Raw genomic sequence first — 72,089 nt, 5'->3', positions numbered from 1 at the left:
TCAAAGCTCTTCATGGATCCTGCTGAGACTCAACTCCAGCAAAAACATATCCTTGCTCAACTGTTTCCCATTCCCTATCTTTCCTCTCTCACTTTCTTAGGGATTTCTCCAGAAATTCCTTCCTCAATAAAGCATTTTTATAAGATTCTCCAGCTCAGCCTCTGCCTCTAGAGAACTAAATCTAAATTAAGCAGGTGTTTAACTTACCATTTCCAAAATGAAATTCTTGCTTTTCCCCATCCTCTGACTGAAAACTTTCTCTTTTGCCAATTTTTCCGTTCTCAGGAAAAAGGACACTGACATCAACTCAGGTATCCAAGCAAACATAGACTGGAAAGAGAGGAATCAAGGAGGACTCTTCTATTAGAAAGTTCTATTAATATTACCAAAATCCATCCAAATCTTCTCCTAGCCAATATATGCTGAAGTGCAGGACACTGAGAAGTTCTGGGCTTCTTTGAGTGGATTCCTATCACCTATGCTTCACCTCTTGCTCACTATAATCCATTATCCATAGAGCAGCATTATCATTTTCTGATTCATATACCATACTTTCTATACAATCCCAAACTAACAAGTCTGAAGTTATAAATAAAAGTATTTTTAGAATTTAAAAAATTATGAAGTGTCCTAACTTACCGTATATCAACGGATTATGTTTCCCTTACCTCAATCCCAATTATACCAAATACTTCTGATGCATAAATTAAGTTAAATATTTGTCTCTGAATAGCAATAAATATTGTAGAACTTAATTAAAGCAGGGTTTCTATGTAACAAAGATTAAATCTTATTTCCCTAAATCCTAAAGAAAAAGTACCATGGAATATAGTCTATCATATTAAAAGGTAGATTAGTTAATGTGTGCATATATATGTCTCTGGAAATCTAGTTGGTGGAAATCAAACTAAATAAAAACAATATTGCACATTATTGATATTTGTTATCAAGTTCATTATTCTTAGAATTCTATTTCAGTTTATATATATATATAATATGCTAGAGTGAATTAACATTTTCTACAAAAATTATTTTCAATCTTTTTTTCATGTCAATGAGTATCCTTTCCATATCTTATCTCCCTTAGAGAATACAATGCCAAGCAATTTGTCTCCTTTGCAAAAATCTCAATTTATGCATTTTGCCACTACATTTTTTTCATATAAAAATCTTGTATGCCAAGAGAGAGCATATTAAAGTAAAATCATCAAAATACTTGCAATATATTAATGCAGCTTTGGTGTAAATGGATCAGACAACTGAAACATATTTATAAGATAGCCATGCCACATTTAAAGCATAGAAATCTCAACAGATGAAATGTAAGTCAGAGGGCAAGCTCTGTTTTTCTTCCTATTGCTTTGTGTGGGGTCATTTAATCATGGTTTTAATCACTGCAATCAAAAACGTACATGACATACCAAAAAGACTGCATTAATCCTTCTAGACTCAACATCAGATAATGAGCTAAAAAAGCCCTTCCAGCTACATCCCGTGGTGAACATTCGTTGTGCTGTATTTATTAAATAGCTCCTTTAACAAGAGTACACTCTTACTTTTATTAAATCTATTTCAAAGTATCATCTCTGTTTAGACTTCAGCTTTTGTCAGTGGCTGTCTCTAGGTGAAGAGTACAGAAGGATGCACCTCTGACTTAGGGCAGAAACTTTGGTCTAAACAAAGAAGGGCTACATTTATGAAAGTTATTTTCCTTGAGGGAGTAGATGTGTATTTGTTTTATCTCTTAACTAAAGCAGAGAGTTTTCTTTCCTATAACAAACCTCCATCTTAATTAAGCCACAAGCTAGTTCTAGGATAAAACTTCTACTAATTATAATTATTCTAGATACTGTGTATTTCTCTGTGGATCTCAGTTCAAATTTCACATAGTCTCTTTCATATCTTGATTTGCTTACCAATTTTATTTGTCACACCTATAATCATAAAAGATAGATGTTTGGGGGGAGCTTTTGTGAGCCACCTTAGAAAATAAATGTATTTCAACTTATGAGCTATTAGTTTGTTTTTCTGGGAATGGTGCTTTCTTAACATTAGACTTTGGAATATCTTTCTGTTTTATTACAGTAAAATAGAATGTGGCCTAAATATCAACTTCTAAACTAGTCACACCAAAAAGAAGAAAGAGTTCACTTTTAATACTGTTTAACTTTACACTTAACAAGACAAATAAAGTACTTCATTTTTTAACAACTTGATACAGAACAAGTATTTTTCATGTACAGAAAGTATCATGCAGGGAAAAAATTACAATTTGAAATAACAGTGTTGACAGAAATTATCAACATAAAGGCATTCTCTACTGAAGGAGCAACCCTGAGATTTCTAAAATCAGAGATCATTTTTTTCCATTCAAAGTTATTGATATTGAAATGGCTATTTACTCACAACACTTTAGCGTATATTTGTTATAAAATGAGATATGTGTGCATAGCTTACTGAATTATAAGACTAAGGCATTCAAAGACAGCATTAAAATCTAGATATAAGTTCCTTCCTGGTCCTACTATTCTTAATCTTCCCCCAGCCTTGTTCAGATGCTCTCTTTGCTGAGTGTACTCTTCTCTCCGTTAATGTAGTATTCTGTCAAATAGTAGTCCAATTAGTAACTCTAAGAGCATTTTGACGGTGGGGGTGTGGATGAGTATTGAGGTAAGGACATACTTTGCAAAAAGAAATTATTAGAGAATGCTAACTGCAATTAAGAAGCTTCACAAACCCCAATTTGGCAGTCGTGGCATCCAAATAAAATCATTATCTTTAAGGGGAAAAGTAACTTAAAAATTATTTGTGCAAGCAAGAAAAGGAGAATCCCCTGAGGGGGGTTCATATATTACTGTTTATTATATGGGCAGAATTCCATGAACTGCAACTGAACAGGTAGTGTTTGTAGAGAAGAGAAAATAACCAGTAGTCATTAAGCACTTAGAGTTTAGAAATTAAACATTCCACACCACGATGGGAATGGAAACATTGAGTGACATATATTACAAACACCTAACCATTTTCTTTCCTTAGAATATGCTTGCTATCATGTAATATTGAAAAGACAAAAATGGCAACTAGGGAAATGGCATTTTTCAAGGGTATTTTTCATTGGAAAGCACTCCCCGTGACTCCGGTCATTATCAACTTTTAAAAATAAATAATGGCTTGCAGTACTGACTTAACACATAGGATTGACAGAGAAAATGCAGTGTTTTGGATGTCTGGAGCCATGGACAAGAGCAGAGCCCATCTTGTGCATGTTAGAAGCCACCCACCATACCCAATAGGACCCCCTCCTGCCCTGGCAAGCCACTGAAACTTAGCCTTTCCTTCTGCAGACGTGGATCCTAATACTTTAATACAAAGATTTTTCAATTGAGTTTCAGGTCATAACCTATAAATATGCTGACTATCCACTATAAAAATGAAAGTAATTTATTTGCTAATGGAGAATGGTAGGTATTGGAACAAAATTTAGATTAGATTAGAAAAAAATATGGTTCTTTCATTGCATTTTTATAGACACACACACGCACACACACGTCTTGCAAGGAATAGAACTTTTGAATGTGAAAAAAATATTAGAGGCTTATAGGGGGAGTTTAGATTCACTTCAATAAATAAATGTTTTGCCTCCATCTACAAAAAATGTTCTAAAAATTCTGGATGCAGGATGTTAAAATTCAATTTCTATAACTTATGAAATAAATGGTTCATTTATTTATAAATACTTTGTTTAAACAGAAAAACTTAATGACCATATTAATTTTATGGCTGTAGAGGCCTCCTTCTTAATCTAATACTTTATGCATTGTCCAGAAAATTCTAGAACCTCAAAATCCCAGCTTACTTCCCTAAACCTTCACCAGCCAGATTAATTTCTACTTCTTTGGTATTTCTGTCCTGTATTGTGCTAATTTAGTGCTTGCCACAATGTATTATTACTATTAACTGTAAATGTATTAGTTTTCCCATGGATTTGGAACAACTTGACATCAGACTCTGTATCTTATTTAGGTATACAATTAGCAAAGACCTGGCTTATAGGATTTTTCTCAGTAAAATTTATCGGTGAGTGTCCTCTACTTCAGCCTAGCAAAAGTCCATCTAGTTTATTTATACGTTTGTTGTCCTCCAAATACTGTTCTTGAAATAGTTGTGTAGTTTTACTAACAAGTAGTTGGGCAGAAGTGGACTGAGCATAGGACTTAAAAATCAGAATCAGTAGCTACATTTTTCCTATATATGATCTTGAATCTTTATTTAGGTCTCCTTTATTCTCATTTGTGAACTGGATATATGATACTAATTGTACATTTTCCTGTGAGGATTAGTAATATATTGTATATAAAAGCACTTTATTGGCTTCTAAAATGCCTTATATTATATAAAACATTTTTATTTACCTATTTGCCACCTGAGGTAACATATTCAGTTAGATAATTCTAATTGTTACACATTTTTCCAATTATTTAAATAATGTCTTCTTTCCTAAAATGTATACTTTCTGTTGTTTATATGGAGAGGAATAGTACACACTTAGAACATGAGGATTGGAAAGTTCTAATTAAAATGTTCTCATATGTTAATCACATAAAATTTATTTTTTAAATTAATTTTCAAACTAAAATATTTCCCAAATTATGTTCAAGAATGAGTACGTATATTTTTATACATATATGTTGGTATGTGTCTATGTGTATGAAAGAAGTCTTGAGGAATGTTTTCTAGAGGCAAAATTAAGTAAAAAATAGGACTATTACTATGGTCTAAAATGCCAAGGACAGGAAAGTTGTTTCAACCTAGAATCCAAGTTCCCAATTTTGTAGCCCATTCACATACCTACATCTAAAATTGTGCATCTGAAGCACATTCTGCACAGAGGCATACACACATTCTTTTTCCATGTGGACCATCCTATTCTGAAACATACACATTTGGAAATAAATGAAAAATATCTTCAGTTCTTTGAACTGTGGCAGCTATGTCCATTTTGTTCATGTCCTATAAATGAATCCCATTAAATTGCTGAAATGGTATACAGTATTTACATGCATTTAAATTCACTATAAATATTTACAGAACTTCAAGATGAATGCCAGTAATATAAGCTAAATATGTCTGAGCACAATTACTTTTCACGAGTAAACAGGTTTTGCCAAATGGCATTTTTTTTCAAAACTAAGTATTCTGGAATTCTGCTCAGATGACAGCAATATGCAGATAATCACACTCTACAACAGTTCACATAAAGTTGAAGGAAACTATAGATTTTTAAAGAGATTCATTGCTAAGTATTAGGCCTTATGCTTCTTGATAGTATTCTTTAGTATGTATGTTTTTTTTTAATGGAGAGAAAAAGGAATCTTAGGAATTAATAGAACTATAAAATGGGAGGCAGGTGGTAAAATGATGTTAAGGTGTGGATGATTCAGCTAGGAGAATTGGAAGACTGGTGATTTTCAAATGTTATTTTTAGCAGAAACCTCTGGGAAATTAACTGCTTCTAATAGTTTATTAGAAATTACTTTGATTGAAATGAGTTTCTAGCAGTGACATATGTGAATTTTTAAAGCTTGGAATATGATATGGATGTCACCAAATCTCCAATACAGGGCCCATGGTCTCTCCTAGTCAGGTCAGTCCATGCTGGTAACAGCAAATACGTCAAGTTTCTCTCTATCACAAAAGCCATGAGGCTTATCATCATTGCCATGCTTTTAGTAGCATCACTTTTTTAAATGGTCTTTTCACAATGCAATCTGTGACCTACATAGAAAATGTGTTCTTTTGAAGGCCATATTTACATTTTGACGATGAGTCAACTCAACATTCTAAATCAGAAGTAAATAGCAAAATTATATGGCATAGATATTTACCAAATCTGTAAGGAAGAGTGAAGACAAAGTTGTGAGAATAACTAGTTTTCAAAAAGCTTACTGTATGTATAATTTATGACTCTGTGCACATGGAGTTTAGAAGAGGACACACACATAGATTTATCAACAGATTTTATATCCAGTATCCAGTCCCTTAAGGAGATGGGATAGCTTTTCACTAACTTGACCACAGGAGTTCTGTATTCTAGTCCAGCACTAATTAGATATGTGACCTTGGAAAACACACACTGAATTTTCTGGGTTAGAATTTCCTGATCTTAAAATTAGAAATACACCGAGGCTATTCCTAGGGTCCCTTCTGGTGTAATGATAGATATCAATGATTTGAGAACATGAAAAAGACCCAAAAACAAGGAGGAAACTAGAAGCATTTCCTGAGTCAGACTTCCCTGTCACACTAGGAGGTTATTCTATATATGTTAGAAGACAGAAAAACTTACTATTTTGTTCCCAGAACAATACACTGTGCTTTTGCACATAATGAACAGTTAGTACACATTTATTAAGTGAATAAAATATCCATGTCATAACTGACATAATAAAGGAAGCTTCCTGTAACAGACATTTGCTAATTTGAACATTCAATCATAAGCTTAGAGCATATTAAAGAGCCTATATTTTGTTGTTTTTAATTAAAGATCTAAAATGAGCATGTAACTTGGAACAAACTAATTTATACATTGATGACTTTGTACAGAAACAAAGTATTTCCCAAAGAATTTTAAAAATTTAATTCAAAAAAATCTGATCATCCTACCAAAGGTAAACGAATAGTGAATGAAATAAGGTAAGTGGCAAGGAGCCTGCAGAAATATTTGAAGAAATATATAGTTGGCCATCCTTCCTTCCAACAGATAAACATTTGTTTTTCCTCATCAGTGGAAATTATCAGTTTCTAAACAAGTATATGCAACTGAAACAAACATGTGGGTTGTTAAACATCCAGAAATCACATTGTTCACTTATTAAAACAATTGTTTCACTTGGAATTTTTGTTTCATTATCATAGTTATAGTTGCTATAAACTAGATCCAGAAGTTCAGAAATGCATTTAGTACATTTATATTTTACTGATGATCAGAAAATCAAAGACTTTCAGTACTTGAAAGAAACTTTGCCAAATTTTTCCTTTTACTTAAAATAAGGAAACTAGTGCCCTGCAATATTTATTTGTTTTCCCAAGATGGCAGAATTGGTTAATAGCAGAATCAGTACAAAAAAATCATTCTGATTTTGACCTTGTGTGTGCACATGCTTATTTATTCCTCACGTTTGTACTGGGTGCCTACCACGCACCAGGCACTCTCCTAGCCACTTGGGATATATTCATGTGCAAAAAACGTCAAAAGTTTCTGCTATCAGAAAGTGAACAAATAAATTTATAAGTAATAACAAGTGAATTAATTTGGTGTGTTAGAAAGTGAAGGAAAAAAACAGCACGGTCAGGCACTGGGAGGTGAGATGAGGGGAGAGGGAAGGTTTTTTTGTTTTTGTTTTATTTTAATATTTATTTATTTTGGCTGCACCAGGTCTTAGTTGCGGCATGCAGACTCTTAGCTGTGGCATGCATGCAGGACCTAGTTCCCCGACCAGGGATCGAACCCAGGTCCCCTGCATTGGAAGTGCAGAGTCTTACCCACTGGACCACCAGGGAATTCCTGGGGAGAGGGAAGATTTTAAATTGCGTGTCCTGGTTGTCCTCACTTAGGAAATGACATTGGAGCAAACACATGCCAGAAGTGAGGATGTTAGCTATAGAAATCTAGGGGGAAAACATTCCAGGGAGAAGGAACAGCTAAGAAAAACTCCCTATGGCAAGGGCTTGCTTGATGTGATCAAGAAGTTCTGTGTGGTTGGAGTGGAGTGGGGAAGGGGAGGCAAGGAGAAGAGATGAGAGATTTAAGGCAGGACAGCTCATGTAGACCTAAGAGGCCATTGCACGGGCTTTAGCCTTTACTGTGAGGAGCATGGGGAGCTACTGCAGGGCTTTGAGCACCAGAGGAACTTCATCGTGACCTATGGTTTAAGACAGGAATTGAAAAATGTTTTCTGTAAAGGGCCAGATAGTAAATATGCTTTGTGGTCCATGTGGTCTCTGTTGGAACTACTTGGCTCTGCCACTGTCAATGAAAAGAGCTACAGACAACACATAAAGAAATGAGTGTACCTGTGTTCTAATAAACCTTTATTTATAAAAACAGAGGTCAGGCCAGATTTGCCCCATTATTCTGGCTGCAGTGTTGAGAATGGACTCTAGGGAAGCAACAGTAGAAACAAGGAGGACATTTTTGTTTGTTTGTTTTTGGTTTTGTGTTTTTAAGTAATCTATGAGAGAGATGATGATGTGTGTATGTTTCCCTACCTATTATCTAATGCATTTCTGATTAAGTCTCCTTACTTGCAGAGGGGCTTTTAATGGCAGAGGTGAAGGAGAGAAAAAGAGGAGAGGAAAGGAGAGGAGGGGGAGGGGAGGAGAGGGGAAAGCATGCTTTTGCATAATTTCTTTTGGATGGCAAATACATGAAAATAAAACACTGGGGACACCCCCGTAATATTGGTGATTTAATTAAATTAACAAGTTGCTTTACACCATGGTAAGTGGGTGACTTGGATACAGTAACTGTTTAAAAAATACATTTTGTATGAGGAGGAAAGACAAATACACATGAAGAAGAGATCACTTCCAGGCCACAAAGAGTTTAACACTAAAGTCTGCGGATTAGATTCTAAAGTATTGTAGAAGTCAGAAAAGTGGTCGTTTGGCTGTGAGATGTAACATTCTTCCTTCCTTTCTATTTCCAAGAAAGGAAGTTTTCAAAGAGCAAAAGCGTTTTCCTCCAACTACCTAAATTACTTGTGAAATCTAATATGATGCTTCCAATGATACTACAGCAATCAGCAATGCTTTTCAATGAGTGATTTTTAAAAAAATACAAATCACACCAGCAAATATACAGTATTTTTTTTAGGAATGATACTGTAATCATAAAGTAGTTACAACTCTCAGAACAATGAGTATTTAAGAGAGTTTAAAATTAAAATGATGAAAATATTAAATTGTACAAACAACATTTATTATAAATTTTTATTATTTCACAATAAAAATAATTTTACTGATTTTTTTCTGATTGTATAAGTACATGCTTATCTTAAAAAAAACCCCAAAATACAGAAAAGGTATGAAAGGAAATATATTCTCCTTAATCTCCATCCCATATGTTAATCAATATTAATATTGGCCATTTTATGCATATATTTATATATACAAATATATTTACTTCCTTAAGTTGATATATCACATATGAAGATATATCACATTTTTATGTGTCTTCTCTTCCTCTTCCTCTTCCTCCTTTTCTTCTTTTTCTTGTCACTACCATTATCAATTTTTTGCAATAATTTTTCTTATATTTCAATACCATATTTCAATGAGTCATATTTGGCAATTATAGCTGAAGACCAGATTTAATAATGCAAAACAATTGCACAGGAAATGTTGCTATGTTTCTCACTGAGTTAAAAAAGGGATGAGTTGAAAAAGGAGTTGAGACAAGGAAATCTCAATTAATGGGCTGAATAATAAAATAGTTTGCTGTCAATCAGAGATTAAATAATCATTCTTCCAGCTTTTTAAGGCAGGTTCACACATCCCACAAACACCAGGAGCTTGTTCAACTTTTGATTCTCTTATTCTGAGTGTCCACCCCATACTTGTCAGTTTCTTATTAATCCTGACTCATTCTTTCTACTCATGCTGCAAACAAGGAAGTTCTTGGTAATTTGAAATGTGTAGTAAGCTGGATGTGAGCAAGCTTAAAAGTCAGCTTTGACTGACCTATGAAGAGGGCCGGTTAAATATGTCAATAGTAAAAGTTCAAACCAGAAGATGAAAATTTAGACAACTTTAAAAAAATAACAGACTTTCAACAATTAAAAAGTACTTAAGCCATTGCAGTTTCTACGTGATTAATCGCTAATTACAAACTATACTTATTTATACATGTAATAGGGTTAGCTGACTGTGTGGCAATGCTTCATTATTATTTGTGTGCTACTATATGCATTTGGAGGTAACATTCTTGCATTTTTGGTGATTTCTTAGTTTTTAAATGCACTATTAAATATTTATGAATATCTTGGAAATAACCTATCTCTCAGTAGCATGAGAGTAAAGATTATAAAACTAGCCATAGAATTTTTCAGTGTTTCAGCCTATTTGTTATTTATTCATGATATATACCTAATTACTGACAAGGAAAATATGAAGTGACAAATTTTTCAGATGTGATTTTTTGTGTATGTGTCAGTGTGACTTAGGAACTGTCCTCTGTTATATACAGCTTTGTGTAGACTTGAGGCAATTCTATGAATAAGCTTTGAGAAACTGATAAGGAACTCTAAATTCACCCATTGCTGACTCTTTCCACTCAAGCTTTACTACAACACAACCCATCAGGTTGGGTTATAGCCCTGTTAGATTTTTAAATATATGTCTGTCTTCAAACAGCATTACCCTCACTACTACCCTGTGAGGTCAATCAACTAAATGAAAAGGCATGGTGACTTTCACCTGAGCTATAGATTTCCACTGAAGAGAGGAACCCAGCATTTTAGAACCTGGGCTTATTTACAGTAAATCACATGGTTTTTACACATGAGCCCCGGCTAAGCTCTATTGCTACCTGGAGCATTTTTTCTATTCCAGTTCTCATGTCATTTACCATCTTTTTTTTCCTGTTAAGGCAGTGTGTGCACATGAGTGTGTGTTGCTAGTGGAAAATGAAAAGTAGAGTCCAAGGTAATACATAATCCTTATGGCCATGATCAACCCCATTGACCACTGGCTACTGCTATTATTCAGTTTTGCATTCAGCATCCTGAGCCCAAACATGTAACCACATCCCACTCGAGAAGCTTCGCCTGTTACCATAGCTCCTGTAAATGTAAACATATAAATACTGGCTCTGGGTATTTTTCTGAAATTGAAATTAATCTCACTTTATGACTTGGGTATGTAAAGATTCATTTCTGCCATTTAACTACTTTTAAAGCTTTAAATCTCTCACCTGTAAACTAGGAATCATTTTTACAATCTCATGGATATTGTAAAAGGACAGAGGTAGAGTACAAAGGACCCAAGCCAGTGCTTCTCACTATAAGACAATGAATGAAGAATATCTATTTTTGGTGTTATGCTACAGGAGCTATGCAAATTTTTATAACAAAAGGAGAATGTAGTTTTTTGGTCCATTTTTTCAATGTTCTTGAAGTAAGCAAGTGAATTCAGCCTGAGAAATAACTGCCTTGAATGTAGGATGGGTTATTTGCTGCAGATCCCACCTGCTCCCCATTCCTTGACCCTTGAAAACTTGTCCCCATCTTTCACCACATTTTCCCAGTTCCTTGCTCACTCACGGTGGCCAAGCCAGAGACCTTGCCAGCATTAGTTGGGGGCAGTTAGGGAGACGTATCATTTCCGTCTTGATCCAGAAAAATATTATTAGGTAAAAAGATCAGTACTCTTTAGTACTTGACCTTCACCCCAAACCACACAATCTGTGTTTGTTCATGTGTATTGATGTCTTCCTAATGATGAAATGAAACATTAACTTAATATACACTTTTTTTAAAACTAAAATTATGTGTGTTCCACTATTTACCCAATTATGCTATGCATGAAAAAGTGTTTAAAGCAGTAAACATTAAAAGCCCTTACTAAATAATAAAGAATCCTTTGGTAATATGAATTATCAATCTATTTATTTACTCTGTAAATTCTAATTTTATGAATTATTTGAATAATGTAACTGTATGTGTTTCAAAAAGCTTGAGTAATTGAAGTGATCTATAATATCACTTTAGTGTATTCTATTTCTTGCAATTACATGCCTTGAAACCCACATAAATGAGCTTATATCCTTTAAAAACATTTAATTTTTATTTCTGAAAGAGGAAGAACCTGATATATGGTAGTGTGAGAAAGGAAATAATTAAAGCTTACGTCTTCTCAGTATTGGAGGGATTTTCCAGGTAACATTAACACCTTGAGTACCTTTCAAGACCTCTTCCATTATTTCTGTAGCTCATAAAAGAATACATTTTGTGGAGTACATTTCTAATAATGGAATGAACTTCCTGTATTTGCATAGGTCCATCAGTAGCAAAATAAAAACCAATAAAATAAAAATTGGCACTTTTTAAAAGGCTGAACATTGAGTAATTACAAAGAGAGAATAAGAAAGCAAGTGAAGTGAGAAAGATCAAAAGAGAGATGAGTAATTCTTTGCATTTAACTTACTTATTTTGAATTTTTAAAAAATGGTTAATGTGAATGGGTGCAGAATAATTTGGAAGTAGCATTAATCGGAGTGAGAGTGGCATAACAGTGGAGGTCTCTGATCCAAAAAGACACTGTTGGATCGTCCTGGGAATTACGGTCGCTGTGTTACTCCTCTCCATCATCTTCCTCACCCTCCCCTTCTGCCTCCATTCCCCCACATTGTCCCTTCCTTTCTACCATCACCACCACCATTGTCCCACCCGAAAATTAAAAAAAAAAGGAAGAATTTTATACAGAACAAGTTTTTAATAAATTCCCTATGGATCTACAGGTTTTACCAATGCCCAATAAGAAAGAAAATGTTGACAAAAACTCACTCAATTTTAGTCATGTGCATGTGTGTGTTTTATTAACTATCTGGAGTTTCATACATTACATTCCGTTGTGCGTATTCATTTTTCTCAGCTAATTAATTTATGAGCATTTGGATGAACAGAGATTTAGGAAAGTCCTCAAGGACTCCTAAATTGAAGTAATCGAAACACTCGCTCCCATTAGCAATTCACTATGGCGATGTCAAAGTTAGGCAGGAAAATTTCATTCTTAACAGGTACTGTTTCTGCTTGACTAAAATTTTAAAATTATTTATGCCAAAATTTAAATAAACCCAATGGATTCTTAATTAACTAGGGTAACCCTAACATCAATATATTATATATTTTAAAGTAGGCATATGTTAATTATGTTAATGATTTTTGCCTTCCTTATTTTTTAGTAACAGTAATAGTTAAATATGTCTTTAAAAGCCAGGTAACTTAATTAGAAACTGCTTATTTTGAAAATTGCCTTTATTTATAGTCTTGCTTTGTTCCTTAAATAACAAGATTTTGTTCCCTTTTCCCATTTGTGTATTTAAAAACCGCAAGGAAATAATTCTGCAGAGCACAGAACTTCTTTTATGCTTTAAAGGTTTAGATTTTGTTTAGAAAAATCTGAAAAATTTATTTATTTTCTGAGGCAATCTTTTTGATACGTAAAGTCCATGGAAAACCATGTAATTGGTATAAAACTTTTCACTTGGAATTGAATCACTTAATCCTTCTGTACTAGAGTACTTTTGCATCTTGCCTGGAGTAAATTAGTTTCTTTATGTTAAAAAAATTGCTGGAATTATATTTTTCAATTTGAAATTTGCTTAATATCAAAGTGGCTATAATTAATTCTTTTTTTCTGATGATCTGAAAAGCTGTAATGAGAAATTACAAATAACATATCAAAGAAATTTCATAAAGTATACCTGATAAAAACACTTCAAGTGTGAGGTACTTTCTTTTTTCACACTGAATTTGATGTTATAATACATGAAAGGCATACAATTAGTGCCATCTAGCACATTAACCCATCATGCTTGCAATCTTATCAATTCATCACATGCCTTGCTTTTCAGAAGGTATTTTGTAGTCAATTTCTCAAGATCATTTAATTCAAGTTAATATTAAACAGTTGATTTAATTTTAGTTAAACACTAATCTATTTACATGTTACAGTTCTTAAAGAAAGTTCAAATATCAGATAGATCATTATTTTCTTATCATTAGTTTAATTGATTAGAATTTTCATTGAGCATTATGTGACCTACACATTTACCCTGTGCATAAAACAGAAGAAATCACTGCTTTAAAAATATAATTTGCTACAGCTGGTAAGTTCAGCAATTGCCTGTGCTAAGTTGGCAATTATATCTGGACAGCAATTCTCTTATATAGACATTTCCCCTTAGGTTTCAAAAAATATGAGTATTTCTGAGGTCAATGTAGGAGATTTCCTTCATCATGCTCTAGCATTATTAGTTTGAGAAAATACAAGAATGACAAAATTCCATATACTGTACTTAAATTAGCAATGGGCACACCCATGCCTCTTGCCTATTTAGTTCATTAAGAAACTCTTTTGTTAGCTTGAAAAAGCTTTGAGTCAGAAAATACGATGACTTGAAAAAAAAATCAAGTTGATTAATAATAGTAACTAAATGCAGAGACTTCTCCTCCTGAAGGTTAGTCACAGAGAAAATTCAGTTTCAGCTGTATTTCATCTGATAAGCAACCTAACCTCCGGGCAAATGGTAAACTCTGCAAACAGGTGGGCACAACCCATACACCTTATTTCCTTTCCCACCACTTTTTTGCTCCTGGCCGTTCCATGTTCACTTTCTCATCTTTTCAACAACTGCTCCCTATTCTTTTATTTCTCTTCTTCCTATCAATGTCAAACCAAGGAAGATAGGAAAGTTGGAAGCAACAGTTTCACTGACATGGTGGTCTGTTGCCACTTCCCTACAGTGTCAAATAAATTAAAAAAAAAAAAAAAACAGAATTATGAAGACTGCTCCCATTGGGCTCTCAGTCCAAACCAAACTATTTCCCGCCTTTAATGTTGGCCTCAATTTCTACTTTCGATTCAAATTATCCTGCCAACTAACCTAGACATAGACTTATCCAATTGATAGCCTGTTAGCTGGAGTGAAAACCCAGATTTAGCCGTTTGTTCAATAAGCATTTATATTAAGTGACAGTCACTATTCTAGTCACTGCAATAGAGTGAAAAAGAACAATGACAAGATTCTTGTTCTCACAAAGCCTACAAGAAATCAGATAAAACAGTAAAAATTAAATAAGTAGGTAATGCATGATAGGGGCAAATACTATGAAGAAAAATGTACCTAGAGTGATTGGAATGGGACAATGTTAGAAGGCTGGTCATATAGCCCTCTTTGGATAAATAACAAGTGAGTCTGACAGAGGAAACAGTGCTCTAGGGAGAGGAAACTGCTGAGGGCAAAGGCCTTGAGATACAAAGGAGCTTGATAGGTTTAAGAATATTCTGGGCAGGCAAGAAAATATTGAAAGACATGTATCTGTGGAGGGATGGCACCTGATAGGAGTTCAGATAATGTGGGCTCTTTGGGGCTATGCAAAAAACTTGTATACAATTCTGCATGCAATGGAATATCACTGAAGGGTTTTCTGTAGGAATCTCAAGCTCTGATTAAAGTTTCAAAAAAGTTATTGCTTTGTGGAAAATGCATTATAGAGGACAAGCAAGAAGACCAACTTAAAAATTGATCCCAATAGTTTGCATAGGAAAAATGGGATATTAAATTTGTATTATTAGGGATTAATGAATTGATCATCTGTAGGAAATTAGAAACATTTATTATTAGCTCCAACATTCTTAGACCGTGCTTTTATACACACACACACACACACACACACACAAATATTCTAATAATGCCATTGTATATATGTGATATTGTGGTTTATAATAAGAAATATATATTTGGTCTTCCTCCCCATTTCAGAGCTCCTAAAACCTTGGAATTTCCTAAGAGAACTACATGTATAAAAGGTGTCTTTTGGACCCCGAATAGCCAAAGCAATCTTGAGAAAGAAAAAGGGAGCTGGAGAAATCAGACTCCCTGACTTCAGACTATACTACAAAGCTACAGTAATCAAGACAGTATGGTACTGGCACAAAAACAGAAATATAGATCAATGGAACAGGATAGAAAGCCCAGAGATAAACCCACACAAATATGGTCAACTTATCTTTGATAAAGGAGGCAAGAATATACAATGGAGAAAAGCCAGCCTCTTCAATAAGTGGTGCTGGGAAAACTGGACAGCTACATGTAAAAGAATGAAATTAGAACACTCCCTAACACCACACACAAAAATAAACTCAAAATGGATTAAAGACCTAAATGTAAGGCCAGACACTAGAAAACTCTTAAGGAAAACATAGGCAGAACACTCTATGACATAAATCACAGCAAGATCCTTTTTGACCCACCTCCTAGAGTAATGGAAATAAAAAAATAAATAAACAAATGGGACCTAAAGAAACTTAAAAGCTTTTGCACAGCATAGGAAACCATAAACAAGATGAAAAGACAACCCCCGGAATGGGAGAAAATATTTGCAAACGAAGCAACTGACAAACGGTTAATCTCCAAAATATACAAGCAGCTCATGCAGCTCAATATCAAAAAAACAAACAACCCGATCCAAAAATGGGCAGAAGACCTAAATAGACATTTCTCCAAAGAAGATATACAGATTGCCAACAAACACATGAAAAGATGCTTAACATCACCAATCATTAGAGAAATGCAAATCAAAACTACCATGAGGTATCACCTCACACCAGTCAGAATGGCCATCATCAAAAAATCTACAAACAGTAAATGCTGGAGAGGGTGTGTAGAAAAGGGAACCCTCTTTCACTGTTGGTGGGAATGTAAATTGATACAGCCACTATGGAGAACAGTATGGAGGTTCCTTAAAAAACTAAAAATAGAACTACCATAAGACCCAGCAATCCCACCACTGGGCATATACCCTGAGAAAACGATAATTCAAAAAGAGTCATGTACCACAATGTTCATTGCAGCTCTATTTACAATAGCCAGGACATGGAAGCAGCCTAAGTGTCCATCGACAGATGAATGGATAAAGAAGATGTGGCACATATATACAATGGAATATTATTACTCAGCCATAAAAAGAAACGAAATTGAGTTATTTGTAGTGAGGTGGATGGACCTAGAGTCTGTCTTACAGAGTGAAGTAAAACAAATACCGTATGTTAACACATACATATGGAATCTAAAAAAAAAAATGGTTCTAATGAACCTAGGGGCAGGACAGGAATAAAGACACCGACATAGAGAATGGACTTGAGGACATGGGGAGGGGTAAGGGTAAGCTGGGACAAAGTGAGAGAGTAGCACTGACATATATACACTACCAAATGTAAAATAGATAGCTATTGGGAAGCAGCTGCATAGCACAGGGAGATCAGCTCAGTGCTTTGTTACCACCTAGAGGGGTGGGATAGGGAGGGTGGGAGGGAGCCGCAAGAGGGAGGGGATATAGAGATATATGTATATGTAGAGCTGATTCACTACGTTATACAGCAGCAACTAACACAACAATGTAAAACAATTATACTCCAATAAAGATGTTTAAAAAGAAAAGTGTCTTTTGTTATGTTAATGAAGTGACTTTTGTGAGCACCTAAGGATGGGGCTGGTTGCCAGGATTAGATTAGAGGGTTGGAACTTTCAATCCCACCTCAGGACCTCTGGGGAGAGAGGAGAGGTAAGGGTTTAGAAGTTGAATAAATTGCTAATGGCCAATGATTGGATCAATTGTTCCTCTGAAATGAAGCCTGCATAAAACCCAAAAGGACGGAGCTCAAGAGGTCCTGCGTTGGTGAACACGAGGAGATCTGGGGAGAGTGGCATCTGGAGAGCACAGAAGCTCTGCACTCTTCCCCATGCCCTGCCCTGTGCATCTCCTCCATCTGATTGTTCCTGAGTTATATCCTTCTATAATAAACTAGTGATTTAATAAGTAAAATGTTTCCTGAATTCTGTGAGCTGCTCTAGCAAATTCATCAAAGCCCAGAGCGGAGGAGGTCCTGGGAATCTCTGATTTATAGCCTGTGGGTCAGAAGTTGTGGGTAACCTGGGGACCTACCCCACCATTGCCATCTGAAATAGGATGGGGCAGTCTTGTGGGACTGAACCTTTAGTCTGTGGAATCTGACATTATCTCCTGGTAGATAGTGTCAGAATTCAGTTAAATTTTAAGACACCCAGCTGGTGTTCTGGAGAATTGCTTGGTGTGGAGAAACACCTCCACACAAGAGTCAAAAGTGAATGTTCTCTGTGAAGATAATTGAGACTTGCAGGTGGAAGACTGATGTTTTCCCTCTTTAATGTGTTAGGAAAATATATGATAAAACAAAATTTCAGAGAATAATCACAGTAGATTAAATGTAGCCTCCTGATATAAGAGGATTTAGAAATTTGCATTCTATTCCTTAACTGTCATTGAGTTTGTCAATAGAATCCATGCCTACTTTGCATTTGTGTTCATTATTGAGTTAGTTGTCCATAAGCACCTATTACATTCAGGAAATATTCTCCTTGAAGGTACATTAATGTGGTACGGTCATTACAGATCAGATCTATTGATAACAACAGATTTATCAAAGGCCTATTTATGACAAACAGTATTTTTACTATGAATATTATATGGTCCTTCATGTGAATGTTTACTGCCATTAGGCAAGTTCTTCAGAGAAAAGTTATAATATCCATGTGTAGCACCATAACTGCTGTTTTCTGTAACGTTATCAATGTAAAAAAGCCTATGTAGTCTGATTTTTAGATTATCTGCTGGGGATTCCAGGACAAAGAGATAAGTAGCATAAGTTGGAAAACAAGTGATTTTCAAGAGTTCTAAATGCTATTAAAATACCATTGTTTTATATTGATTTCCATGCATTTTCTTGTTGTAAGAATTGCAAAAGTAAAAAGGTATTTTGGAAAGATGATGTTGATGGCTGCACAGATCCAAATCTCCCTGGATCCCCATATAATACCACACAGAGTAACTAGAGGGCAAAACCAAAAACGGGTGAAAAACATGTAAAACAAAATTAGACTGCAAGTTGTCCCTATGAATCACAAAATACAAGCAGGTTGAGACAAACCACCAACAGCCACAGACCTCAGGTTTCAGAGTCTGTGAAGGAGGCTACAGAGGAAAGCACAGGGTAATGTACTGTGGAATGAGAACCCCAAAGAGCCAAGAGTAATTTCTTGAAAAGCACAATGGGCCAACTTGACGTCAGCAGCTGAAATGGGGAGGATTTTGCCAAACCTAATAGAGGGGTGAGTCCAATGAGTATGTTGCAAGATCCGAAATGGCACCAGAAACCTAGCTACAGTACCAGGAACTCTCCAAGATAACCAGCCAGGTGCTTTTCCAGATTCTCGCTCCACAGTGAGGACAGAATTTTGCAAGTGAGATCAAAATGGAGAAGAAGAGAAACAATGGAGACAAAGGAAAGAAAGCGTTCCGATTAACGTCAAGAGGGGACAGGAGACGCACAAGACACACACTTTAGGACACTACATAAAAACAACAGAAAAGGCCCTGTGAAATCAGAAACTCTATTGGACCACAGCTCCTTGTAAAAGTCCAGAGAAACTAATTTCACATAGAAATGAAAATGGACAAATATTAAGGTCAAATATCAAAGTTATTTTAAAGAGAATTAGTAGAAAACTGTCATTCTTAAAGACAATGGAAGCAATTCAGAAAGATACGGCCATCAAAAAGATCAAAATTAAAGACTACTCTTTCAGAATAAGCTAGAAGATATTTAAAATAATAAAGGATTTAAAAAGACAATATAAATGAGCACACTTGAAAAGAATGAAAAATAATTACAGAAAGACTAAACTACAAAGAACACAAACGCAAATAACCCAACAGTTAATACTTTAAATTAAAGGCAAAAAAAATTAAATAAAAGTGAAATGAAGAAAGAATTAAAAGGACTTTGTGGAAAATTTTAAAAGCTATCAAAAGAAGACTCAACATACAGTTAATAAAAAGCCCTGAAAAAGTTAACCAAAATAAAGAGAACAGAATGAATACCTAAAGCTTTGAAAACTTCCTTTGAATATACCCCAATCCTCAGAATTTCAAGCAAAAATGACCAACAGAAAAGTATATTCTACTGAAATTATTTAACTTAAAAAATAAGTTATTTGAGAATCTAGGCAAAAATAGCAAGTGTCTGAAAAGGGAAAAAAAAGGTATACAATCAGATTTTTTGACAACAAAGGTTTATACTAGAAAAAAAATAGATAATATACTGAAGTACACAGGAAAAGAAAATGTGAACCATGGGTTTTATACCCAAGAAAATTGACATTCCAGTACAGAGAGCACAAACAAAATTTTATCAATGTGCAAGAAATCACGGTAATATTGGAGATGAATTTCAGACAATCAAAATGACTGAAGAGATATAGATGTAAGACAATGTATTCAGCACAAACTGCTGCTAAAATCACAATGAGGAAACGGCCAGATCTTTTGTGCTCCCATGTGAAAGAAAACAATGCTTGCAGTCTTTATAAAAAGAAAATTTGAGTGCAATCAAGCCTCTGGACCCAGGCGCCAATGTGGAGGGATTACAGAGGACAAGGGGACATGTTAAACTGTACCAAGAGTGATTCCCACAGGATGGATTCTTCTCATTGAAATCCATACTATGGGAAATTCTACAGATTAAATGACCTACAGATAGTTAATTTAGAAGGAAAAGAAAGAAATGAAGGAGAAACCTGAACATTAAAAGAGAACTTTAAAAATATATTTGAAAACAAAACAAAAAACTAAACTACAGAATCTAGGATAAACACTTGGGTGATAAACCTAATAAAAATGCAAGGAAATGATTACTCTGAAAGTTGAAAAGCAGTTAGGAGGAGGGAGAGTGATAGGGATGGGGTACATAAATGGGTTTCTGGCAAAGGTCTATTACCTGACCTGGTTTGTGGTTATACATGCATTCACTATACAACTATTCAACGAACTATACAATAGTTTTGGATAGTTTTCTGTCTCTGTGTTTCATTTTACAATAAAAATCACAAAGACAAATTTTATCTGACTTCTATTTTCAGAAAAGGCATGCAAAGTTAAAAAAAAATCAAAAAACATTATCCAAACAGAAGTATTATAAAGGTCAGTTAAGCCAAAGACTAAGGATGGTGATATTTTCAGGGGGAATTCAGAAATCATGGCTCTAATGTCAGTAGCATAAGCAGCTGCAAAGGAATGGCAAAGAAGGCTGGGTGATAGGGTGTCATTTTCTGGTCAAGATTAAAGCCAAATATACAAAAGGAATGCTGACACAATAGCAAATATGCTAGAATTTATTTCCTTTCATACCACCACTTTAGGAGTGCTTCTGCCTGTTAGTCTAAACTGAGTTTAGTTGGCTAAATTTCAATCAGATAATCCATATCGTAACTGCTTACGTTCAATTTCCTAGTAACTTAACTTTCATAACTTAGTTTTTGTCATATGTCCTCATTTGTGGCTTTCGTTTTTTTCTATGCTCTTTAAATGATGAGCTTTTAGCTCTATTAAAAAAAAAATAAAAAACACACACAGAAGAGATGAGAATTGCTTTTCAAATGATTTAGTGATTAGTAGAGTTCATTTGGTTATTATAAATTAAGGAAGAGTTAACACACCAATTTATATCAAGAATATTAACAATTTATAACCAAGTGAGCCTTTAAAAATATCCAGGTTTAGAAGTTTATTCACTTGTGTTTAAACATTATTGTAGAGAGTCAAGAGTCTGGGCTTAGAATCACTGTTTTTGGTTGATGTCTAGCTCCTGTCTGGTATTTTCACAGTAAGCATCTTTGCCATAGACATCTTCACTGTAGGCATTGTTACCGCAAATACTTTTGGTGCACAACTACTTAGTGGTAAGGCAATTTTGCTGTAAAAGATAAAATAACTGGTTGTCAGTTTGGTTTGACAGTTTGGTTTCAATTGGTTATCAGTTTGGTTTCATTTCTCTATTGACACAGTTCTGCCATTTTTATTACATAAATCTTAGCCCTTGTAATGGTCTATACAATGACAAGCAGAGGTGGTGGTCTTAAAATAGTGGATGGTAACAACCACTACATATATCGATTTGATAGAAAATACAGTGATAAAACTAACCAGAACTGGGAAATAAGACATTGTAAAGCAAGATTACATGCTGTGCTAGAAAATGATAACATATCAGTTTGCAAATCCTTTGGTGATTTGAAGATACAGAGTTGAACCCACATTTCACGTAGAACTTTGGAAAGTCTAACAACAGACATGCAACAATATGCCAAGAACAAATGACACTGTAGAGTTTTTCACAACTCAATACAAAGCTCAGTTTACAAGCATGCATCCTAGTATTTGGAAACTGATACCTCTCTCTCAATGAAGGAAGAAATATTAGCCAAAAAGAAAAAGTGTGATGCCAAACAAGGAGACAAAACAACAAACAAAACAAGCAAAGGTATAAAATACTATGAACAAAAGACTGGGAAGACAAGGGCTTAGATGCAACCCACAAAATAAAATCAGTTAGTTGCACAGTATTGCCATGAATCTATACACATTTTAAATGTATTCAAATATTATAATAAAGTCTTTCTAATTTTGTTATTCATTTTTATATTTCATTATGTCCTTTTTAATGTCCTTCTTTTATTAATTGTTGTTTTATCTTTTTCATCAAAATTGCCTTACAGCCAACCAGTTATTGGGCAAAAATTGTTGGGGCAAAGATGCTTATGGTGAAAGTATCTAGAATCAGATCTTCTATTTACTACCTGTATGATCTTGAATAGAGCTCTTTCATAATTTTGGCACAGATTTTCCTATTGTTTAAAATGGCTATAACAATTATCTCGCCAAGTTCTTATAAAATGAAGTGTAATTCATATGGTCTCCTATAAGTAGTAGTAAGGTTCTCTATAAATTAATTCTTTTATTCATTTAAATTATAAAATTAACAAGACTACAGATCAGTTTGAAAACAGATAAAAAACCCATTATACTATTTATTTTAAAAGATCAATTTGATTTTTGCTTACTTCCTATGAGTACTTTTTCCTCATCATTTCAAATATGTACTCTAAACATAAATAGATTAAAATATTTATCCAACTTCACTTAACATCATATCTTAAACTCTTCTTCGTATAGGTACATGATATCTTTTGTATTTAAATATTGCATACTTATCCACTGGTAGGCTTGGCCAGAAGTTTACTTTTTCTCATATTATAACCACCAATTAAATCAATTTATCTGATATTCTAAAAACCGTATATTTGATATATTTGTGTATATGTCTTTTTATACATTTTGAGAATTTGCCTAACATAAACTTCCATAAGTAGAATAGTTTTTCAGTATGATAGCTTCAATTTATAAAATAAATTGAAGCATATGAGTATCATTTTAAAAGGTTTTAGCTTTCTCTCTACGACATTGTTTAAAGTTGTTTATGTCTTGCTAATAGATTCCTTCTTCCAAAGTTAGTACACAGGTAACTTCCTATTGAATCTGCTTTATCCCAGATTCTGAAAGATAGGACTAGTTGCAATTGGAGGGACTTTGTTGTGTTATTGTATTAATATATGTAGTTCTACTATTAAAGAGGTGGTATTAAACATTGAATAGAGGTTTTCATTAACTTCCTAAATGGTGCTAGAAAGTAGTTTTTGAAAGTACGTGAAGAGCTGCAGTCGGTTAAAAACAAATACAATTTATGTATTTAAACACAAGTTTAAATATCAGCTAAGTCCACATAGTCACAGCTGTGTGATATAAGTGGTCTTTCCAAATTTATATTATGCAGATTATTGACAGTCATTTGCAAATGACATCAATTCATCAGTGAAAGTTAATTAGAATTTAAATCTGGTGGGACACAGGGCAACTTCACCGGCACAAGTCACTTTCCTTCAAACTAAGGCACCTGAGGTCAGATCAAGCAGGATCCAGTTAAAAGGAATAATTTATCATATTGAGATAAAAAATTAAAAGAGTTCTGGAATCCTATTGGCAGTTTCAAACCCTCCTATTTTCCCTAGTAACTGGAGACCTCCTCCAAATCAAGAGCAATTGATTTTTCACAGCAATGGATGGAAATTTCTCACTTACTCAGACAGATACTTACACACATTAGAAAAAGTACATGTGGGCAACAAGGATGTGGACAAATACAGTATAAAATATGTGTTTTTTACCATAATATAAAAAATTGTAGGAAGTGTATTATTTGATTTCTCTTTCTCTCTCCCCATCTTCCCTCTTTACACACTTTTGCTGATATTGTCCTTTGTCATTTACTTAATCCGTCTTCTCTCCCCATGTTTTTCCAACTTTTTTTCTTTTTTTCCATATTCCCAAATACCTGTTTAAAATGACTCACTAACAGCATTAACATTAAATGAACAACCTAACCTTCTAAGTCTCACTGTGGTGGAGTCAGTGGACTATTGTTCTTTAAGAGAAGGCAGAGGCTTGAACATCTCTGAGGTCTTGGTGGGGGGTGGGGGGGTAGGGGGGTGGATGAGAGAGTGCATTTTCTTTTAGAACAAAAATATTTAAAAGAAAACTAAAAATAAGGTGGCATAGTTTAGTTAGTCCCCTCTGTAGTGCAATTCTCTCCTAAAGAGAAAAGCTTCCTCTGCAGATGATTAACTACATACTTTTCACATTGTCACTCTACACAATTCTTCATGATCCATCTCCCCAGCCACACACCACCTCACATTTACCAGAATGTTTTCCTGGGTAGCAAAAGGTTTATTTTTTGACTTCTATTTGTGTGTATTCTGTGGTTTTATTATTTATTAAATGTAGTTCAGGCTCTTCACACCAAAGTAGCACATTTTATCAGCACTGTTCAACTTTAACTAGAATGTCACTGGCACAGTGATTCATTCCAGGGTTATCACTTCTTTTCTCACATTCACAAAAGCTGTGAACAGAAACATCAGCTGGAAGAGTGCACTCTCAATGTGGGTGGGAGGTGGGTCTTTGCACAACCATGGTTATTATTAGCAAGAAAATCTGGATTCAGTTCATCTCTCTAAGACAAAACAAGCCCCCAGTGCCCAGCCCTCCAAACTCTAAAAAGAACTCAGAAGGAGATCCTGAAAGAATCCCATCTGAATAAACACTCAATTCTATCAATCTCTCAGGCAAAGGTAATATAGGTGTCATTGTTATAAAGGTAATTCCTTCTAACTTCACTAAAGATTAATAAGTTAGAATCTTTCTTTGGAATTTTCCACAACACCCTTTCCAAAGAAGTCTAACTAGAAGGAAAAAAGAGCAATATACATATCTAAACACAACACTGAAGCCCTAAATTAATAACAATATAACCAGAGTTGGTGAAAACAAAAACAAAACAGAGAAAATGTTATCAGGACTTTTGGATGTACTCTTTGGATGTTACTTCTACTCATTATAGACGTTATCTACCGACACGGTGCTATCTAGGCATTGATAGATGAATGAAATAGACTTTGTCTCTTCTCACCTGGACTTACAAATTTTAAGTGCTAGGCAGGAAAAAGACTGAGCTTTAAGAATCTGTGTAAGATTAAGTCATCCAAATATCTCTGAAGGATGACCAGGAACCAGTCAGGCAAAGAGTTGTGGGAAAAGTCTTCTAAGCAGAGAGAATTCTCAGAACTAAAAAAGAATCAAGTGTGGTTAAAACTCAGAAAAAGAAAGCTGCACGAAATGAGGTTGGTGAAGCAGGGGAAGACTAGATCAAGCAAGGTCAAAGAGCAATAAGAAGCGCTTGAAAGATTTATAAAATGTTGGCATAAGCTCTTATTTATATTAATTAGATGATTAATCTATTTGCTGGTGAGAATGGATTGTAATAGAGGAAAAATGGGTACAGATAAACATATTGAGGGGCTCTTTAGGCATCCAGGAAACAATAATTTTGAAGCTACAGTTGATGGAGTTTAGTGATGGAGAGATAAACATTAAGAAAAATTTGCTACTGCCTGGTCTGAGAAATCGGGTGGATGGAGGTGCCATTTACCTAGGTAGAAAAGCTTAGTAGAAAAAAATATATATTTGCAGATTTGGAGTGTAGGGGAAGGCAAAATAAAACATTTTGTTTGGAATATGTTAATTTTGAGAGCTTGCGATAAAGCTAATAGGAGATGCAAAAATAAGACGTACAGGGGTCTGAAAAGAGGCCTAACCCAGCAGTATAAATTTGAGAACTTTGGAATGTAAGTAATATGATAACTAGGGCAATTAATGACATCACCACTGTAGAGAAGACAGAATTAGAAAATGACTGAAGCCTAAGCCATGATAAGCTAGACAACTTTCAAGATGGTGTGCAGTGACCCCTGCCTCCTTGTATTCAACCTTTGTGCAATCCCCTCCCCTAGAGGAACTAGTGACTTACTTCTAACAAAAAGAACACAGAATGATAGGATATCACTTCTGAGATTAGGTTGAAAAAGACTCTGACTTCTATCTTGCTTGCCCTTTCTTGCTTTCTGGCTTTCTCATGTGATTAGTGGCCCTGTGGAGAGGCCCACATGACAGATAACTAAGGGAAGTGTCCAGTCAACAACCTGTGAGGGACTAAGTTCTCAACCACATACCTGAGCTTGTAAGAAGATACTTCCCCAGTTGAGCCTTCAACTGAGACTGCAGCCCCAGCCCATAGACTGACTGCAACTCCATGAGAGACCTTGGCCAGAAGTTCCCAACTAAGTTGCAACTGGATTTCTGACTCACAGAAACTGTGAGATAAATGTTTGATGGTTTAAACTTCTAAGTTTTGGGATAATTTGTTGTGCAGAAATCGGTAATGAAATCACCTGAGGATCTTCAGTAGAGAGGAAAATATGATGGAGACTGAGAAGAAATGGTTTTATTAGTAGTCTGGAAATCGGGTGTAGCATGGAAGTCAAAAAAAGAATGTCTGAAGAAGAGAGTTGTTGAAAGCATTTAGAGGAACTTAGAGACCTAGTGAGATGAAGACAGAAAAGATTGGATTTGGCAACATGAACGTCATGGAAACTTTAATGCATGTAGTTTCAATAGAGTAGTGGAAGCAGATTTCATGTTGGGATTTATTTCGTAGTAAAATGGAGATACGTTTAATAATAAAATAGAGAATAGAAAGAGTGTGTGAATAACTTCTTTGAATAGCTTGACTCTGAAGAAATAATGGACATGTATTGGTTGCCCCCCACCATCCATTTCCAGTTTCCCCTTAAGGTTGGACTAGAAATTTTGTAGTTATGTGTTTTCAATGGCCTTGATGTCACCCCTAATTCCGGAAGAGATTTTGAATGGATTAATCCTACCAGGTTATGCCATCACTCAGGCCATAGTAATTAAAAAAAAAGATTATGTCCCTTCTCTGCTCAAAATACTCCACAGCCTACCCACTTCACTCAGAGTAAAAGCCAAAGGCTTGCCAATGGCGGAGATGCTCTTACATAATCAGGAGCTCATTAACGTTCTGACCACGTCTCCTATCACCTACCCCTTTTTCGTTCCTCTTCAGCCATGCAAACCCTGTTGCTACTTCTCAAACATGTCAAGCATGTGAAGACCTTATGGCCACTGTGGTAGCTATTCCCCCAGATGTCTGAGTTTCAAACTCTTCCATATCTTTCAAAAGTTTGTTCAAATGTGTTATTTTCAATGAGACTAATTGTGAGCCTCTTATTTAAACATGATACCTGCCCTCTATTCCCAGTACTTGAATTCTGTTTACTCTGCACTATACTTAGTCCATTGTACTTACTTCCTTCTATATTACATACTTTACTTGTTTCTTATATTTATTGTTATAGTCTGTCTCCTCCTGCTTGAATGCAAGCTTAGCAGATCAGAGACCTTTGAAAATTTTATTTACAGATGCATTGCCTGGCACAAAGGACCCTTGCTTCTAATAAACTTTCCCCATCATCCAATCAATTCTCCCCACCTCCACCAGAGTGATCTTCCCCAAAGATAAATATTAAAAGACTTAAACAGGACAAGGATATGATTATAGCTATCTTTTGGTTTCAGAATACATTATCCAATGGCTTTCAAATTATTTTCTTAAGCCAAATAGCTAACACTAATTTATTGTTCTAAAAAATCTATTGCCATATAATTTTTTAAATGGTCATCCATTAGACAAAGAAGTAAAGTTTAAGTCGGTCACAGAGAACATTTTGTGTTACAGAGTTTAAGGCTTATCATTCTCCTGGTATACTTTAAAAAGGGGGGACTTCTTGCCTACCTTCTAGTATCCTGCTTTTCCATTAAAACAAATTAACAATCTAGAGATAAAACTTTAAACATATTTCAAATGTCAAGTAAGTGGTCATTTTAGTGAATTTTGGGTTCATTTTCCATACTTAAAAAATTAACACACTGTACTTTTAGATTACTCAAACATTCAGTTGACTTTAGAAGCAGTGGAAACATTACAGAACTTGACATAAGATGGATATGTTTTGGCCATAATATTGATCACAGTTGGACCTTGAGCAAGTCAAGTTTTCTCCTTAGGCTACACTTTCTTCATTTGTAGGAAGAGATAATTGCTAGATTCTCTTCCAGCTCAAAATTTCTGTGAAAGTATTTAAAGGCATTAGCTGGTCTTAAAAATGCATTGATTGGCCTTTAAATAATATCACAAATATGGATACGTAAAGGGAAAACCTTAGCTGCTATCTGAAGGTTCAGGTAGATTTGACTTTTTGCACTTGTTCAGTATAAATTGGGGTAGCTGGGGCTGGATTACGTAGGATGCTTAGAATTTATTAGTAACAGCAGCTCCCACCATTCAAAACAGGATGAGACTGGTTTGAATAAAAGTTTTCAGGAATGAATAATTACATTCACTTTGGTTATTTCACAGAGGAAAATCCTGTAGCCCTTGGATTGCCAGAATACAGGTGGGCAACATGGTCAGGCATCCAAATTGTATCATGTATGCCTTTGGCCACTGTTAATTACAAGCTTCAAAACCAGGGTTGGTGAACGTATTATGAAGTCAATAGAAACACTCCCAGCAATATGTATTAAGGCAAGTATAGTGGAAGAACACTGAATGTAGAGTCAGAAATTGGAAGTTAGAAGACTTGAGTTTTAGTCCCAACTCTGCCACCTCTTCCCATTACCAAAAACGATTTCATCATTCTGGTGTAACAGAGTCTCCTCTGTTAAAGAGAAGAACTGATATATGATGCTGTAGGGCCCTTCTATCCCTAACAGTCTACCACATCTAGACAAGGCATCCTTGGTGTTCATTTCATGGAGTCACAGACATACTGTCTTCATGCAACTACCTAACCAAGGACTTGCAACAAATAGTTCTGGGGCAGTTTTCATGTAATATAGTCTTTCTTCCTCAGTAACACTGTCATATTGATTGTATAAATGACACAGAACACATCCAAACTCTGTAGTGCAAAAATAGTAAAATGAACTTTACCCTTATTAGATTAGGGTAGAGAGCTGCATTGAAAGAGAAAGGTAAATACAGTATGGAAATCAGGGAAAATGTACCTCCTTCCCTGGTACATTTTAAAGTCAAAACTTACCAATTTTCCAGTGCTATATAAAGGGATTTTGAAACATCATTTATTTTTGTGATAATCTGTATATGCTATAGCCAATAAATAGTAAAAATTTAAACCATAAAAAACTATCAAATAAATTATACAACTAAGCACTTATACCAGAGCCTAACATATTTACTCGGTAATTGTTAGTTTGCTTCTCCTTTCCCCTAATAAATACTTGAGTATTGAAATGCCACTTATTAAAGTTTACTTAAAATAAAGGTTTTAAAACTCTTTAAATCGAAGTTCTGTATTTATAAATTTTCAAATATGTTCTTTGTTTCACCAGCTAAAAATTTCCTAAAATTTTTATTTCATGTGGAAATTAGTTAGAATTTTCTTTAGGTCCTAGACTACATTATGTGGGACTGATTTCATTCATACTGAAACCAGAAAGGAACTGATGGGGTAACTCCATCTCTTTGGTTTAGCTGGGTGGTTGCTTTCTAAAACTTGAAAGTGACTTGTTATTGCTTGAATACTATCTCAAGACCTCAAGATCTGTGTCATTCAGTGAACTGAAAAGTGATTCACAGTTCTTAGGTACTTGCAACTAGAAATTTGATTCTTAGAAGTTAAAATTCAGTTGTGTGGGAAGATGTTTAGGTATCAGGCGTAGATTTGAGATGACTTCAATACTCTCCCCACTCACAAAATACACTGTAAAGAGCAGGTTATCTCTTAGATACGAAGGTCAGACATTAATGGGTGAAACTAAAAAATTACTAGTTTGACTTTTATTTCATCTTGATCAGCAGAAAAATATAGTCATACATGCTTTTGCTACAGCAAACAAGAGGGTTCTACATGTTGCACTTTAAATAAACTGATCTTTCTGGTGGACAGAATGGATTGTTCTTTTCAAAAGTAAGTGAAAACCACATAATAGAAAAATTACAGAGGACATTTGAGATCAAGTTAAATATATTTCAGACTAAATTAATAATGGAAACAACAGCAATGGCAAAGACAATAACAATGGGAGCTAACATACATTTAGTAGAGTATGATGGACATCGTTCTAACTAAGGAATTTATCTATATTAATTCACTTAATCCTTACAATAACCTTATAAAATATGTTCTATTATTATCCTTACCATTGTTTCTACCATCAAACAAAGCTTAATTTGTCGAGTTTCACAAAGCTCTTGTTCTACCATTTCCCCCAATTTTGGAGCTGTGCGCTTAAATCCAGTTTCACAGTTCTTGAATTTGGGAAAGAATTAATTCCCTTCAGCAAAGGATACTGTCTCCCTACAGATTTTAACAGAGAAGCCCTCTTTTAGTATGTCAGTATCCCAGTATCTTTTCTCACTCCCTTTTAAAATTCACACCTTAGTTATCAAACAAATCATTTCATAAAAGTCTTTCAGGAATAATTATATGTATCAAGTCATCTCTAGGAATTCCTTCTATGTGCTTGTCACCAAAGTCTCCTCCCATGGCCAGACTGCTGTACTCCCCCATTTCCTCTGTATACATTTCCCAATGAAAACAATCAAAGAGCCCTCTACATTTCAGCTCTTGGAATCTCCTTAAATTCATTTATAATTATTTTTTCACTAACTGTGAATGCCCACAGATATGTAACAGTTCTTCAGCTACTGTTTGGTTTCAATATCTCAAGTTATTTATTTGGAGTTTCAAGGAAGATGGAGTATTTGAATAAGCAAGATATAAATAAAGATTACATCTTTGTCAGAACTCTGTTCTCACCAGTTATATAATTCTGCAGAGTATCTGTCAAATATCTTCAAACATATTGGGAAACACTGAATACAATCTATTTTGCAGATAAGAAACTGAGGTACAGCAAGGTTAAATGACAAATACAAGGCCACACTGATAACCAATAGAAGAAATAGGGCTCAAAGCCTGGAAATTCTTAGACCCAGTTCAGTGGATTTTCCATTAACTATTTATTTCCATAAAACAACAAAAATAAAAAAGTTTGGGCACCTTTACGTGCCAGTTACTGTGTGGTGATGTGGAACCTTTCCTTAAGCATTGAGTCATGATGGTTTAATGGAATGAAAACGATACTGGGAATCAAGAGCCCTAGGGATTTAGACTCTTGTTGTCACTAAATAATTTTGTGACTTGAAAAAAAAAAGTACCACGTTTTCTCAGATCTAAAATCTAAAATGAGGATTTTGAGCTAGTTGTTCGGTCAATTTAGTGCTTTCATTCTTATTATTCATACAGATAAGGGGATAATAAGGGGCTAATAAAAGGGTGTATAAGAGTTTTTGAAAAAGAAAAGAAGCAGGATGCATGGCCTTAGGCTGTGCTTTTACTTCTTTTTCCTTATCAATTCCTTAGTTTTTACCTGGAGTTACCTAACTTCTGCTGCTAAAGACATTATCAAGTCCCTTAAATAAATACAAACAAAATTATATATATAATTTATATTTTAGAAAACATATATAAAATATATTTTACATATATGTAAAAATATATTTTACATTTGTCTCTCTCTCTCTCTCGTTCTCTTTTTCAGGAAATTGCCAACTCTCATACTATGGAGAGAATCTAGAGTATAACCCAAATTGTTTAGCTTTGCCCTCCCCTTCCTTATCCAAACTAGCAATGTGTTGGCTACTGGGTAACAAAGAACCCCAAGCAGACAGGTAAAATCTTTATCTAGTTTAACTGTGACTTATTTATTTATATGGAGATACACACATTTTCCATTTCTCTGAAGGCATTTTCTAAATGTGATCTCTATTATGGTTGGTGCCATAATATTGCTCATTTCCTGAGGATACAATATTTTCTCCTCGCTTATAGTGTATTACTAATCAAAAAATCTTTTTTCTTGAAATTTAATTTTCAGCTACCTTTAGTTTTTGTGTTTTTAATTATAAATCATTATTTTTATCATGTGAAAGAAATCTATGTTTACTTACCTATGCACAAGAAAATTGTCTATTGCTCATTAACTGGGAATAAAAATTATTGATATATTAAATTTAATTCTAGCCATTTTTAATAGGTGTGTATATGTGTGTGGGGAGGGAGAGGGATTGTACACATGCCTATAAATGTCTCCCTCTTGCCTCCTTTTTTCCCCAAATAAGGATTCATACCTTGTATTTATTTTTGCCTTATACTTTTTTCTCCACTCAAACTTTTTATTATGAGCATTTTCTCATGACAAATATTCTGCAAATAAATAATTGTAATTGCTTCCTAATATTCAACTGTAGGAATGTTCCATGATTTAGTTAACTTTTCTGCTTTTGTTGGATACTTTGGTTATTTCTTGTTCTTATTAACATAATTAATCCTGTGATAAACATCCTTGTACGTAATCTTCTACCACGTCTCATACTATGTCCTTAAGTAAGATTTCTAGAATTGGAATCACTGGAACTAAAACATGTCCTTTTTAGTCTTGTTTTGTTTGATAGATCAATCATTTAATCCGTGTACTAAGTTTTGTATTCCATATATATATTTCAAAGATTCACATTTTTAAGTGTTCTTTTATTTACTACCCTCCCCTAGACTTTTCCTTTTTATAATAAATATATAGGTATGTCCTACGAGGTTCTTGCCAGCTTGATGCCTACCTGCTTCTCTAGGTCAAGTTCAGTCCATGATCTGATCCTCACATTTTCTCAAGTTCAAGTACACTGGTCTTCTATTGTTCTCTTGTATTCAGGTGTTCCCCCAGGCACCTGTCCTCACAACCCAGTAGGTGCCACTCTTCTCAAGAAAGAGCTTCTACTATCTCATTTGTGTTGAAAGGTATGTAGACTATCATGAACTGGAGGATTTCTCTTCTTAAAAGAATGTGTGAGGTGCCTGTATTCCTAAATACTGTCTTGAAGCTAAGTTTTCCTGCCCTTTTGAGAAAGAAGTCTATCTCAGAATATTTTTTATTCATTGAAAATATCCAGGGTTTAAAAATTATACGAGCATTGTCCTATGTCTGTACAATTTCTCTTCCTCTCCGCTCCCCATCTACCTGCCCTATTAGATTTTAGAAAGATCTGCAGTGACAGACCTTTCTCAATATGTCTGTCTGTAGCACATTACCAAAACAATAAAGGATATCAGTTAGGATTTGCTTAGCTGCTCATAATAGAAATCTCTGGCTTTCATAACTTAACTACAATATAACATTTCACATAAGAGGAAGACTGTAACTATGTCAGTTTCATATGTACAGCTCAAAGAGCCAGGTATTAATCATCTTTTTTCTTTATAAACCACAGTGAGTTGGCTTTTACCACTTATGGTCTTAGCCTCATGGTGGCAAACTGGCTGCAGAACTTCTAAAGATCACACTCTCACACATAATGTCCAGAAACATAAGGAAGCTATTTCTTCCTTGAGTCTTTTTTTTTTTTTTAGAGTCAGGAACTATGTCCTAATAGATCTCCTTAAATAAACCATTGTCCAGAATTAGGCTACCTGCTCTCTCCTAAACCAATCCTTGAAAGGGAAAAAAGTCACATAAACTAGCTAAAACCAATGTGATTCACCAGTGAAGCTATGGAGCTCATAATTCACTGAAAACATAGGGCTTCTGTTAGGAAAAAAATTTGTAAAGGACGATACAGAAAGGATGTGATATGATAAAAAAAAAAAAGTTGGCTTGAAGACTATGAGAAACTGGTGAATTTAGGATTTCATGAAAAGTGAATAAGTTTTATTGAGAAGCAATTAATCAAAATAAAATTAGAGTTCCCTCTTTTTTTCTCTGTCAAACATTTTTTGGTCTCTTCTGTCTCTACTGATTTATAAACAATTAACATTAAAAGGTTTCCAAAACATAGTTTTATATTCTATTTACCTCGGGAGAACAAGAGCCACCCCTAAGAGATAAGCAGGTTTTCCATTAAAAGTGTAGGTTATTCTCAAAGGGATATTGAAAACCAATATGATTTCTGAAAAGGTGTGGTCCAAATATGGCTAGCAGACTTGTAATTATTTTCCGTTGGTCTACTAACTATTCACTACATTTCAAAGATTAAAAGAGAGAAGATGGAATGTGTTATGTTCCTTCTGTTTTTGTTTGTTTGTTTTAATGTGTGTATATAAAACCAAAAAAAAAAAGGACTATTAAAAGCATTGCAGTCTAATTTAACTCTTGGTTCTACTTAAATGACAGTTGCAGATCATAAAATAGAATTTTTTTAAAAGCCACAAAGGCTTTCATGCAAAAGTAAGAGAAAGGTCCATTTAAAATAAGAGGGGTTTTTTTTGTTTGTTTTTTGTTTTCCAGGTAACAAATATATGAGGATAACACAATGATAATGCTTAGTTAGATAAATACCATGAAGCTTAATCCTCCTTTAAAGTTTAGATTACAGACCTACTCAGCAAGGAACAGTCAACAAACTGGCAGGATAAAGCAAACTTGCATTTAAATAAATGAGTATATAACAAAACACAGTTACCGCATAATGGGCTATCAGTGTAGTGCAAATCTTTCTAAATTGCCAGGAAACAGACCATAAGCCATCCTATTTAAAGTGAAATTCCTCCCTTGCAAAGCAACAGGTGATTTAGGCAAACCTTAAATTATTTGGGATTCCATTTCTGTCATTCTCTCTCTCTCTCTTTTTTCTTTCTCTTTGGAAATTCTTTGCGCAAGTTAGCCTTTGAGGGAGCTGAAGGTACAGCAGTAAACAGCCTGGGCTGGACCCCTCTGGTTTAAACAACTAGGAAAGGTAGTAGTCAAGACCTCTTTCTACAAGAAATTTATGTTTTGTTTGTTATTCACATAGTAAATCGAAATATAATCCCTATTTGGTAATCCCTTATTCCTAGAGGTTCTGTAGTCCTGTTAAAAAAAATTACAGGTAAAACATTTTATCACTATTTAAATGGGCAAACTGTTCACTAACACAGAATCTACTCCTATGTTTCACTGAATATTGTTTTCCAGGAATTTCAGGGGTCTTTTTTATTTTTTTACTTAATAGAATGTAAAAGTTCAATTTTCCAGGTCAGTTTTTCAGAGTAGAAAAAAACTAATTTTGGAGTCAAGTCTCTGCTTATTTCCCTTTCTCCACCCTGCCCCTGCCTAGTGATGTGACCTGAGGCAAGTGTTTTAACCTCTCTGAGTTTCAATGTACTAATCCATAAAGTGGAGCTAGTAATACCTCCCTCATACGGGGTGGGGCGGGGGGGGGTGGTTTATAAAGACGAAAAGAGTTAATGCATATTTTAAGAGCACCTGGTATGTAGAAAGCACCAAATAAATGTTGGTCTTTCCTCCACCTTTTATTAGAGATGCCTATATTAAAAAATGGTAAAATAGAGACAACTGTCTTCCAGGCTACCACCTTTCTGTGCACCATCCTATTCTCCCAGGAGAAACTCTACCCCATCTCAAATGAGTGTCACAGCCCCACGTACTCGTCCTCCCCACATCCTCATTAAAACACCCTATCCATCCATCCCCTCAAGTATGGAGGGGCACACAGCTTGCTGCAGTCACATCACACTCAGTGTGTCCAACTTAGGGGAGTGTACATGAACAGGCTATGCAAGAAGAATTAGCAGGAAGAAAAGAAGACATTAAAAATTAGTTCAGTAGTGTTAGTTTTGCCATCATCATTCCCTCTGGGCAAAGATGGAGAATGGAGAACGGAAGGTGGATACGTGACTGTGTAGTGCAAATCTTTCTAAATTGCCAGGAAACAGACCATAAGCCATCCTATTTAAAGTGGGTGATGCCACGGCTACCGTCAGTGAAGGGTTTTCAGGGGTCAGTGTGACCACACTTGGTTTTTGCTGTTAAGTGTGGTACTGATTTGAAAGTCTGGCCTCTGTTAGCATCAAGTCCACTGTCATGGTTAAAGCCTGGCTCTGGGTTCAGATTGCCCTTGCCCACTGCCTCTCAGCTGGCCTTAGTTAAGTTCCTTAATTTCTCTGGGTCAGTTTTTATTTGTAAATTAGGAATTAATAATAGCATGGAACTATCATAATGATTGAAATAATCTGTTTAAAGTGATTTTCACAGTTCCTGGTATAGAGTAAATGTTGGCTATAATTATTACTAGGAGGGTGGAAATAACCAAGTCACTGGTTACAGTGACTGGGGGACGGGTAGCTGACCCACGCTTGTTCCATTAGAATTCTCCCAAGATACTTCAAACTAGAGCTGGGAGAGAGACATCTCTTTCTCTTCTGGTCATGAAGATGTAAAGATATGAGTGTAGAGTTCCTGGAACCACCACTGACCTGCATGATGTTAACAAGAGGACAGAAACAGTGATGACAGCAGCTTTTCCTTCAACTCAGAGGGCTACACTAGTACCCTTCCAATAAACGCCTTTTTGGCCTAAACCAGAGTTGTATATCTGCTCTCAAACTGCATAGTCCTGTCTAACACATGTATTTTGAGGAATTATACACACAGACTGTTAACTCAGCTGCACATGACTTCAAGTATTTGAATGTATCTATTTTTCAGGTAAATGGGTGAACAGAAGCCTCAAAATTAATATGAAAAATCTTGAAATAGTTATGTTAGTGATTTAGTTTCCAATTCATATCACTGATATCATTAGAGCTTAATATTTTATATCATTTCCAATAACATATTAAAATTTAATTTTTTTTTTCATGGAAAGGCATCTTATTTTAAATATAGCAGTGTGTACATGTCAAGCCCAAACTCCCTCCCTCCCACCCCTCCCCCCTTGGTAAGCTTAAGTTCGTTCTCTAAGTCTGTGAGTCTGGGTCTGTTTTATAAATAAGTTCATTTGTATCTTTTTTTTTTTAGATTCTGCATATAAGCGATATCATATGATATTTGTCTTTCTCTGTCTGACTTACTTCACTTAGTATGATATGTATGATTTTTTTTCTGCCATTAACCACTAGAAACTGGTCCTTTGAAAACCAATCAGTCTGGTAATATTTTGACCTATAACTCACATTTATCAAGTTTATTTGATATATTATAATTTAGTTATAGTTCAGTTTGAAGCTTTTTGCACTTTAGGTATCTTTTTCTGTTTTGTCTCCATTTGATGATTTTTAGGAACTTTCTGGTGGATAAATCTCAGGGATACTGCTTCTTAATATCCAACTAAAAATCTGAAAGTGAGGAATTTAGGAATAACATGTCAAATCCAGAAAGAGGGGCATGCACTTAGGGAAAGCATAATTACCACTTTTACCGCAATGCTAATTATAAAAACTTGCAAATGCAAATGAGGTACTTTGCCCTTACAAATTGAAAGGAGACAATTGTGTCTTCGCATTATTCCACACAGTAGAGTAAGTTCCAGGTGGATTAGGAGAGTTGCATACAAAAATTATACCACAGGAACCACAGAAAAATTATAAGTGAAATATGTACTTACAAATGGAAAAAACACGTTTCATCATACATAACAAACGTAAGAATCTTCTGAATTGCATCTTACTTTTTAAATGAACGAGAAAGATAATACAAATCTTATTTCCTAAAGCAGCCTGCCCTGTCTGAAGCCTGATGGACCAGTGAGAGATATGAGCAAAATGCGAAATTTCATTTTCTAGCCTTTACAACAATTATGAATACAACTGAATATCCATAAATCTTCTGAAATGGCCCTCACAGGTCATGAGATTTCTAGCAAGCCTATCCTCTAGGTTGAAAGAGATAATATGGGGAATTGATGTTTCAATATATTCCCCAGCACATATTTGAACTCTGCTACCTATCACATTTTTAAAAAAATCACAAATTCTGAGAACTAATTATTATTTGCAAGCTTGTTAATAAACTTTATAGGTTTTGCTAAATCAACATAGTAAATTTTAATAAAGATCATCACGCTAGTTTGACAACTGTGGAAACTGAAGCACAGGAAAACTGCCCTTTTTTAAAAAGTATACAAAATGCAGTAATATAAATCTCAACTCTAGCTTGACTCGGTGAGTCACTTAACAGCTTAGTTCAAGCACAGGGAATCATCATGAAGGAGCATGTGCTTGGAATCTGTAACATGGCAAAACACAAGTTCTGCTCTAAATTATTATGCACTGTATTATATATATCACATATAATTATGGCACAAATATCTCCTTATGCATCAAATAACTCTTTCAGAATGTCAGCTCAATGAATTACATGTAAATGAATAAAAAACATATGGGCAAAGTTTATCTTGAAATATAGAACTTTACCAAATGTGTTTTGGGTTTTCACCCACCGCAAATATCTGAAAGATATTGTCGGACCCTGGCTGGTCTTACATCTCTGTTGTGGTGTTTCCTGGGCGTTTCCTATCATTACCCAGCCTTCACTACCCTGGCTTCTGTCTGCTGCTAATGTTCCTTATTGGTTTGGGGCACTCACTGAAGGCATACAGCATTTAGCAAAATATATTAAATATGCATCAAAATTAGGTAGAGTTAACATAGAATATGTAATGCATTTAAATATATGCTTTAATCTGTACATTAGGAACATTTTAGTGTGCAAAAGACAATGTAGAAACAAAAATTTTTCATTACATTTTTAAAATTATAAAAGTATGTCAGGCTGAAACAGTGAAATACTTCAGAAGGTTATGAAATAAAATTAAAATCCACTCTGGTTTCTTCAGAAGTAACCATCAATAATTTAATTATATATGTATATAAATATACAGCATATGTAAATGGATTCACATACATGTGAACATTTGTGTGTATGTCTATGCATGTATATATATCATTTGTCTCAGAGACAGGTCAACACTATTTATGTTCTACTTCAGTCTGATCTATTCACTTAATATGTCACATTTTTTCTAACATAATGGAGCTTATATGGAGCTTTAGCTTTTCTTTTTAGTGATTGCAGAATACTTAGTGACAACCACATAGGTTGTTTCTATTGTTTTCTTTTCCCCCTTGTATTAAATATTGATCCAGGATGCTGTTTTGCCTAAAGTATTTTCTTTTAGAAAAATCAGAATTATAGGAATTAAAAAGACAAATAATCCCATTATATGGTGCCCTCACAAAACAGGATTTAAAAACATCTATTTATTTATTTGAAAAGAAGACAATCTCTGGGCAGAAGGTTGGGTTTATACTAACACTTTCAGATATGTTATCTGATCCATTTCAGAAATGATAATCTGGCCTGAAAACCTTTTTCCTCAATTACGGCAGAAGCTGGCATTCTTTTGCAGTAAAGTCAGCAAATGGGAGAGATCCTGAGAGTCAATCTCTTGGGAATGTGAATTTGGGATTATGTCACCACTTAGCAGAATAACAACACTGATGGGCTGAAATGAATCCCTCTCCCAACAGACTGAACTTTTTAGCCTCTCCCGTATCAGCCATCTCCCTGTTGTTGGGATACGATTTCAGTAAAGTAAGAGCAAGGCCAAGTTCAGAAAAGGACCAGACCACCACCACAACAAAAACTTGATAATGAATAATACCAATTCGTACTAGGCTCCTTTATCTGCTAGTGGTGTAAAGTAGCTTTCCCTATTTAATTCCTCAGTGAAAGGATTACACATTTAATAAATAACGGCAGAGAAATAGCCCAGGAATGATTATTTTTACTGTAATCTGGGGAAATATATGGAAGCAAAAGTTTGCAAAATAGTAAGTTACATGCTTTGAGAACAGAGGGATGAGAGAAATATTAATATTTACATGTTTACTTTAATAATTACATAGAAAATTATCTTTAAAACACCTATGCTACAAAGTAAGGGGAAAAAACCTTTTTATCTCAGCTACCTCACTGCTATTAAATAGTTCAATTAAAGGAATCTCATGACAGAATCAGAGTACTGAGATTCTCCTTAGAGTTCCATTGTGTTTTAAATATGAAAAATTTCAGAATCATTAATAAAGTCTGAAAATAGTTGAATAGTTGTATAGTATTCACTTATATGCATATACAACATATACCTACATGCTGAATTTTTAAATAATTCAAAAGTATTTAACTTATAATCAGAAAAGGCAAGTAATTCTGTTCTCATTGTGGATCTGTCTGTGCTGGATTTCATATATATATACCCACATTTTTTCATATTGGTATGAGATTTTGGGCCCGTTCATAATTTGGTCATCAATAGTTTGAAAAAAAATCAGTTAAGACAAATTCCCGGGGACGCTACAAATGCAAATGGCAGAATCATGACTTGGAGTTCCTTACCATTAAGCCCTATTAATTAGCATGAACACATCAAAATGGATCAGGTATGTTTTCATCATAATCTAGCTTCAGTTACACACGTCCCATTAACCACCAGGTGCTAACACTCCTATTTGTAGTGATCCCTCTTCTCTAGCCTTCTTTTCATTTCTATTGTCATTCAGTCCACTTGATCGCTACACCTCCCATTTGACCTAGTGCAAAAGTCTTCTAGGTTTTGTCCACTTCAAATTCAGGAATGTCACTAATAATTCATTCTCTGAAAAAAAAATCTTTCAAAGACACAATTTTATCAAGTAATTCACCTGCTTTAAAAAAGCTTTAAATTGCATATAAAGTGAATCACAATTTTCATAATGTCAGGAATGATCTCAACTCCATTCTATCGCATACCATTTATCACTATGCTCTTATAAAAAATCCCGATTTCCAGCCTTGGACTTGCAACTCTCTATCACAGCTCCAAGCCTTTGTTCTTACTGTTCATTAGGCTTTAAATATTTGGCATTCCTTATCCATGCTTATTCTATTTTGTCTAATCATTTCTCCACATTCTCAGCAACACCATATTTTAAATATTATTGCCATTTTAGTAAGAAAAAAATGTAACTAATTTTTATTACTGGTAATATCAAAATTTTTATACATATTTAATCCCTCCCAAGGAAGATTCATTTTACCTTTGAATCACACTGTGTCCCTTGCCTGGTATATTTTACAAAGAAAAAAAATCAACATCTCACTGTAATCCATGAAATTTCAAAGGTACTTTAGCCCGAGGAGTTTCTACACTTGGGACATGGCACTCAGAGTTTTCAGTTGTAACCTTGTTAATCATGCAAGTATCTCCCATCTTCTTTAGATATGATGTTTCCAATTAAAGAAGGAAAAACTAAGAGATTTAGCAATCATTGCATAGGCAAAAATCAAATATTTAACTCAAGGATGTTCCATCTTATTCTTTACTTATGATTTTTTTGTCCTTTTCATTATAAGTATTAGCTTTATTGTTTTCACCAAAGTAAATCCCAGCCAGGAATTTTGCAGATTTCTAAAAATAGTAGTCAGACTTGGCTAGTTGATATCTTAAATGCCGTATACTTATGCATTTTTAAAATCACAGCTTTCATGATTTACTCACAAAAGTGCAATTAACTTTAGAGGAAGCTAGGCCAATATATCTCGATTCCTGTGAGATGAAAATACCACTGACTTATGTGCCCTGTCTACCTAGGTATCACAGATTTGTAAAAGCAAAATATTCTATTTTGCATAGAAATGCTGTTTGCAAAATTATTCCATTTTTCCTAGTTGAACTCCAAGTTTCAGAGAAGGCAAACTCTGAAAGTTATAAAATAATCATTATATGTGTCTATTAGAATCCCACAGCACTTTAATTTATATACTTACTGTGTAGCTTGCTTTGCATAAAGACATATATTTGACTAATTTTTAAAAAGTGAATTGTAAACAGGAAACAACACTGTCCAGTGAAACCGTGAGTGACCATAGAACCAAGGATCAAATCAACACACATAACCTTTATGGCCTCAAGTTTATATAACTTGCTATCCATCTCATTTTGCCCTGATTTACTATGCACATTTCCCTTATATGCTGGAGTTCTCAATAGCATAGTGTCTTACCTACAGTTTGTCTTGAAATAACACTTTCACATTTTTCTCTCAAAAATAGCTAATAGCTAATAGTAACCACAAAGGTTACTTTTTTCAGATTACCTCCACAAAGAATTAAAATTAATGTGCCTTATTACAGGGCAAGCTGGATAATCACACACAAGGGAACTCTATGTACTATTTTTTTCAACTTTGCTGTGAGTCAAAATAATTTTTTTTAAGTTAAAAAGTATGCAGATTTAAGTTACTTGATATGATTCTCACTTTTCTTAAAAACACAATATTTCAGCTGTTTTTTTTGGCACATAACTGAATCAGAATATAAATAACTATAAAACAGTTACTTCATGAAGTTTTGTTAAAAAAAAATTTCCATCTCAATGAAACTACATATTATTCTTTTCTTTAGTCATTGCTTATCTTTAGAAGAAATCCTTTGAAAATATTTTACTGGATTGAAAAATACTTTTAATATAGATATAGATGAAAATAATTGTATTCAAAATATACTAGTATAGTGAATCAGATATTAAAATAAAGTAAATGAAATTTCCTAATAGGGTAATATTTTTAAGTGAGGAAGTTGTTTATTTGTGTTCCAATCATAATTACCTATTGCGGGGGGTGGAATCTAGATTTCCATAACTCATTATCCTTGGATGGAAAAATTTTTGCTAACAAATTTGGGAGTCTATTTCTTGGAAATAATGCCATTAAATGTGCTATTTGGTGGGATAACAAATTAATTAACTTTAAGAAAATGCTTAATTAAATTTACATATATGCGTGTACGTGTGTGTTCACTATATACTGTCAATTTATTTACTTGAAGAGATCTCTACTTGAAGACATCAATACATTGTATAACTAGGTAGCATGGGATAAATTCAGTAGGTATATATGCAAGTCACTGTAACTAGTTCAAAATGCTGATTTAAAAAAAAACGAGCCCTAAATCAAATACTTCCTCTTTACTTTTCATATCTTGTAAGAACTTAAAATCTATTTATTATCATTAAGATCTGACCCTTGAAAGGTTAGGCCTGAGTTAGTTTATAAGTCACTTGAGGGCCAAAATAACAGATTATGATATACATGTATTCCTGTTGCTTTGCAAGTAATAAACAAATATGTTACAATATTATTCTTTTATAAATGCCACTTGCAGTCATTCTTATATATCTGAAAGCTCATAAATTTATAAACTTCACTATCACAATATAAGATTCTGAATCTCCAAAGAAGTACGTGAAGGAATAGAGAGGCTAATGCGATGCCCCCGCTTTGTGAAGAAGCTGAGATATGTGAAGGAGGGTGGGTTTTGCAGGGGCCCTAACTTTTGGAGAAAGGTAAAGGGGGAGAAGAAGGAGGGAGACAGGGAAGGAAGAGAGAAAAATCGAGAGTAAGGCAGAGCAAAAGTTGGAAGCCAGAAATATGGCAAATGGTCATTTGTTGCCTCCTCGAATCATTTAGGTTGCAAAAATACTAATTTCCATGATGCATTTGGATTTTCATGGAGCTGGTGGGAGAGTGCAGTTTTGAACTCAGGAAAGCAAATTGTGGAGCTAAGGGGAAGTAAAACTATGATCTGGGATTTGGGGGGGAAGTTCACCTAACTACCTGTGAAAGGAGAGCCCTGGGTGATTTAAGTAAATGTAACATTTTCTCCTATTTACAAAGAAAACCAAGTATTGAGGAAATTTACACACAGACACTCATAGCAAATATCTAGATCATTAAGACATAACTTGGGATCTGAGTGGGTCAGATAATTATTTAGATTGATTTGGAATTTGACTGGAAAAATCATGGCATTAAAATATGAAGTTTAAAAAAAGAAGCTAAAGATATATCAGAAGTTTTTTAGGAAAAAATAGTGGGTGTTTGGGAAAAGAGAGTCTGTAGATTGAGTGTGCTGGCGAACCCTGAAAACCGTTTTTGGCTCTAAACGCAAAAGGTAGAGGCAAGTGAAGCAGGCATACGACTGTGAAATATAATCATTCCTGGACAGAATTCCTTTCAGTAAGTCTTTGTTGAAGCAAGCACAGCTAATATGTTTGAAAGTGGAGACTAGGTAAAATGATCAGTGATGTTGAAACTGCATGTATTACTTTTGTCCTGGTAAAACCACTTTGGGGAAGGGGAATAAAGATACTGAGAGGATATCAAGTGTTCAAATTGTGGCCTTTTGATTGTTTATAACATTGAACATATAATATTTAAGTGGAATTTGTAGTTAATGATAAGAATAGATTAGTACCTTCCTTCTTTTGATAAGACAGACATTTTCTTAACAGTCCTTCCAAAACATTCTTCTTGGGCAAACAAGGTTCTGTAATTTACCCTTATTGTGTAGCCCAAGTAGAATTATGCCAAGTACCAGAAAGAGAAGCATTGATACTTTGTATCTCAAATAATAGACACTCATGGAGACAGAGAAAATTAATTCCACATTTTTGTGAATTGCAAGATAGGCTTTTGTATGTGCAGGTAGGGGGAGGTGGGTTCTAGGAATATTTGTAAAGCTAGAAACCCTTCTCTACTCTAGGAAGTTGCCCTAAGTTCTCCTCCTCCCTTTCCTCTCTCCTCCTCCTTACTCTTCCTCTTTTTTTTCTTCCTCTTTTTTTTTTCTTAATGTCTGCCATTATAAGAGTAAAAGCCACAAATAGATGTGGCTATGTTTCATGATTTGCTATAATATCTGACTTTTTCTCTTAACTCTAAGGATGCACCAGGGACTCCTGGAGCTGGTGACAGCTGAAGCGTGTTCTGCAGATCCTGTTTTGAGGGATGATTTGAACCCACATCAGCAAGCAACTGCATAAAGGAAGCAGAAAACTCTGCATCTTCAACCAGAATGAGATAAATATGCAAAAGGACTCTTAAAACTATAATTTCTTTCTAGCCCTGAAAGGGAGCTTAATGATTGTGCCCTCACAGCCTTTAGAAGGCACATTCATGGCTCTTTATTTGATGCTCCAGAGGTATGTGACTCAAAGACAATAAAGAACACACCCTAAGTTCAGACATTCTAGTCTGTGTTTATGTGTTTGAACATCCAACTATTAGAGGATATTATTAAATAAATATAAAAATACATTCTACAATTATTAAAACATAGATCATTACCAGACAAAACTCTAACTCGTCATAAGTAAAGCTTCTTTCTAGAGAGCTATGAGATGAAGTATACAGCCCAAACAGGTCATTAAAGAAGAGCAACTCATCTATTCAGCTAAAGAACAAATGTGTTCATTCAAAAAAAATTATACCATTACATCGATCAGTTTCATTTGATAGTACCTAATCTAATGATAGTAATAACATTTTGCAGACATCCACAATAAGACAGACCCTCGCCACACCCAAAGGGGACTCAGATTGTAACAGACGATTGTCAGTCTAGAACAAACAATACCACTGTATACAAAAAATATATAACATAACTCTAGAGTGAAAATGTCATGCAATTCCAATGAAAAATAGCACTCTCCTTTCATTCGGCTCCTAAGAATATAACACAAGCAACAACTTTAAATGAGAGAGAGAAAGACATTATTATTCCTTGGAAAACCAAATAGATGACCATCATGTTATTTCTGTAACACTGAACAGAAAATATCCATGATTTCTTTTACGACCTTTACTGGATAATATATCATTAAAAATAAATATTTTAGCTAACTGTGATGCATTTGAAAGTCAATTAGAAATTATGAATGGATTATGATATTATGTTAAAACCATCTATGGGCCATTTATGACTATAGTTATTTCATAACATCTTTTCCTAAGTGATTGAAAAGACACATATGTTTAGTCTATTAAGGGAGACAGCAGGCACACTGTGGGAATACGAGAGAGTTTCAGTTACACCAATTTAGGAGATAACGCTAACCTCGGTCGCCACCTCATCTTTTCTGGTAAGCTGAATTCAGCCTTTGGTGTCTAATGGCAGCCTGACTCAACGGAGCTTCAGAAGCCAGAAGCATAGCCACTGAGCGGCCGTGGGGGCCTTTCACAAAGTGTTAAATCTTAGGACAAGGAAACAATGCTTTCTCATTTTGGAAACACAAATACCTATGTTGTTTATGTGTTATCTCACTTTTTCAAAAAATGGGACAATTGTAGTTTTTTAAACATCTGGGGGCAAATTTTAAATGATCACAAACCATGTTAAATTTTTCTATCCTAATGAACATACAAATAAAGCCCTACAAAATGGAAAGGGATAAAGTTCTTTCATTGGACATGTGTGTCTTGAACACACCTTCAAATCAACCGTTATTTATTAAGTACAAACTATTCAAGGCATTTTGTTAGAGGGAAGAAAAGGAAGAAAGGACATTTGCTGAGTCAGTCAGGGTCCCGTATATGTGTGTGTGGGTGTGTTTGTGCAGGTTGGTCAACCCCTTCTATTTCAACCTTAATGAGTTTGCATACTGAGATCTCAGCTGCCCATGAAACACCTTGTGGCATCTTCTTGAGTTCACTGCTGCTGTGTCTAACCATAATTATGATTGTAGCCTGATGCCCGATGCCCACATAGCTACTAGGGACACCTCCTCACGCTGGCACTGTCACATTTCTGGCTGGGTGATCACACGGGCGCTGCTGTGCACTAGAATTGGGCATGCCAGTCAGTGTTTACTGTGCCCTAGTGGGAAGAAGTCATTTGTATCCACTTGTAACATATTTTGTTCTATGGTTACCAAACACATAGCCCAGTTTAGAGAAGTGTTAGTGGAACTAGTTCTTTGCATCTCTCTTCTCCAACTATTTTCAATCATTTATGAGGCCATAAAAGGCTGAGCAAAATTTGACGATCAGGCATCCTGAATTAATCAGAATTATCAATCGCTTCTGTTTATTTGAGAAAAGTTGAGAGTGTTCACTTGACAGGGATTGAATCTCACCTGTAAGAGGCCAAGGTAAACTCAGGGATTTAAAAAGTAGACAGTACCACTGCTGTGGTAACACGGATATGGGGAGAAGGTCATTTGGAGTTTGGAGAAATAAAAGGGCTCCTAGGAATCAACTGGGGGCCAGACAGATTTGGATAAACGCTTTTGAGGTTCTTTCTATCTAATATACCCACATGGCATTTTCTAGAACTATCTATATACAACTTGCAGCAATGAAAGTTAAATCATATCAGTGAATTCACTACTTTATTGAACACCAATGGTGAGGAAATGTGCATCAAAGGACATGCATTAGGGATTCAACAGAAAAAGAATTCATAATTTTGTTGATTCAATGTGCAGTCTCTTCCCCTGGATAAAATTTTAGTTATTCACTTCTATAAGACTCCTACATTTTAGTGCCTGACAACAGCTTTTCACAGCTCAACAAAGCCACTCTCAGAGTGGAAGTGGAAGGTGTGGTTGTTGATAAAACAGATAGGTTTTACATCTCATATTTTTTTATTTTATCTAAAGTGTATAAAGTGTTAACACTCTGGGAATCTAACAGTTTAATTCCTCCTTCAACATAGATCTAAGAGATTAGTCAATTTATTTATACTTTAGAAATTTTGAAGAAGGCCAAAATCTAATTATTAATATAAGGCTTTGTAAAAAGTATGTAAAGATGATCACAATGCCTGATTATCTCAAGCATATCATCCATTTTAAGCAAATCCTGCAACTATTTTAATGTTTATGAACTTATTTCTGAATTGTGTTTTCTAATTAGAGAATCTTTTAAGCAATTATAACTAACTATAAATCATATTTGACCAGAGTTATCTAATACTGCTGTCTGACCAACAGGATACAGTACAGTTTGAGTCCTGGCTTAAGCCATTGCTTTCTCACAATAGAATTTCAGAGTAGCTGGAGTTAATTAATTTAGATTTGGCTCCAGCTCGAGTTCATCCTTTCTAAGCCACCCTTTACCCAGTCTCAGCAAAATGGTATTACCTCATTTACTGTAATGGCATCCTGGTTACACAGGTCCCACTGTTGTTCCACCTGTTAACCCTCTCCACTCGGAACTGGTAGAAAACAATCTCCCAACATGTATGTAATTTGTTAGTAGATTTTTTTTCCACAAGTTCTTTTTCACAGAAACTCCATCCAAGGAAATAAACTTGTATAGACACACGTGCACACACCAAAAGACACACCATACACACATGCACATGGAACAAATAATATGCATATATAGGTATTTGTATATATAGATAGATATTCTCATAGTATAAAATGCTTTAACTTCACTATGATTCAAAACATAGTGAAGTATTTTACACTCTCGGTGCTTTCCTGAACCTGCTATAAAATGCAGACACTTGTCTTTGGTACATTAACTATAAATAACTATTAAGGTAAGTTTTTACAGAGAAGTAATTTCTCCATTACTTGTAACTGCTTTTTATAATTTCTTCAACAGAATGCATCCTGCTCTGTAGCGTTCCTGCCCAAACAATGGACCTTTCTGAACCATCTAGTGAAATCTATCTCTCAGCTCTATAGGAGTATTTCACATAGAGTCCTTTATAAACACATGTACTCTCTCTCATCCCTTCCTATTTCTCAACCAGACTCTCTCTCCCTCTCTCTCTCCCACCCTCTTTCTCCTTCCCTCTCTCCCTCTCTTTCTTTCACTGCCTCCCTCCTCCACCTCTATTTCCTTAAATAAATACCAAAAACTTTGATCTAAAGGTTTACATAGACCTTAGCATTATTTAGTTCTGTCTGACCTGGTGAATCCATTGGTAACAAATGAAGATGTAATTTACCAGATCAGGTAAGCTTATAGAGGGCAAACCCCAGTGGCAACGTGAAAATAAGATGGAAAAGGCAGAGGCTGGGTCCTATCAGTCATTTAAGTGGTTATTGATGTAACCAAGATTAAAACAAGGAGGACCAGACACAAAAATTATAACGGGAAGAAGTTCTTCAGTCAACTATTATCTCAGGAATTTTTTCTGATTCAATATTACATGAATTACTGTATGAATCATTAGGATTAAAATTAAATAATGGCAAAATAATAACTTTCAGGATGCTGCTGTAGAGGACATGATAGGATTGTAGTCAAGACACTCTGATTATGCCTCTGAAGGGCTACGTGACATTGTGCTACTTACTTCATCTTTCCTATTTCAATTGCTACTTTAAAAAAAAATGAGAATTAGTTAAGATTTTCTCTTGAGACCCTGCTAGCTCTAAGATTCTTGGTAGTAAAATATGTTTATGTTATTATCAGGAAGGAAGGAAGGAAGAGGTACTCCTTCATTATGTCCAGAACTGTTGCTGGAAATTGAGAACTTAGTGACAAGTAGCACATGACCACTCGTCTAAGCGGGGGTTCCATGTTCAGAGCATGTGGTGGTCAGCCTCCCAGATGGCTCCCAAGCAGCCCCACTTCCTGGTACTCACACCCCTGTGCAGACACCTCCCACATTTTGCCAGAGGTGGTCTGTGTGCCAAATCATATATGGAAGATGGGATAGTGTGTCATTTCTGAGGTGAGGTTATAAAAGACACTGTGGCTTCCATCTTGGAGGTTTTCTGGGTCTCTCTCTCTCTCAGATCACTCTCACTGGGGTAAGCCAGCTACCAGTTCAAGAGCCCTGGAGAGCCTATTTGGTGAGGAACTCAGGCCTTCCAAATTGGAACCAGACGTCTCAGGTCCTGTTAACCCTTACAAAACTGAAGCTTAGGCCAACAGCTTGGCTACAACTCCATAACAGACCTGAGCCATAACCACACAACTAAATCATCCCCATATTCTGGATCCTCAAAACTGGGAGATAATAAATACTCATTAAAAAAAAAAAAAAGTATGCTGCTATATTTAATAATTCTTTCCATCTACTTCATTTAGTTATTTTTTTTAAGTTTATGTATACAGCATGATGGTCTGACTTACATATATTATGGACATATTACCACAGTAGGTCCAGCTAACATCCATTGTCTCATATAGATACAATAAAAAGCAAAGAAAGAAAAAAGGAAAAAAAGTTCTTCTTTGTGATGTGAACTTAGGATTTACTCTCTTAACAAATTTCCTATATACGACACAGCAGTGTGAGCTATAGTATCATGTTGTACGTTACATCCTTAGTACTTATTTATCTCATAACTGGAAGTTTGTGCCTTTGGACCATCTTCCTCCAACGCCCCCTGCCCCCACCCTCGCCACTGGTAACCACAATTCGGATCTATTTTTCTATCAGATTTTGGTTTTTGTTTCATTTTTTTGTTTTTAGATTCCACATATAAGTAAGATGATACAGTATTTGCCTTTCTCTAACTTATTTCCCATAGCATAATGCCTTCAAGGTTTATCCATGTTGTTGGAAATGGTAGGATTTCCTCGTTTTTTATGGCTGAATAATTTTCCATTATATCTATCTACCTAACTACCTATCTATCCATCTATAGATCTTTCCATATTGATATCTGTATATCACAACTTCTTTATCCATTCATCCATCAATGGATACTTAAGTTGTTTTCATGTTTTGGCTATTGTAAGTAATATTGCAATAAATGAACATGTAGGTGCAGATATCTTTTTGAGTTAATGTTATTTACTCAAGCAAGACAAATAACTAGTACCTGGTAGGTGTTCAGTAGGGATTAATAACTGTTCCTAATAATGTTAACAAGGTCAATTACAGTAGGTGAGGGTCATATTTCTAAATGCAAAGTCAAATGACTAGAGATACATAGCTCCTTATGCTGTCATCACGCTCTTTTATCCATTTTCCCATTAAACAAATCAAACACTTGTTACACATTTTTTCTTTATCCCTCTGAGGATTTAAAACCTGAACCACTGCTTCAGCCTCTGTAATGATATATACAAATCAACCAAAAATTAAGGGGCTTCATAATGTTAATCAGTAGGTTGATGCCTATGGCTCCAGAATATTCACATTTCATACAGAGTTTCTAGTCTTTCTGAAATGTTATTTTAAGAAAATATTTGATATATGTCCATCATTTCTTCAAATGGGACATTAACGTCCTGTAAATATTGTGTTATGCTTTCCTATGTATATTATTATCTAGCTTCCAGGTGTTTAAATGGCACCTGTTTATGATACATATTTTTAAAGACGGTAAGAAGCATGCTGAGTTGTAATGTAATGGAGATTTTAGAGCCTTTCTAATATTCTCACTATTATTTCACACTTTGTAGTAATCTGCAACTCATTGCTACATTTCACTTAGGTAAATAATTCCTCATGTTTTCTAATAGGCAGCTGCATGTACTGGTAAGAGCAGTTAGGTGTGCTTAAGTTTAACAAAGTCATTAAAAATCTAAACCTAAATTAGCTCACTGTAAAACTAATGGTAGCTGGACTACATAGAGGGTAAGACCTAGAAAGTGTAAAGATACTTAACATAGGGCCTAACACTTGCTGGGTACTCAATGGCTATATTTATAAAGGCTGAGGTTATACATCTTTAGATAATTGAATAATATCAGATAACACATTTCTCAAATCCTATTTTTGCATTTTATATTTTAGACTATAATGTTTCTTCTGTTTTGCTTCGCTTTGATGGGTTTTGACTCTGTTGTATTTGATGGTGGTGGTGTTTGTTTCACTTCATGTATTCTGATAAATATTCTAAAGATATAGAGATCAGATAGATATATGAATAGTTCACTCTCTCTAGCTGGGTAGCTTATCTTCACTAACACAAATCGTGTTATTCAACAGGTAAAATATACATCTTAGGCATGAGAAGAACACCAATCCCAAGTCATAAAGAATGGCATCTTATTTTTGGTCTTTGAATCACCTGTCACTAGTTGTACCCTCAAGAACAAGGCAAACAATGTCACAAAGGAATGCAAGTGGGGTATGGAAGATACATGTTTTGTGAATGAATTGTAATATTATGATTTTAGCATAATGTCCTCAATTTAATGTCACATGCTTTGTTTCTTAAAATCCATATTTCAAGAAAAATCACTTCCTTGAAACTATGGAGATGATGAGTAAAGAAAAAGATAATTTTAATAAAATAGAAGGTGCAGAATTGGCATATAATAGAAAGGCAGTTACAGGTGGCAAGAATTACAACCTAGGAGGAATTTAAACTAAACCAGTAAAAGGCTGGGATGGAGAGAAGGCTAATGAGACATTAAGGACAATGACATTTGGTAAGGGGATCAGCTTCTAAAATTGCCATCTCAGTTTAAACGTTTAGAGTGACCCTATACCAATGTTCAATTGTATTTAAAAATTGTTTTTTACCAGAAGCATATGTTTAAAAATTCATTTGAAGAAAAACATTTCCAATCGTTTTCTTTTCATCATCAGAAATAATTTGTCATAAGATATACATTTATTTTTCATTTTTGTCATAACAAATTAAAAACGTAAAGACAATCCTTCTGCCTTTGTGAAAGTCTCACCTTGTATATGAATTTTTAGGAGATTTAATTCCATTTCAAATTACAGAAGCAAAGCAGAGCAACAGACACATGAATATCTTACATAAAGACTGACTCTTTACCTGTGGTTTCACCTTTGAATGCTTCCATGGCCCTGGCATATCTCAAACATCCTAATTCGTAGATGGGCAAAATTAAAATACGTTTTCAAGCTGCTCAACATCACTAATTGTTAGAGAAATGCAAATCAAAACTATAATGAGGTATCACCTCACACCAGTTAGAATGGGCATCATCAGAAAATCTACAAACAACAAATGCTGGAGAGGGTGTGGAGAAAAGGGAACCCTCTTGCACGGTTGGTGGGAATGTAAGTTGATACAGCCACTATGGAGAACAGTATGGAGGTTCCTTAAAAAACTACAGATAGAACTACCATACGATCCAGCAATCCCACTACTGGGCATATACCCAGAGAAAACCATAATTCAAAAAGATACATGCACCCCAATGTTCACTGCAGCACTATTTACAATAGCCAGGTCATGAAAGCAACCTAAATGCCCATCAACAGACGAATGGATAAAGAAGATGTGGTACATATATACAATGGAATATTACTCAGCCATAAAAAGGAACGAAATTCAGTCATTTGTTGAGACGTGGATGGATCTAGAGACTGTCATACAGAGTGAAGTAAGTCAGAAAGAGAAAAACAAATATCGTATATTAACGCATGTATGTGGAACCTAGAAGAATGGTACAGATGAACTGGTTTGCAGGGCAGAAGTTGAGACACAGATGTAGAGAACAAACGTATGGACACCAAGGGGGGAAAACCGCGGTGGGGTGGGGATGGTGGTGTGCTGAATTGGGTGATTGGGATTGACATATATACACTGATGTGTATAAAATGGATGACTAATAAGAACCTGCAGTATAAAAAAACAAACAAACAAAAAACAACTAATACTAAACTTTCTTTGGGTTATTTGTATGGGAATATGTTAATATAAATGTTTCAGACATTACATGAAATTTCTAAAAACCTTATATGTTCTGGTATAACATTATAAGTCATAATTCTAGTTATTACTTTAAAATGTATATCTCAGAAATAACTAAATTTCCTTGTCAATTGCATTATTATGAATTTTCATCACATCTTTAACCGTGGTCATTTTTAAGTCTTTTGTCATTTACAGACAGTTCTGGGTGTACTCTGATGCTTTCGCAAAAATGTTCCTATAAAAGGGTTTTATCTTCAAGGAATTCATGGAAAAGACTCTGACAAGTACAGGTTTCTGGTAACTGACTATACTGCTGAACTGAATGAATAAGCATTTTCAGAACTCTAAAGGAAAACTTACGAATTCATAAAAGTGCTAACAAAAGATCAAGATGAAAAAAAAATTAATTACATGGGACTGAGTGAACTGATGAGGATGATTATAATTTTTGTGACTTTGTTTGAATAAAAAAAAAAACGTTTTCAGTAAATGCTGCACACAACAGACATGTCAGAGATGCTAAAAACTATAAACGACTTAACTAATTATTCTAATAGCAATTTAAATGATTTAGTAATTAAAGAACAGTGATTTTTTCAATTTTAATGGGTGCTTAATTTCATATTTTTAACTATTGTGGGCTAACTAAATGTGACTAGCGATCATATTCAAATGTTTACAGGAAATTGTGTAAGGATTTCAGAGCATTAAAATGTTAAAGCATTTTAAAACTACCTATTTTTTTAAAAAATACATTCCTTCATTCAAATCACCTACTGTACTCAAAACACATTATAACTAGGTAGCCAAATGTTGTTTGGGGGATAAAATTAAACTTTAAATAATTCCTGAAAGCTCTTTGTTCTTTAAAAATTTTTTGAGTCAAAATATATTTCTATGAATATTAATTCCACATGCCTTTAATCTGTTTATGCAAACCATCAGACTGATCTGTGAAAGGGGGTATTTGATATTTCAAAAAGTTGTTCTTTGAACAAAGAAGCTATACAGGGTGTGTGTGTGTGTGTGTGTAGTCTACTTTAAAAAGTAACACATGCTCACAACTTAGAATACACAAAACATAATAAAAATTGCTCTTAATTTTACTAATGAAAGATGTTAACTGTTTATACTTTGGCACATTTTTCCAGTAATTATATACTACATTTTCTCTATATAGTATATGTTCTCTTTATAGGTAGTTAGAGATGTAAATACAGATATATAGTATGTGTTTATATCTATATATTTTGTTCTTTTCTATCCATAGACAAATAGTATATAATATTATAGTATATAATGTGTTATGTAGATAAAATATATTATTTAGATTACATATATATAAAGTTATATTTTTATTTTTATAAATCTTCCAATTCTCTTTTTGCGTATACATATAAGAAAATATCAGGATTGGGGAGAGTTTTATAGCTGTCTTTAAGAAAATGGGCTATATTTTAAACACAAAGTACAAATGCCGAGTAATAATTTGAAAGATTAAAAAAAGCTATCTAGTTAATTTTTCATGTAGTTTAAAGTTATTTATAGTTTAAACTACTTTTTGGTCTTTGAAAATCAAAATCTACAATGGGAACATGATTTACTCAAATGGATTATGCAGGACATTTTATTAACCACTGGAAACAAATGTTAAAAGTAACAAGACATGTAATCTGTTTGGCTAGTGGTTCCAGCATGTAAATCATACCAGACCACACTCCCAGCTGTGTGGCATGTTATTCACTGATGGTTCCTTAGAGCAAGTATTCTGTTCTGTTAGAATATCACAGACAAGAAGATCCTCAAAGAACTGTTTGACCATTCCTTGAACCTGATGTAGTAAGAAGATTTCCTTACCAACTTGAAATAATTAGCTGTTATCATTTTATCAGCATGAATTTACCATGAAACTAAAGATTTCAGAACTAAAATAGTGTGTTCTGTTTACAAATATTTTTCAGAACACAGGATTAACTATAATGAACAATAATGAGAAAGTAGTTTTTAAATTGCAGTATCTGCGTAATTTATCAAAGACTAGTCAAGAAAAGTAATGTTTGCTCAGCTCCTTTTTTTTGGAAAGTAAAGTTACATAGGTGAGTTGTGGTTTTCTTATGTTTAATTTGTTAAATAGAACATTTGTATGCCCAAACTAACACAATATCTTGTATTACAGAAACATAGTACCCTCTAAAAAAATAATAAGGATCATATTAACAGAAAGCAGCAGAAATGATAATTGCATACAGATTTGTTCATTTGCCTGCAAGGAAAAGCTATTTTAAAATATTGGTATTATATTTTCATTTCATACTGGTACATATACATGTGTATATATATAGTTACACATGTATATATAGTTACAGTCAACATAAAATATGAATTTTAGAATCTAAATGGTTTTCAATATTTAAGATCTCCCTATTAAAATGGTAATTATGTCAGAGAAAGATCACATATTTTGAATTATAAAGGCAATATTTAGTAGCAGGAATTTGAGTTAATTATTTTATTGCTGTTAAAAAGACTTGAGTTGGTCTTTATGATCTTAAAGAGACACACTGCCTGGGAGATAAACCATCAGAGGGCATACTGTCTTTATTTCACAGTTTAGCCAATGTCTGTATTGGGACTCATCTATAAGGTAGTCCTCTGGTGGTTCGTGAAAATATTTTAGCACGGCTTCCTCCTACATGTAAAGAAGAAATTACGATTAGAATAAATTACATTTGCTTGGGTGTTCAACTGGGATTTCAGAGCTTTGAATGTAGGTCCTCATCTTCTCACTAAGGAAATCTGTACCTCTAGGCAATTCACTTAGATTTTCTGTGCCTCAGTTTACTCATGTTAACTGAGGGGCTGACTAAATCATCTAAAGTTTCTTCTACCTCAAAAAAAAAATCCTCTTTTTCTATAAAACTATTCATTTATTTGTTTTACACCATGAACGATCATGTCCTAGGTCACATCATATAATTTCAATTCAAGACTAGGAAAAAGAAACAAACGAAATTAAAACAGCTGGTGATCCAATTAATCTAGTATTAACATTAATATCTCCACATTTAAGCTGCTAACTCTTTCATTAGATTTGAAAGTGAAAAAAAAAATCTATTAGAGCCAATTAAGTCAAATGGAGTGGATAAAGCATTAACACAACTCAGTAAACCAAGTAAAACCTTAGAACAAAATGCATTGTTGTATCTGAGTACAGTCCCTACTAGTGACATCAGCTGAATGTTATTCTTGAAGAGATCTCCTCAGGAACATTAAGGAGGAATTCCAGGAGTTTTCTATTGACTAACCTAATGAAACACAAATTGCCTGTGTTTTTATGAACCTGACCATTGGTCATTATACAAGATGAGTTTGTTTGTCATATAGCAGGTAGCAATAGGTGCTATATTTTTTTTCACAACATGGGGAAACCAGTTTTGGTTCTCACTTGGGCTTCAGATTCTTAAGAACACAAGGGTGCAGAGGAAAGATGTCTGGAAGAAGATTTGAGTCAGAACAGGACTATTTCATATACATTTCTCTCTTGCTTAGGGCAATTTGTGCATTTATGCTTCCCTTTGGTATTTTCACCCAGAAGAATAGTAATAATGAACACTATTCCATTGAGGTTTTGTTTTGTTCTGTTTTGTTTTGCTTGCTTCTGTGTGTGTGATGTTGACATGTGCTCTGGGCACATTAAATCTTAAATCCTTATCTAAGAGATTAAGATTGGCATAATATATTAACTGAAATTGGCCTGAATTACCTAAAATAGCTACACATTCCAGCAAAGTCAACAGTTTTGAGCTAAAACAAATTACATGACCCCATTACCTTAAAAAGGCAATTGGAAAAACAACCTATGGCCTAGAATATGCCTGATGCAGGAATAATTCAAAGGAGATAAAAATAACAGAATATGTATGTCACTCATGAGAGTCTAAATAAACGTATTTCTCCCACTAAAACTTGATACTTAGTAGTGTCAAAGGGATTTACTCAGCCTTAGCTATTAATTATTCATTAATGTTCAAAACATTTCTACCAAACAATAAAACTGAGTAGTTGAAATTCCTGAATCTAATACTTAAAAATACATATTACATATATGACACTTTGTATATAAATCTGACATAGGCACACACACAGGCTGTAAAGCACATCTTTACAGCACATATGTGCAGGGATGTGGTTACAGTTAAAATTCTCTTTAAAAACTGGAAAGCCACATGCCAAAGGAAGACACTGTATCTGCTGTAGGTCCTTCCAGCAGAATTCAGTGTCTGTCTCTATAAATTGAGGTAAGGCTGTGCATTGCTATACGCTCACATACACAAATAATTCTGGCTATGTAAATCCACACAAACTCATGTGATTGGGCAAACTGATCAGAGATTTCTAAAATGAAGTATGATGGTGAAAGTGAACCAGGGAACTGATTTCATTAAGCATAAAGTCGACTCTATGGGGGGATTTGAGGACATCTTCTCAACCACAGGCCATGCTCTGTACACATTTACCATCTTGGAACCACTATATAGGTTCCTCTCCTTATATTGCACTTTTACTTTTCATGTCCATCCAAGGGGAATAAATATTGAACTGAGTCATTCTTAGTTAAGCAATTAAATGATCCTGATAGAAAATAAGATCTGAAGCTCTGTGAAAACCTTTGGAATCCTGGTTAAATAGGGAGATACCAAACTAGAGAGGAAGATTCTCTGAAGGCAAAGTCCTTCTAATTTGCTCTTGAGTGGACAGCATTGGTAGTATGATAGAAAGCAGAGGAAGGAACTATAAGAAAGCTAAATACTTCTTTTTTAGTAAGACATCAGTATGTATCAAAAACTGAAACACTGAGCAATAGTTGTGTAAGTATGCCTGCTTAAAATATGGAAATAGGGACTTCCCTGGAGGTCCAGTGGTTATGACTCTGCGCTTCCAATGCAGGGGGCGCGGGTTTGATCCCTGGTCAGGGAACTAAGATCCCATCCCATGTGGATGCTGTGTGGCGTGGCCAAAAAATAAATAAATAAAATAAAATATGGAAATAACTACTAACAGAAACTGCTAAAATAACTGGAATAATTGAAGTAGCTTCCCTTTGGGAGCAGAAATCAAGAATGAACTGGAATCAGGAAGGAAATTTGTGTTTCATCCTGATTTTTTTAACAACGTGCTTGCTTTATTCCAACAAAAGTTTTGTAAAAGTCTACAAATCAGAAACAGAAAAAAGGCAACACTTTGCAGGTAGCAGCCATGATTTCTTTACATAGAACAGACTGACCACTCTTCATATTAAATTTGGAGTCCAATACTTCAGTAAGACTACAAAACAGCAGTTCACAAACAATGGCCTGTGGGCCAAATCTGGCCCACCACCTGTTTTTGTATGACCCACAAGACAAGAATGTTTGGTATAGTTTTTAAATGATTGAAAAAAATCAAAAGAACACTATTTCATGAGATGTGAAAATTATACAAAATTCAATGTTCAGTGTCCATCAATAAAGTTTTATTGAAACACAGTCACAGGTGTTTATTTCTGTGTTGTATGTGGTTGCTTTCACATGAAGATGGCAGAGTTGTGTAGTTGTGACTATACCGCCTGCAAAGCCTAAAACATTTCCTATTTGGCCCTTTAGAAAAAAAGTTTGTCAACCTGTGTGTACTAGGTTAAAGAGTTTTCCCCTGAATTCATGTCCGTTTGAACCTTGTGAATGTGATCTTATTTGGAAATAAGGTCTTTGCAAATATAATCAAATTAAGAAGAGATCACACTGGAGTATATCCAATATGACTGATGTCCTTTTCAGAACAGGTTAATCTGGAAACAGAGACACAGACACACAGGGGAGAAAATCACGTGAAGGTGAGGCAGGGGTTCAGTGATGGGCCTACAAGCCAAGCAATGCCAAGGATTTCCAACAACCACCGATAGCTGGGAGAGAAGCACAGAACAGATTCTCCTCAGAGACCCCAGAAGAAACCAACCCTGCCAACACCTTGATTCCTAATCTCTAGCTTCCAGAACTGAAAGAGAATACATTTCTGTTGTTTTAAGCTACCCAGTTTGTGGTATTTTTTCACAGCAGCCCTTGGAAATGAATACACCCTGAGATAAAGGTTAGCAGCAATCAGCACGTATGATAAGACCAAGATAGGGTTTATATGACAGCATCCCCATCGTGATTAAATTACTCATTATTAAAAAAATTACAATCAATTCTATATTGAGTTATGTTTTGTACACAATAGCCTTTAAATTCCTTGTCATGCTTTCATAAAACTCCCTTATGAAATAAATAGCGTGGAGGACCAAAGACCAGAGGCAAGTCAGTTGGCTGAAATAGGGTGGGGGGAGATACTTAATATTTAAGATAACATCGTAGAGTTATAAGATGCAGCTTTGCAAAATGATGATAAGCAAAACCAAAATCATTCGTGTCAGTATCTGTGGGATTTTAAAAAGCAACAAAAAGCCACAGGCTGGGTAACCATGCTTACTGAACACAAGATAGAGGGGGACCCTGAAGCTGCCCTAGTGATGCTGCTCTGGGAGGGGAGGTGGCCCAGCTGACCTGATCTGTCCTCTCTGGCTCCAATTTCTCATGTCTGGGCTCCCACCATCTGGCACAGAACAAAGTTATTTTTCCTGCAACACTTTCTACAGAAGGAGAGGGGGTGACTGCTGAGCGCTATATGCTTAATTTCTGGACACAAGCAATGAACAAAAAACGACAGATTGATTACTGGATTTTAATAGCAACTACATGCCAAGGACCAGACTTCGGTACTTATACTCTTCTGGATTTGAAGATGATTACGTACAGGGTTTAAAGTTAAGAAAAGATAAACTGAAAACTATAGCCTTGTAAATTCTTATTTTAAGATTTCTGAAATAGAGCAGTTGGTTAGAGTAATTTCATTTGGGTAAGTTTTCTACTGTGACAATCCATCCCCCAAACCATAAAACATAAAAGTATAGAATTTTAGAGTTGAAAATTCTCTGCATTAAGGTTTCAAAATAATTTTCTTTTCCCTATAAAAACTGTCCATTATCCTCTAAGTCTTTGTCTACTTTTACTATAGACAACAGAAATTGCCTTGTAAATTTTTTTTCAATATTGTCATCTTGTGAGGGTTAGAAACTATTTAAAAATCGAATATTCTGATTCTTCTAGTTAAATTAGAAACACTGCATATTTTGCATAGAAAATTAAACATGTTATAAAATGAGTACTTCTCAATGGTCCACATATCTTGACAATAACCTATGAACAGAACCCACCCAATATTTTCTAAGCCATAGAGTTATTTAAATGATCAAACTACATTATAACTATTTACCTTAATAGATATAAAAATCTCCTTATTGCTCCTAATGACTTCAGAGTTGCCTAGAAAATTGGTTCCCACAGTTCTATATCACTAATGAAGTCATACAAACCATGAGGAAGGTGGCACTGTTGACCCTTCTGTTGCCGTATGCCAAATTTTAAAGGTAACATGATAAGAGTTTTGGATACAGAAACAAAGCCCACCTATGTGTAACCACATAACCAGGGGAATGACAAACAAAGATGGTATAGAATGGAATTAGATAATTTCAGACAAGAGGAATGTAAAGTAATCCTTCTTGCCCTGTTTCCTGTACAATAGCATGTTCATACCTTTCTGTTCCCCTTCTTTCCTTTTTCACCTTTAAAAGCAAATAAAGAGCTTTGTTTTGTAACATGGAGTAAAACAACCTTAAGAATGTTACTAATTTCCCCAATTTTCAAATACAATAAAATATGCAAGAACCTCAGTCTATCTTATAAGATTACACACTAACCCTTCGAAGAAGCATCTTGACATAAGATGCATTAAGAATGGCTTATAAAACATTTATTTACTCATATTTGGGTTCTTAAACAGTTCAAATCCTCATAATAGCCTTTTCCCTACTTGAAAGGCCAAGGAAATAATATAAAATTAAAAGATTGTAACTGATAGGTGGGAAATGTTTCATGTGAATATGTTTTCTCTTAAAAATGACTAAAATGTACTTAAGAATTCACGTAGATATAGCAAGTTATTAAAATATTAATTATACTTTGCATGAACATATGTTTCAACTTACATTCAAAAATCTGAAAATACATTACAGTTATTTTTTAAGAATAAAAAGTAGCTTTATGAAGAATGTAAAGAACAGTTAAGCATTGCTTTATCTCAGGATAAATTGCAGCCTGAATTGAAACAAAACAATTTCAGCCATCTCAATGTACTGACAACATTTTACAATCGACATCATTTTCCCTGTCCGTGGATACTCACTTGGTACTCAGAGCATGGTTAAAACAATTGAATTAAATAAATAGTCCATGTGTGGGTTTTTGCACTGGCAAGTACAATCGTTTTCACAAAAGTGGGGAAAGGGAAAAGAGGGAATCTGTTCTGGAATAAAAGAGAATTAAGAGATTTAACAACCGAAGGCAATGAATAGATCTTAATTGGATCCTATATGGAATAGAACAGTTCTATATACATTGGTATTATGGACTCGATATTAAGTGACATTAAAGAATAATAAAAAACGGTAAAGTGAATATTATAGAATCAAAATCCAAAATAAGTACATTCCTTCAACACCCTTTGTATAACCAGGTGTTTTGCTCAGCACTGGCGAAACAGAAGAAAGGAAAAGCAAGACAAGAGTAAAACATGTTACAAATAAAATTGGTCCAAGGCGGGGGTTTAAATTAAGAAAATATAGAAAATACTGTAGAAGACATAAGTGTAGAAAACAAGTCAAGCGTTATCTTTGGTTAATCACTTTTTTTTTTTTGACTCAGCAACAATAATAAAATGAAACACCTTTGATTTTATTGAAACAACAATCACCACTACTGGAGATGAAGTTAGAATATTTGGATTAGGATATGAAGGCTGCCTTTTCTGGTAATTTGCTGTAAAAGTTATTTTCCTCCTCTGTAAAATAGAGACAATAATCACCATGACGTGGGTCTGCTGTGAGAAATCATAAGTTAACATTTCTGTATTGCTTTGTGACAAGCACTTTCTATCCATTTCATATGTATTAATTCCTATAATCTCAACAAAAAGCCTATGCAGTTGGTACAAATATCTCCAATGTATAGTTGATGAAACTGAGGCAAGACAGATTCAGTAATTTACTCAAGTAACCCAGCTTGTAAGTGAGAAGCCAGGTTAGAAATCAGTCTGGTTCTGAAACTTATACTTTCAACATGAAACAACATGAGAAAGCACTGGGTACATAGTAGGCTTATGAAACTGCTGTTTCCATCCACAAAACATGTTCCAAAACCAAGCATAAATTATTTTCAGATGATCTATATTTTATACAATATATTCAAATGTTACATGAAGTAACACATACATTATATGAAAACACTTGCCATCTATAAAGTGACATGTACATTTATACATTATTACTATCAGGGCTGATAATTAAAAGTGACCTTATCTTGGAACAATGGGTCACATGTAGGAAGTCGGGATATCTTGCAATAAATCCATCCATCTATAAATAATAGGCTATTTTCATAACACACATCAGCTATGGTTCACTCTAAATCTACAATCTCAAAGGATACATTTTGTCTTAGGGAGATGTGTGTGGGGAGGTTTCCTGTGTAAATCTTGTTGAAAATAGTAAATGTTTCCCTGAGGACAAATTAAGTATGATAAATCTCGAGTTGTTCCTCATAAAGCAAGAGAGTAAGCAACAAATTGTTTAAAAGTTGTTTGAAGATAATGCTTTTCTTACAGAGCTAGTACTTCCCACAGTAACTGTGGCACCACAATTTGATATAATTTGAGTTATTTTTATCGGTATGAGTATTTTTACCGATAAAAGATAAAATAAAGATCTGTCTTTATCAAAAATTCCCATCCAAACCAGATTAGTCTTTGGAAGAAAATGGAGATTTTAGATAGCTATTATAGGAATTCTATGAAATCAAGACATATTAGTCATAGAATATCTCTCAGGGTCTTTGGGAAAACAAAGTTTGCCTAAAGCCACATACCAAGAATCAACCAAGTATTTACTGAGCTCCTAATATATATTTAACCTGTACAGGAATACCGAGGAGACTTTTGACTATAACATGGGAATAAAAAAATCAAATAATCACAGACGATGAGAAGGTGTTACCTAAGGAGTTCATGCTCACACCCTCCTGAATGCATCTGAACTCATCAGAATGCAATTAAATCCTCAAACCTGTCTTACTCATCTTTGCATCTCTGGTGCTAGATTAGTGTTTCACATGTAACAGGGACTAAGTTTTACAAATTTTAGTAAACTCTTGAATTGATAAATAGGTGTGAGTGTGCATACATGTATGTATGCCTAATTCATGAACATTTGAGAAAATAAATGGGATGGCAATGAAAATGATATATTTAGGGTTTGGGAGCATGATTGGAGAAAAATGACTTTTCTTGGGAATGCAGAAAGACATGATTCATTGTTCCCTTTGTGTCATTTATCTACTAGTAAATACTATAGTCATAATTGAGCTTTACCCTCAATTAAGTCTTCTTCACAGCAAAGGCAATGAGTTACTTCCTGACATTAAGTCTAAGATCTGAGAATATATTAACTGCATTGTAAATAGGAATACATGACCTTCAATTTCCACCATTTGTATATCCTACTTCCAACACATATACTGGTCATTGCTATACCTTACCAAATCCTTCCATTCAAAATAGGCTTTCATTGCTCTGGAAATTGGCAAAAGAAACAATATTTGTTTAAACAACTATAATATTTATCAAACAAATAATTTCCCAATGGGAATGGCTTCCTCTCCCAATAAGTGGAACAACTGAGAAATAGATTTGCAAGGTGTTTGTTTTGTTTGGGTTTTGGTTTTTTTCTTTTCTTTTCTTTTTTTCTTTTTGAAAATCCCTTGGACTTGATAAAATTTGAACTGAAAACAAACATTTGGACGAATTTTAATTTTTTTCCCCATTGAACAGGAAGTACTTTGCTATGGAGAAAATGCATTCAGTTCTTTTGTGTATTCCATTAATTGGATTTTAATAGGGTATATAGTTGGAATATTTACTTTATGCTTATAATGCCTATTATAAATACATAATCTTCAGAGCCCAAGGTTGTCTTTTCAATGTAGGACATATTTAATGTCAGTTTTTGAGAATCATGAAAGCCAGTGAGAAACACATGTAAAGTTCCACAGCATAATATTTTAGTACTATTATTCCTCAGGAATAGTATCATTAAAATAATTTTCTACACAAATTCTTCTTCCATTAAAAAAAAATCACAGTGGTGAACTTTGGTTGAGCTCCCACAACATAAAAGCACTTTGATAAGTGCTTTCCATGAATTATCTCATTTAGGCAACAAACACAAAACAAAGTAAATTGGAACAGTCCGGTTTTTTTTTTTAAATGAAAGTACCTAAATTATTCTATACTACTGCCAAAATTGATCTAATAAGCTAGATCAGTACTAATTTCCCACTTCACATTTTGCATGTTGCTAGCCATGAATTTGAAATTCCAAACAGACCTAGAATTTTAATTCTCAAATATGATATAGAATAGTTTTCCTATCTTATTAATAAGGAAATTCATTGGATGATTATTAGTTCAGTTCTAAGTCAATGTCTGTAAAATGAAGGAGAAATATAGTTAGATACATATTTTTGAGAGAGGGTAGAATCTGACTCTGTTTAAAGCCCAGAATAACTTTCTAGTATCTTAATAGAGGAACACTAGTCCCACTAGAACTAAAAACTATTTCTGCCCAGTATTTCACTAGTCCTTCAGACATCGTTTGTATTTTGTTCTCAATCTTCTTCTTCTTTTTTTTTTAAAAAAACTAAACTGGTATAATGAGAACAGTATTTGGCTTTGTTTTTCAATGTTCTCTGAATGTGACTGTCATTGAGGGCTGCCCAGCATCCACGGGTACACAGAAAAAACAGCACCGTCTCCCAACATAAAAGTGTGGGGAGAGTCCCTAAGCATTTAATCTATCAGCTTTACGGGCTATGTTTTTCCTAAGAGTATTGATGTGGAGCTTAAACATAAAGCCTTGCTGATGGGAACTTTTCCCTGTTACATGGTGGTTAGTATTGCAGTGATAATTTGATTAGGAAATCAGTCCTAAAGTGCATATTTTGCCTTGTTTTATCCAGAAATAGTTATGTTTCCATCTTTACTTTGTGCCAAATACCAAATGAATATTTACACAGACCGTCTCTATTGTGAGGGTCCCTTGGTTCCTTAGACATCCAATTTTGGGAAAAGACTTATTTGAGTTACAAGTTATAAAAATGAATGTGGTGGTAGAGCATGGTACCCAAGAGCTCTTTCTGTTAGTTAAGTGTTGATACCTGTCTCCACAGCTTGGTAGCTTTGTGATCTTTGACAAGCTACTCAGACTCCCCAGATCTCTCTTTCCTTATCTGCAATGCAGGAATCAACAAAAGCAAACACTTCAGATGTTGGGAATATTACATGAAAAGGTATATACGGGATTTTTGGGTAGCGTTTGGCATACAGTAAGTCCTAAGAAATTAAAGTTGCCAGCAACTTCCTGAAGTATCTTGATTTTCAAATGCAGCGTTCTATAAATATCTAATACTCATTCCCATATTTGAAATGACATGGTTTACATGATCTGAGATTAAAAAAGAGAAGTTTTCTATTCAATCTCATGTTTAAGAACTTAGAAAACAGCATCATTTCTGGGGCCAATATGGGAAGGTAAGATCCATTTCAGTCAGATAGAGGTCACCCTCCTTGAAGGAAATAATCCCAAAATTGTCTGAGATAGCACTGTTGCACATTTCTTCTCTTACTTGAGATAGTGAACTCTGTACAGACATCATATTTACCTTTATATTCTACACTGTGCCTACTCAATGCTTTGCACCAAGTAGATACCCAATGATAATTCTAAATTCTACTGAATTGCAGTTGTCTCTTAATAATTCTATATAATTTTTGAAGTAGTTGAAGCTTTATGTCTTACATTCTCATATGGTACACTTTAAGGTAGCAGCCCTTAGTTTGGGAAGTACCTATCTTCAGAACCAATTATAATGTCTCAGGAGTGAACAGAATATCCTTCTTGGAAATATCTATTACTGTCACTTTAGAACAGAGGAGAGCTGAGGAAACACTCAAGACTGGGACACTGCATAGAGAGCTTTGCTTTGCTTTCCTTAGGTGGGGGCAGAAAAACTTAAATTATAGCATCCTACTAAATAAGAACATGCTTCGTATAGTGGTTTGCTAGAGCTGCCATAATAAATTACCACAGACTGAATGGCTTAAGGTACAAGACCTTAAGACTTCATATATGAATTTGGGGAAGGGATGATTCAGCCTATACACTATGCTACGTAAAGTTGCTGGAATATAACAGAGGGGCCATGTATGCAAGCAGCATTCCTTAGACTCAAGAACTTGATGCTCTGCCACCCCCACTGAGCCAGAGGTGCAGTCTCACTCTGCTTTTATCTTTCAGTCAAGTGACCTGTCTCTTCATTTATCCTTGGTGTCATCTAAGAGTGTGAGGGTTAGTGGTGAAGTGGGGGAAGCCTTTGTCTGGGTGAATGAAGGCATTTTGGTCATGGTAACAACATGGGCATATGGCATGGAATGGTCGAGTAATTAAGAGAAGGATGAATTGGCTGAAATATAAAGGGTGAGGGAGGTGGTGAGATGAAATCAGAAAGAGAAAGATAAAAAAGACAATGTGTAGCTTCATCCTAAGGTCACTCAGAAGCTGCAAGGGTTTTGAAGCAATGGACGTAGGGGTAATATGATGTGACTCATTTTTTTTTTAAATTATTGTTTACTAATAACCACTCATGTTAATGATTCTGCTTCTTTCAGTGACATCACCCATACTTTATGTCATTACTTTATTAACCTATTTCTGAATTGAATTAAAATTGTGAAAGTGATAAAATGACTAGAGTAATCAAGGAAAACAGGAGATAAAGGCATAATAGAGAGAGAAATATTTCATGATCCTATGATAATCGTGTTTTGATAAAAACATAACTAACTTGATGAAATCATATGTCTACTCAGTAAAAATATCCATTACTCTCTTACACAACATTTTAAACACAGTTTAGTGGTAACTGGTCAGATAACACACCAGGCTACAGTAACAATATAGGGGTCTGAGTCACTGGCATCACTGTGTCAGCCTACAGGGTGTGTAGGCTATTTGCTTAAATTTGAACAAATAATTTTTAAATTGAGAATAGGTTGTATATCCCTTAAGATGAAAGGAACACAGATGTGACTTATTTATTATATGTATGATTAATTCAATAATATTTTGAATCCTTACTATGCTTGTGTATCTATATTCTGAGTTATGTACCTGGTAGGTATAGTTATCCAGGACAAGTAATGGAAGAACTTCTCAATGTATACATTCCACTCAGTAACAGCATTTCTTATGGTGTGTTCAGAAGAAAACTAACCTATGAGATTCTTCCCAAGAAAGGCATTCCTAGCCACATAAGTTCAGAAACCACTCTATACTATATTCCCATACTTAGAGTTGCATAATGAGCATTAGCTATGAGTAGTTCTGCATCCCAGCAGTCTGTTTACCTCTTTAAGATGTGTGCAGTTCTGTTACTGTAACTATGGACCTAGGAATGAAAGCAAAACCTCAGCGTTTGATTGAGCTTACATTTTCTAAGACAGATATAATTATATTTATTCAAATATAATTATAGCAATTACCTATGTAAAGATACAAACAAAAAATGATTAGTCATTTAACATACCTATCTATCTATTTAATCTATCTACCTATCATGGATCTATCTTAATCTTCCAAATATATTTTTCTTAGTATCTTTCCAGACACTCATGAAGTGACTGTTACTATACAAGATGAACGTTCTGTAGAAAGACATCACTTCCAGTGTTGCCTTTCTTGCATCACTCTAGATATCAAATCTAACATCTTCACTTACACCAAAATGCCATCTAATTAACTGTCAGTGCTGTAAGTCCGCATTTCAGATTTCTGGATTATATTCAGTGGATACTGAGTTGCCCTTTTCCTTGCCTGATGTATCGTGACTTTTTTTGCAACCAAATATAATCATAGATGAAGAATAAAACTGTAGTCTCTGACTTTTTTTTGTTTGTTTTCCCATCGCAACTGTTGCAAATATTCAAAGTCACAACTCATGCTATTAATTTCAGCTGATATTTTCAACTCTCTTAACCCAGAACTTACATCCGACAGCTGTAAAGGCTTTCAGCCATAATAAATCTCTGCCTGACTTCCCAAAGCAAACAGTGTTGAGGAGAGTGATCCCTCCAATAACATTTTGTCAGCTCAAATCACCACCACGACATAAGTGATTCAGACAGTCTGAACTGACTCCAGGCTTCCCAACCTCTGGTCCTTATTTCCTATTTTCTTTTACTTATGACCTGTTCTTAATATTCTGAAGGCTCTGAAAATGCTGTGTTCATTCCTCAAGACTGGCTGAATGCCCGTTTAACACATTTTTCTTCTCTGTCTCTCTGAGAAGATTCTGCTTTGTGACCTACTTAGTCTAGTTCATCTGAAAACCCAATTTATTCAGGTCTGCTAATTTTGAAAAAAAAAAAAAAAACACAAAAATACCCCCAAAAAACGAGGGGTTAAACTGTAATTATATAAAACTAAATGTTTAGTAGCAAATCTCTATTCATGGGAAGTAAGTGAAACAAAGTGGTTTTCCTCGATATGCTTAAAATTAATTCCAGAGATTGTGATATCCACAGAGCATATCCCTCTCAATTGCGCACATCATAAATAATGGGTTGAGTGAATTAACGAGCTTCCTTGGAATTGAGTTCCATGAACAGAAGTTAGGTCAAGCCATGTGAGCCTGGTAGAGAAATGTATATACTATCTAAAACCATGCTTTTCAAATAGCAAGTAATGCAGCAATTAAGAGCCCAGAGCCTTTGAGTCAGATCCATCTTCAAATCCTGGCTCTGCCTCTTAGATCAGTTTGACCATGGGCACATGGACCCCGTTGCCTCATCTGTAAACTAGGGGTTCGTTACCTGCCTAATTAAGTAAAACTGGGTTTGTTTTCTTTCTGTTGCTGCTAGCAGTGTCTAGGTTTTAACTCAGACTAAGCTATTGACTTGGGATGAAGTGTTGACCCAAAGCGACTGGAAAACTTATAATTTTCCAAATAATTCATTCACTGTTGATTTTTTCCAGTTTAATTAATATATAATTGATATATAACATTATTTTGGGTTGAGGTTTACTACATAATGATCATATATTTATACAGAGAGACAGAGACAGAGAATATCACCATAATAAGTTTAGTTAACATCAATCACCTCAGGTAGTTATAATTTTTTTCTTGCGGTGAGAACTTTTAAGATCTACCTTCCTAGTAAATCTTTAATTTGAACAATTCTGGCTAAAAATTAGCATCCCTTATCCTCTCAATTATAGGCTACTTCGGAAAAACATATTTTGGTATTATTCGTTATTTTATTTAAATCAAATTGCATAAGCATACCTATTATTTTTGTTACTCCAATACTAAAATAATTTCCTTTATTAAATGTTGATACATTATGGACACTAGTTTATTATATTGTTAGATAAACGCAAGGTAAATATTATTATGACTCTTTTATAAATAAGAATGTTAAATATCAGCCAACTTAAGAGCTAATAGCTATAAAAGAAGGAAAAGTTTGAGCTAGGTTCCATGCCCAGAATCAATCAATGAAAAAGTCTTTAAAAAAAAAAATTACTATCATGCAACGTTAATTTTGAAACAACACTGAAATATCACTTAAGGGTGTAGGGAGGCATATAGAATAATGATTAAGAGCCTGGGCTCTTGAGCCTGGATGCCTGGATTCAAATTCCCAATTCTGTCACTTACTTGCTTTGCTAATACACAGGTTATTTAATCCCTCTGGGCTTTAATTCTTTCAACTATACCTTAGAGATAATAAGAGTATCTGCTTCACAGGATTTTTATAGGATTTAATGAGCTAATATACTGCTCGTAACAACACTTGCTACATAAGAGTTGCTCCCAAAATGTTAGCATTATTATTATTAGCAAAGGAGGACACTGACTAGAAAATTTAACTAATTTGCCTATAAGGTCACGCGATTAGTTCATGACAGCGGCTGGACTGTACTTGGAACTTCACAGCTGTATTGCATTCATTACTTGACAACAAATAGATATTGTTTACTATGAGCATCATGCTAGGGATTGGAAAAGCAATGATGAGTAAGACAAGTTATTTTGTTAGATCTTACAGTCTGATTTTGGAAAAATATAATTACGTAAGCAAATGATACTATGTGTGTGTGTGTGTGTGTGTGTGAGCATGCATGTGCATGTGTGGGTGTGAGGGTGCTGGTGCATACAACTCACAGAGGGCAAAGGGGCACCTAGAGGGGGAACTACCTCTCAGTGTCAGAGAAGCTTCACGGAAAAAAATGACCTTCAAGCAAAGAGTGAAAAAGTGAAAGACGGAAGGATGGCGAACTACCAGTTAGGCAAAGTGGCTAAGACCTTTCAACATTTGCACTGCATCAACACCATGACTAGTTTTCACATCTAGAAAAGCATGAATGAGCATGGATCCTATGAAAACCAGCAAGCTTATGGATAATTCCATAAACTCAATAATCTGAATCAAATGACTACAAAAGCACATAACCTCCTGATTTTTTTCATTTTTTCTTTTCATCTTTTTTTTTTTTTTGAAGGATTAATGACTGTTTATAGAATTCTAAGCAATGCCTTTTCAAACTCAGGCATCTAAGTGCAAAGTGTGATTAATAACCCTGTGAGGTTAAATGTTTGATTATATGGGGAAAAAAGAAAGTGCTACTGTTGGTACAAATGGACTTGGTGTGTAACAGAAAGAACATTGAAAAAGAAGTAAAAACATACACTGTTCCTCTTCTGGCTCTGGTTGTTGAACGTATATTCTACTTAAAAACCTTTCTTTGTTTGTTTGTTTAGGGAGCAACTATTTCTGTTCTTCAAATAGTTGAGGGTATCAACTTCTTCTGGTTTTAAACATCTCAACTTTATTGAATCTTTTAAAAAGAGAGAGAGAAAGAGAGCGAGAGTATGGGGGGTGCAGGGAGAGAGAGTGAGTTCTTAATACTTGGCATTGGCTCTAGGAGAAAACTGTAATGCTGAAGATAACAGTTTTGCTGGCCAGGCAATCTGGACTTTCATCTTTCAGAAACTATAGTGGTACCCTTTTAACTTTGGGATCCTATTCTCGTGGACGTACAGCCCATCAGACAAGCAATAATTCTGTTAGAGCTATCTCGGTTTTCACAGAGTATTGAGAGTAACAGTAGAATTTTCATCACATTCCAGTTTTGTAAATACACTAGGTAACTAGATGATTGAATCTGGTTTCCTTCAACATATTCCCTTTATGTCAGTGTATACTAGTTCAATGCTTCCTTTCTTCTCCAAATTCATAGGTCATTTACAGAATGCAATGTTGTTCTATGATGATTAAAAACAGTTATTAAGTTTATGCTAAATAAAAACAAATAATAATGGGACCGCCCAAGAAGATTAAATAGGGAATAAGCGATGAAATCTTTGCCCCAGGCAGTACTTGGT

The sequence above is a fragment of the Eubalaena glacialis genome, chromosome 2 (genome assembly GCF_028564815.1).
Source record: "Eubalaena glacialis isolate mEubGla1 chromosome 2, mEubGla1.1.hap2.+ XY, whole genome shotgun sequence".
In the NCBI taxonomy this organism is placed as follows: Eukaryota; Metazoa; Chordata; class Mammalia; order Artiodactyla; family Balaenidae; genus Eubalaena; species Eubalaena glacialis.
The sequence above is the reverse complement of the archived record's forward strand: the minus strand, read 5'-3'. Positions refer to the sequence as shown.